The following is a 72,089-nucleotide window of genomic DNA, read 5'->3' as shown; positions in this document are numbered from 1 at the left end:
GGTCTCCCATAACTATGGGGTTAGGAATATCTGAGTCTAGGAATATTTGATTAAGTTTTCTAAAATCGTTATCCCACGTTGCGGGCCTGAGGTATTGGGGTATAAGTGTATATATATTCTCTTTGTCTTGTAGTTTTATAAATAATTTATTTTTTGATTTACTGTTTTGTCTTTCGATTTTCTCAAATTATATCCTGAGTAGAATTTTCCCATATATATTTCTCCGATGCTCTGGTTCACTTCTCCAATCCTCACATTGAGGTCTCCCATAACTATGGGGCTAGGAATATCTGAGTCTAGGAATATTTGATTAAGTTTTCTAAAATCGTTATCCCACGTTGCGGGCCTGAGGTATTGGGGTATAAGTGTATATATATTCTCTTTGTCTTGTAGTTTTATAAATAATTTATTTTCTGAATGGATAACTTCGTATAGGATACCCATATCATGCAATTCTTTTTTTATTCCAATTATCATTCCCCCAATTGCTCTTCCAAACCTATGAACTCGTATTGCAGGCTCAAAGATCAAATCATATCCAATAAAATATGCCTTGGCTCTTTCGATTTTGTCACTCTCTAAATGCGTTTCCAATAGTATAATTATTTCATATTTTGTTAAGTATTGAAAAAACGAAGGGTACAGATATTTATTTTCAAAATCATTTATGTTATAGGATATAATTGACACATACGATGATTCTTTTACAGTATTTGAGTGTATTAGTTTTTTGAACGAAAATCGTTAATCAAAATTTCATAATTTAAATTGATAGACTTGATAACGTCTCCATACAATTTAACAAGTTCTTGCTCTCCATCGGCATTGCCAGACACAAGTTTGTTATCCGCATTCCATCTAAACCAGCAGTCTTTTATTTTTATGTTGTCTTCTCTCACCATGACTTTATGCTGTTTGCTTACTGAAAGGGTTTTCTTCTTTAATGAAAATAGAGCTTTTTTGTGTTGTTGTTTATTTGGTATCAAATCTCTCTCTATAGAAATATTTGACCCAGCTAATTTCTTTGTATTTTGAAAGACCTCTTTAATAGACTGTTCATTGTAGACCTCTACTATTACCGCCATTTTTCCGTTACGGTCAAACAACTTGTGGGTGCTCTTTATGTTTGCCGATATTCCTAATTTTTCCTTAAAGAGTTTAACTACTTCTTCCATCGGATTGGTGTTGCTTGGTATTCCCTTGACGAATAATTTATTGGGTTTGATCTGGTTTTGCAGCCAATTAATATCTTTTTTGTGTTGGATATTTTCCATTTGGACTTTGCTAAGTTCTTCTTTTAATGCCTGATTTTCAGACTTAAGAGCATTTATATCTGTAGTAATATTGGTCAATTCATGTTTTAAATCTTCCAAATCCGATTTAGTGGGTAAGTTTTTCAGCTTCTCATCTAAATTGCTATTGATCGTATCTTTAATTAGTTTTACCATATCATTGGCATCCATGTTTGAAGTTGTTTTATTTGTATTTTCTGGCGATATTAATTCTTTGTGTTTACGTTTGGGTGTTTGAGAACTATCTTGCATGTTTTCGAACCCTATTGATTTTCATAAATGGCAATGCTGTAGATCTCAGATGTTAATTATCGATAACTTTTGCTAGTTTATCGAATATTTATCACCACTAAACTTGGTTACATAGAGTCAGCTGTTTATGCTTGTTTTGATTTCACAGTGTTAGTTTACTCGTTGGTTTATTAATTTGCAATTTTGAGTGAAAATGTTTTTTGATAAAAGTTTTGTAAAATAATTGATATTTTCTGCTCACCAGATGCTTTGCAATGGTTTATTTATTGTGTGAAAGATGAAGTGATCGTTACTGCTGAATTTGATGTGCGAAACTTTGTAAACTTTTTATTTATTCTTTGCGATATCTTGCGACAATTGGAGACACTATTTGCACACGTCTGTCAGCTTGAACTCGAAATTGTAATAAATTTTCAAAAAATTCAATTTTTTTTTGTGTTTTTATGGGTTGTACGCGCTTGTTCCATAGAGTGCATCTTGTAACTTAGGTTCGATTATTTTTTGGAGAGAGAAATTGGACTCTCTGGATACGGAAAAACCACATTTGGGCTGCAAATATTTGCAAATCTTTTGATGACTGCACTTTCAAAAAAAGGGATTTTGCATGAAATTCATACAAATTTAGCTGTGCATTTGTATGGGAGCTAAATCAAAATATGGACCTATCTTGAAAAATGTTTGCAAGGAGGAGTTCTACCCCCGGAGACACTATAATACCATATTATAGCTAAATATGTTACTAAATATGGGATAACAAGTAAAAATTCAACGAACCGGGGGTACCATAAAAGGGGCTACATCGAAACATAAATCCGTGTTGAAAATGTTTTGTAAGAAGATTTTATACGCAGTGAGAACACGGAATGCAAAATTACAGCCAAGTTGGTTTAAAAATGGGGTCATGATATTCAAAATAGCTTAAATTGGGAGGTACGGTTTCATGGGGGCTATAACAAAACGTGCACCTATATCCATAATTTTTGGTGAAATTATTGTTTGACCTCTAGGAACCCTAAGTACCAAATTACAGGTAATTTGCTACGAAATTGTGGCTTAAATCCTCAAAACACCGAAAATCTTAAGGTACCGTTATATGGGGGCTATACCAAAACATCAACCGATATTGTTCATATTTGGCCCATTTTTAACCGACAGGTACAAGCTGAGTTTGTGCCAAATTTCAGTGACATATCTCAATACGTTTGCAAGTTATTAATTTCGCGCCGCTAGATCAGTGCATTCGACCACCGTGCGTCGGGAAAAAAACCATTGGCTGTAATATGAATGTAATATTGAAAAATTAATTTCTGGAATAGAAGGGGGACAAATGAGTCGTCTTTGGAAATAAAAAGCTTCAATTTGAAATTCACAAATGCAAATTTGCAATCTTGGATGGCGAAAATTGTCTAGCAACAACAACATCTAATATGCCTGATGATGTAAGCCTAACCAGCAAACGAAACGATCGTCGCATAGCGGTTGATGTGTGTGTGTAGGACTTCGCTAGATATCAATTTTTCAATGTAATCTCCTTAGGTCATGAAGCTCGATTAATTAAATTAATTAAAATCTCACAAATAATGGCCTTCGCCCCTAAAAAGGCAAAAAATTAAAAAAAAATAAAAAAAAATCAGCTGAGCCCGGCTGGGATTCGAACCTGGGTCGTCGCCAACTAACAGACAATGTTGCCGACGTCTTAGTGTTCTGAACCATAATCCACATAAAAAATCTTTCGATGTGAAAGACATATACAGTCTACGATGGGAAAAAAATCCATTGGCTGTAATATGAATGTAATATTGAAAATTGATTTCTGGAATAGAAGGGGGACAAATGAGTCGTCTTTGGAAATAAAAAGCTTCAATTTGAAATTCACAAATGCAAATTTGCAATCTTGGATGTATAAATAGGGGCTCCAAATGGCGAAAATTGTCTAGCAACAACAACATCTAATATGCCTGATGGTGTTAGCCTAACCAGCTAACGAAACGATCGTCGCATAGCGGTTGATGTGTGTGTAGGACTTCGCTAGATATCAATTTTTCAATGTAATCTCCTTAGGTCATGAAGCTCGATTAATTAAATTAATTAAAATCTCACAAATAATGGCCTTCGCCCGAAAAAGGAAAAAACCTAATGTGGATCGATGGAACCCTGGAACGGATGCCAACTGGAAGCTGTGGTTTCACAGATGGGGCCGTTCTAGGGGGGAGAACGGGTCTGGGTCTATATATCGAAGACCAGGAAACTAGAATCTCCCTTCGACTGCCGGATCATAATACGATCCTACATGCCGAAATCCGAGCGATCACAGAGTGTCTGAACTGGTTTAAAGCTAACACAAGGCCAATCACTGTAAACATCCTAACGGACAGTAAAGCAGCAATTAAAGCAATAACAAGCAAGACGGTGAAATCAAAAACTGTCCTGCAGTGTAAAAAATTAATCAACGACTACTCCCAACATGGCTCTGTTAACATTATATGGGTACCAGGACATAAAGGGATTAGGGGTAACGAGATAGCCAACTCCTTGGAAAGGCAAGCTAGAGAGCAAGCTACGATAGGCCTAGATAATGCTAAGCCTTTAAAAGCGTCGCGTCTAGAGTTAAAAGCATGGGCAGAAAACGCCCATACATCCCTCTGGAATACTGAAGAGAAAGGGAAAAATACAAAAATCCACTGGGGAAACCCAGACGAGGATAAAACAAAGGAACTCCTTCAAATGAGTAAAAAAGACATTAGTAGACTGACAGGCATCCTTACAGGACACCTAGGGCTACAAGCACACCTGCACAAAATCGGTTGTGCAGAAAGCAGCGAATGCAGAGCATGCGGAGAGGACGACGTTGGAACACTATCTCTGTCATTGCCCAGCCTTCGCGACGCTAAGAAACCAATTTCTAGGAAATAACACTATACCAGAACTCCACCAAATTAGGGCAAGCGAGTTCAAAAACTGAAGAGATTATGTCAATGGCACAGAATTTCTTAACTGATAAATTTATTTTATTTTAATAAAATTAGGCTTCCGAAATTAGAGCGCACAACAGGCCTATACTGGCTTAAGTATATGCCCCATACGGGCATGTGGCGATTCTTATTTTCGCCCCTCTTTTCAATCTAACCTAACCTAACCATATAAGGAACAATATGTGAAACTAAAAAACTAAAAACAGATATACTGACATGGCAAAATCGAAATGGAAATTAATTATGGTGAAGGTGAAATGATATTAAATATCCTCTGTCCCATCCTCTAAATGAATATAATATATTCTCTGCCTACATAGTTGCCTTATAATATAAATAAACGAGCCCACAACATTTTTTATTCATATATTTTTCATAAAAGAATAAAATAAATAAATATAGTAAATGTAGGAAAAATTGCCTGGAGTCGGAGTCGAGTTATTTTTTTCGACTCAGACTCCAGCAAAATTGTTCGACTCCGACTCGTAGACTCCGACTCCGAAACCCTGGTAGCAACGCGTAGCGCACGAGAGAGATACAGGGAGAAAAGGAGAGAGGAGAAATGTCTTTTCCGCAGGAAAAAGAGAGAGATGGAAAAGTGGGAGTGTGAAAAAATCAAGATGTACAGGAGCCAGAATGAAGTCCGAAAATTCTACCAAAGAGTCAAGCATCAAACTAAAGGAAAATAAGAAAAAAAACCAAAAAGTTGAAACACAAAAAATGCCATAACGCATTCACTTTTCAACGTATTTTGTTGGCTTTTCCCATTTTGGAAAGCCAACTAAATTTCCTACTTGTTAACAGTAAATAATTGTACTGTTAGGTGTCATTTACGCAGCCTAGAGCACAAGGAAAAACATTTTACTGTTTTTAAATGCCTTTTTGTCACACTTAAACCACTATTACTTAGCCATTTGTTAACCGATAATAAAAATCTATGGCTTGTTTGAAAGGCATTACTCTCCCCTTTATAATGAAAAACAGTGTGTTCAAATCTGTTGTGGAAAAAAGAAGTAATGTCCGTTTAAAGTTGAAAATCTAAGAAAGTCCATTTTTCACTACATTTACCGTTATAAAATGAAAAACCGAAGTGACCCAAAGAAACCAAAGGTATTTTCGTTTTCTGTGCACTCCCACAAAACCGAATTTATGCATTAGAACCCCTGCAAATTTTCACTGTAGCACAGTGTTATTAATGGAAACCTGCAATAGCATCCCATATATCAAACCCTGAGTAGAGAGAAAACACGGAGAGGTAAATTACTACCAGACGCAGATGGTCCCAGGCATGTATGTTTCAGAAAGTATTTGTTTAGATAAGGAAAATGCAACTCCCCCTTCTGTCTCTACGAAGAAGAGGATATCATAGATGACGTGGACCGCGCATCGTGTGTATGCAGCCGATAGTCCAATGTCCGGGCCACAGCAGAGCCAAGAACAGGTACACTATCAGCCGAAAAATGCTGATAAGCAATGAAAACTTGCTCACCGTTGCAAGATACTGTGAGTTACTGCTGAGAGCAAAGAAAATAGACGTAGACAACGCTAATAGTGCAAAACGAAGAGCGAAATACAGCCGAGCTTGGACGCAAGCAAGACTTAGAAGAAAGCTCTTGGGCCTAGGAGCCACCTCGAAGTAATGCGAAAGAGGTGCCGAGGTGGATGTTCCTCCCAGAGGAGAGGAGGTGGGTTTTAGTCGGTAGGGAGATCGAGCCCGACATACCACGTTGAGGGACGGCTCAAAGTGAATGCATAACGCCTTTTCCCATCTCCCCCGCAAAAAATATTATTATTAATATTTGTTTAAGTTTGATACATTCCAACTCAACTTCCCGAGCTCAGTCGATCACGGATGCTGATTGACATCATCGTGCATTACCTCAGCAAGTTCCCTCTGCGGAGACCGTCGAGTGTTGTTGCTAACGAGCGGTGGTTGTTGAGTTTTCTCTCATTGGAATATGTAAGTGTAGTAGTATAAATCGACTCAGATCCTCTGCGATCGCTGCAATCCTCTGCGATTGCAAGAACCTCTGCGTTCACTTGTCGATCAACCGTTGAATAGTTAACTTCGCGTATTAACCAACCGTCTCGCGTTAATACTAACCGGCCTCTGTCGCCACCCCAGATTACACTTGGTAATCTTCTTTGTTGTAACAGGCCTCTGTCGCCACCCCAGATTACAAGGTAATCTTTGTTGTATGAGAAAAGAAATATATTCACCAATAAACCAACTTATCTTTAATATTAAAAACTGATACTGCTTGTGTTTTTATTTTCTTTGGTTTCTTTTCTCTCTCCACTGCTCATCAAACGGTATCCTGAGCTATCGTTTGTCTAACCTATGGATTTCCCCTCCCTCACTTAAACATTGGTCGCATCGAGCCAGATAGAAGCCAGTTTTGTCGTTGTTCCCCCTCTCTTGAACGAGAATTGAAAGTTTTGTGGTTGCTTTGCACGGAGAAATCATTGGATCATCTCACTCCACATATAATTGATATTATTACATCAACAAATCACCATACTAACACCAGGTACGTAAACTCAGATTTCCATAAAAAGTGAGCTACCGCGAGTGTTAGTATTTTTCGGTTCATTTTCCGTTTGAGAATTAATATAAAAATAAATCATTGGTCGAATTTCAATCTCCCTACTCGAGTGCATTAAATTCGTTGCCTTCATTCCCCCACCATACAATACAGTCCACACAAATTGTTGAAATCGTTGTTGTACTGATCATCCGACTTCGCGTTGATCGTACAAATCATTTGGCGTTGTTATTTTTGTTTGATTTGCTCCTTACAATTTGGTCTCATCATAACAACGAACTCTCATTACTTCCAATCGCCCTTTTTTGTTTTTAAAAAAATTAAAAAGTTCATATTGGTCGACTCATATTAGCACTTCTTGTGTTAATACTAGCTTTGCCCACTACAAAACACCTTAGTTGTTGCTAAATTTGCAAATACTTTGTCGTTGTAGTGATCATCCAACGTCGCGTGGATCGTACGGAGCATTCGGAGTTGTTACTTCGTAAAATACTAATTGTGGCTATTCTCATTTTAACTGAGAACTTGCAAATATATTTTGTAATATTTGCAATAACAACATCGTTAACTTCCAATAACTCATGCTCTCGAGTTGTTAAATTATTACACACATCGATCTTCTTATTTGTTGATCATTTGAAAATTTGTTATTGTTGTTGTTATTCCCCAAGCCCTTTTGTTGAGAATTTGCATTGGCAAATTTAATAACAACACGCATTGCGCATTGTCGTTTGGTATTATTTTGTTGGTACGATCCTCTCCATCCAAATAATATTTGGCGTTGTTATTCCTTCGTTCACATAAAATCCCTTTGGAAATTTGCACTGCCAAATTTACAATAACAACACACCTTCCAAATTATCATTTCTTTGGTTTATTTGTTGTACAGATCGTCCATAGCCAACCAAACACATTCGTTTGTTCTATTCTCCTACCTTCGTCTAGTAGGTAAAATTCTACTAATTTGAGAAATTACATGGTAATTCTACCAACAACTATCCCGCCTTTTTAAGCGTCCCTTAAAAAACTCTGCTGATCCTCTGCACTCACTTGCTTGGTAGTTTGCAACGTCTGTTGTTCAGTGGGAGTTTCGCTGTTCACACACAGCCATTTCTCTGCTAGCGTCGCTTGTGTGGTCAGCACAGTGGGGTAAGATAGTACAAATAGTACAGTGGGGTAAAATACTAAAAATTAATACTTGTTTGCAAAAAATATTTTTCGATAATTTTTTGGAATTTAATTAATTGGCAGTAGGGTTTTTGGAATTTTTGGACAAATTCACCCTACATTCGGCATTGATTGCGCATATTTGGAGCAGAGAATATATGTAAAAAATATTTGGTTTTCGACATTTTTGTATTGTTTTTGGTGTTTTTACTTACAAATTTTGGAAAATTGTTTGAGTCTCCGTAGGGGATTCGGTATTTTTTGGACAAATACACCCTACTTTTGGCATCGTGTCAACCAAATAAGTTATATTTCTGACAAATTATTTATCTGCGTTGATTTTCTTGGGCAAAAGTTTCGTTTTCAGACAAATTGCTTATTTGTCGTTGGATTTTGGACAGGTACACACTACCATTGGCATACTTAACTTCAACATACACCCTACACTTGGTAGCACCATATACATTCTTGTATATTTGAGACTTTTTCGCATTTGGTCAATTAAAGTAGTTCTTGTTCGCCCTGAGGAAGTTTCTTTAATTTTTCTCTTATTTCGCCCTACTTTAATTTCAATTATCATTACACCTTGCTATTTTTCTGTGGTATTCGTAGAAATTTTGATTTTTTCCTTTGAGCTATAGCAATTGGTGCTTCAACTGAATTTCCTTTTTTCAACATTCCTTGCAAATGCAATTGCAGATTTTCGGAGATTTTTGCGCATTTAAACTTCAAAATGTCAGTCACCCCACTCACTCGTTTTGTTAGAGCTTCGGATATATTTTTGAAATGTGTAGCATCCTTTGAACGGATTAATGAGTCCACATATAATGTCTACAATCTCGAAATTCGCAGTTCAGAATTTCAAAAATTGTGGCACAAAGTCAAGTGCGCCTATAATGAGTGCAAAAACTACCTCACGACATCCGAGACTGCACAGGCTGATGTTTTTGATGTCGTTGAGGAAAAATATGGTACATCCTACATAGCCTATATTCGGTGTATGTCCACAATTAACCACCATCTTGAACGCCTTAAATCTGCAGGCACTGTCCCTAATTCACCTGCTATAGTTCCACCAATCTCACCACCTCCTCTCAACTCTAATATGCATAACAGTTCTCCACCTAGTGTTTTGTTGAATGTTCCTCCAGTAGCACCCCCATCTAATTTGTTATTGGACACAACTGTCTTATCTGTTCCTGTGCAGTCTGCTTCTCCCTCCGTACCTGCTCCACCTGAAACTTCTTGCAGTACATGCAATTGTCCTAGTGACCCTGTCGGTACTCACAGCTTTTTGTTGCCACCCCTTGATATCGATGTCTTTAGTGGAGACTTCACGTCTTGGCCCACGTTTAGGGATATTTTCACCACCCTATTTGTTAAAAATTCGCGTCTGTCAGACGTTGAGCGCCTCTGCTACTTAGTGCAGAAAACCTCCGTTGAGGCTCGCGAAATCGTTTCGAGATTTCCACTCACCAATTGTAGTTTCCCTTTAGCGTGGAAAGCTCTGTCGGATGCGTATGACAATAAGCGCATCGTGGTTAACAACTATATCAAAACCTTGTTTGATATTTCCCCTTCACCTCGTGAAACAGTTTCGGGTTTGAAAACCATCCAGCGTGGCATTAATAGTTGTCTTGCTGCAATGACGGTCTATGAAGTCATCACGGATCATTGGGATCCAGTAATTGTTTGTATTTGCTTGCAGCGTTTGCCAAAATTAACTTTGACTCTGTGGGAGCAAAGTATCAAAAACAAGTCTTTATTGCCTTCTTGGAAAGACTTAGATGTTTTCCTCACAGAGAGGATACAAACATTGATGTGTATCCAAAACTTATTCGGACATCAGGTCACAAACTCATCTAGAAATATTGCTACATTGAGATCAAATCTTCATTCACCTAAAAAATGTTGGCCAAATCAATCAACCTCTCGGTCTAGTACTTCGAAAACTTGTTGCCCCATTTGTCCTACTCAGAGACATGTTCTGCGTCTCAGCCCCCAGTTTGCTAAACTTTCGTTTGAGGACAAATTCTCCATTGTTAAAAACTACAATTGTTGTATTAATTGTTTATCTCGTGGTCATGCTGTTAAAAACTGTAACAGCAAACATAATTGCCATTCTTGCAAGCAAAGCCATAACAGCCTTCTTCACCGGCCACAAAATCATAAAGTTGTTGCTTCGCCAACTTCGAAAATATCATCGGCTTTTACTGTTGTCAAAAGTCGAGAACAGAATTCTAATTTGTCGCACCGAAACTCCTCTCCGGCGAAGGTCAAAAGTCGAGTATTTAGTTCGTCTTTGCCGCGTCAATGTCTCGCTTTTACAAAGGTCAAAAGTCGAGAACCTGGTTGTACATCTTACAAAACTAAACTTAATCACCCGGTTCCTATCCCTTCAATAAATAATAATGTGATCCTTGGAACCGCAAAAGTAAACATAGTTCACAATGGCAAATCGCACACGGTTCGTGCTCTTATAGACCCATCGTCGGAAGTTTCAATTCTTTCCAAGAAACTTAAGAAAACTATTGGGTTTTCTAGTCGCTCCGTCGGAAAGTCTGGTACACCAAGAGAAGTCTGTACTCTGAAATTGTCGCCACTCAAAAACTCGTCTAGGATTGTTGAAACTTCTGCAGTAGTTTTGCCTTACGTCAAAAAGAAATTGTTTTTGCCTCCACCTATTTCGAAATTGAAAGCGCAGATCCCTAATTTAGAATTAGCGGATTCCTTTGATGACAGCCCAATAGACTTGCTACTTGGTGCTGATCTCTACCCCCAAATACTTGAAGCCGAACCGCCTAAAGTCGTTTTAAATTCGTTGCTTGCCCAAACATCTATTTTCGGGTACATCCTTACCGGTTCAGTTCCACCTACATCAGGTACCTAACCTTGAAAAAGATATTGGAAATCGGCCACTAACCAATTGTTTAAAAATTGCTCGTAATATTTCTTGAAAATTAAATTGCTTAATAAATTAAATCATTATACTTTTGAATCGGTCACTTATTGAATTCTATAATTTGAACTATAGCTCACTTACTCGTAGGAATCTGATTTTACGTTTTTCCTAACTTTTAAGTAAATTATATTCCAATTTTGGTATAAAATGCTAGACAATTGGTCTAGCATGGGAGGCGGAATGTTTAAGTTTGATACATTCCAACTCAACTTCCCGAGCTCAGTCGATCACGGATGCTGATTGACATCATCGTGCATCACCTCAGCAAGTTCCCTCTGCGGAGACCGTCGAGTGTTGTTGCTAACGAGCGGTGGTTGTTGAGTTTTCTCTCATTGGAATATGTAAGTGTAGTAGTATAAATCGACTCAGATCCTCTGCGATCGCTGCAATCCTCTGCGATGGCAAGAACCTCTGCGTTCACTTGTCGATCAACATTCGGTGAGTTAACTTGTCGTTCTAACTTAACGTCTACACGTTAATACTAACCGGCATCTGTCGCCACCCCAGATTACAAGAGGTAATCTTTGTTGCTACTAACCGGCCTCTGTCGCCACCCCCGATTACAAGGTAATCTTTGTTGTTGTTAGAAAAGAAATAAACATCACCAATAAACCAGCGTATTATTTAATATTTAAACTGATACTGCTTGTGTTTTATTTTCTTGTTCTTTTCTCCCTCCACTGCTCATCATACGGCAATCCTGAGTTATCGAAGAAACCTATGGGTTTCCCCTCCCTCAATCTAAACAATATTATTATTATCATTATTATTATTATTGCATGTTTATATTTACTTTTTAGTATGAAATAAAGCGCAAATTATTACCTTTCGTAAAAACTGAGTTTTTTCAAATGCAGCTCAAAGTTAAATTAAAGGCGATTTGGCACCACGAATGACGAATGATTTGTGAACTTTAAATGACTTTGCTTTAGATGGTACTATAGATAATATCGATAATTTTTTATCGATTATTACTATTATTATTACTATTATTATTTTTATTATTATTATTATTATTATTAATATTATTATTATTATTATTATTGTTATTATTATAAGCAAAAAATTTGAAAAATTCACTTTAATTGTATTTTTGTGTATGTTGTGAAATAATTATAAATAAAATGTTTACAAATAAAGCCAAATTGTTTCATGTTTATATTTACTTTTTAGTATGAAACAAAGTATGAAACAAATGAGTAAAAAAGACATTAGTAGACTGACAGGCATCCTTACAGGACACCTAGGGCTACAAGCACACCTGCACAAAATCGGTTGTGCAGAAAGCAGCGAATGCAGAGCATGCGGAGAGGACGACGTTGGAACACTATCTCTGTCATTGCCCAGCCTTCGCGACGCTAAGAAACCAATTTCTAGGAAATAACACTATACCAGAACTCCACCAAATTAGGGCAAGCGAGTTCAAAAACTGAAGAGATTATGTCAATGGCACAGAATTTCTTAACTGATAAATTTATTTTATTTTAATAAAATTAGGCTTCCGAAATTAGAGCGCACAACAGGCCTATACTGGCTTAAGTATATGCCCCATACGGGCATGTGGCGATTCTTATTTTCGCCCCTCTTTTCAATCTAACCTAACCTAACCATATAAGGAACAATATGTGAAACTAAAAAACTAAAAACAGATATACTGACATGGCAAAATCGAAATGGAAATTAATTATGGTGAAGGTGAAATGATATTAAATATCCTCTGTCCCATCCTCTAAATGAATATAATATATTCTCTGCCTACATAGTTGCCTTATAATATAAATAAACGAGCCCACAACATTTTTTATTCATATATTTTTCATAAAAGAATAAAATAAATAAATATAGTAAATGTAGGAAAAATTGCCTGGAGTCGGAGTCGAGTTATTTTTTTCGACTCAGACTCCAGCAAAATTGTTCGACTCCGACTCGTAGACTCCGACTCCGAAACCCTGGTAGCAACGCGTAGCGCACGAGAGAGATACAGGGAGAAAAGGAGAGAGGAGAAATGTCTTTTCCGCAGGAAAAAGAGAGAGATGGAAAAGTGGGAGTGTGAAAAAATCAAGATGTACAGGAGCCAGAATGAAGTCCGAAAATTCTACCAAAGAGTCAAGCATCAAACTAAAGGAAAATAAGAAAAAAAACCAAAAAGTTGAAACACAAAAAATGCCATAACGCATTCACTTTTCAACGTATTTTGTTGGCTTTTCCCATTTTGGAAAGCCAACTAAATTTCCTACTTGTTAACAGTAAATAATTGTACTGTTAGGTGTCATTTACGCAGCCTAGAGCACAAGGAAAAACATTTTACTGTTTTTAAATGCCTTTTTGTCACACTTAAACCACTATTACTTAGCCATTTGTTAACCGATAATAAAAATCTATGGCTTGTTTGAAAGGCATTACTCTCCCCTTTATAATGAAAAACAGTGTGTGCAAATCTGTTGTGGAAAAAAGAAGTAATGTCCGTTTAAAGTTGAAAATCTAAGAAAGTCCATTTTTCACTACATTTACCGTTATAAAATGAAAAACCGAAGTGACCCAAAGAAACCAAAGGTATTTTCGTTTTCTGTGCACTCCCACAAAACCGAATTTATGCATTAGAACCCCTGCAAATTTTCACTGTAGCACAGTGTTATTAATGGAAACCTGCAATAGCATCCCATATATCAAACCCTGAGTAGAGAGAAAACACGGAGAGGTAAATTACTACCAGACGCAGATGGTCCCAGGCATGTATGTTTCAGAAAGTATTTGTTTAGATAAGGAAAATGCAACTCCCCCTTCTGTCTCTACGAAGAAGAGGATATCATAGATGACGTGGACCGCGCATCGTGTGTATGCAGCCGATAGTCCAATGTCCGGGCCACAGCAGAGCCAAGAACAGGTACACTATCAGCCGAAAAATGCTGATAAGCAATGAAAACTTGCTCACCGTTGCAAGATACTGTGAGTTACTGCTGAGAGCAAAGAAAATAGACGTAGACAACGCTAATAGTGCAAAACGAAGAGCGAAATACAGCCGAGCTTGGACGCAAGCAAGACTTAGAAGAAAGCTCTTGGGCCTAGGAGCCACCTCGAAGTAATGCGAAAGAGGTGCCGAGGTGGATGTTCCTCCCAGAGGAGAGGAGGTGGGTTTTAGTCGGTAGGGAGATCGAGCCCGACATACCACGTTGAGGGACGGCTCAAAGTGAATGCATAACGCCTTTTCCCATCTCCGCCGCAAAAAATATTATTATTAATATTTGTTTAAGTTTGATACATTTCAACTCAACTTCCCGAGCTCAGTCGATCACGGATGCTGATTGACATCATCGTGCATCACCTCAGCAAGTTCCCTCTGCGGAGACCGTCGAGTGTTGTTGCTAACGAGCGGTGGTTGTTGAGTTTTCTCTCATTGGAATATGTAAGTGTAGTAGTATAAATCGACTCAGATCCTCTGCGATCGCTGCAATCCTCTGCGATTGCAAGAACCTCTGCGTTCACTTGTCGATCAACCGTTGAATAGTTAACTTCGCGTATTAACCAACCGTCTCGCGTTAATACTAACCGGCCTCTGTCGCCACCCCAGATTACACTTGGTAATCTTCTTTGTTGTAACAGGCCTCTGTCGCCACCCCAGATTACAAGGTAATCTTTGTTGTATGAGAAAAGAAATATATTCACCAATAAACCAACTTATCTTTAATATTAAAAACTGATACTGCTTGTGTTTTTATTTTCTTTGGTTTCTTTTCTCTCTCCACTGCTCATCAAACGGTATCCTGAGCTATCGTTTGTCTAACCTATGGATTTCCCCTCCCTCACCTAAACATTGGTCGCATCGAGCCAGATAGAAGCCAGTTTTGTCGTTGTTCCCCCTCTCTTGAACGAGAATTGAAAGTTTTGTGGTTGCTTTGCACGGAGAAATCATTGGATCATCTCACTCCACATATAATTGATATTATTACATCAACAAATCACCATACTAACACCAGGTACGTAAACTCAGATTTCCATAAAAAGTGAGCTACCGCGAGTGTTAGTATTTTTCGGTTCATTTTCCGTTTGAGAATTAATATAAAAATAAATCATTGGTCGAATTTCAATCTCCCTACTCGAGTGCATTAAATTCGTTGCCTTCATTCCCCCACCATACAATACAGTCCACACAAATTGTTGAAATCGTTGTTGTACTGATCATCCGACTTCGCGTTGATCGTACAAATCATTTGGCGTTGTTATTTTTGTTTGATTTGCTCCTTACAATTTGGTCTCATCATAACAACGAACTCTCATTACTTCCAATCGCCCTTTTTTGTTTTTAAAAAAATTAAAAAGTTCATATTGGTCGACTCATATTAGCACTTCTTGTGTTAATACTAGCTTTGCCCACTACAAAACACCTTAGTTGTTGCTAAATTTGCAAATACTTTGTCGTTGTACTGATCATCCAACGTCGCGTTGATCGTACGGAGCATTCGGAGTTGTTACTTCGTAAAATACTAATTGTGGCTATTCTCATTTTAACTGAGAACTTGCAAATATATTTTGTAATATTTGCAATAACAACATCGTTAACTTCCAATAACTCATGCTCTCGAGTTGTTAAATTATTACACACATCGATCTTCTTATTTGTTGATCATTTGAAAATTTGTTATTGTTGTTGTTATTCCCCAAGCCCTTTTGTTGAGAATTTGCATTGGCAAATTTAATAACAACACGCATTGCGCATTGTCGTTTGGTATTATTTTGTTGGTACGATCCTCTCCATCCAAATAATATTTGGCGTTGTTATTCCTTCGTTCACATAAAATCCCTTTGGAAATTTGCACTGCCAAATTTACAATAACAACACACCTTCCAAATTATCATTTCTTTGGTTTATTTGTTGTACAGATCGTCCATAGCCAACCAAACACATTCGTTTGTTCTATTCTCCTACCTTTGTCTAGTAGGTAAAATTCTACTAATTTGAGAAATTACATGGTAATTCTACCAACAACTATCCCGCCTTTTTAAGCGTCCCTTAAAAAACTCTGCTGATCCTCTGCACTCACTTGCTTGGTAGTTTGCAACGTCTGTTGTTCAGTGGGAGTTTCGCTGTTCACACACAGCCATTTCTCTGCTAGCGTCGCTTGTGTGGTCAGCACAGTGGGGTAAGATAGTACAAATAGTACAGTGGGGTAAAATACTAAAAATTAATACTTGTTTGCAAAAAATATTTTTCGATAATTTTTTGGAATTTAATTAATTGGCAGTAGGGTTTTTGGAATTTTTGGACAAATTCACCCTACATTCGGCATTGATTGCGCATATTTGGAGCAGAGAATATATGTAAAAAATATTTGGTTTTCGACATTTTTGTATTGTTTTTGGTGTTTTTACTTACAAATTTTGGAAAATTGTTTGAGTCTCCGTAGGGGATTCGGTATTTTTTGGACAAATACACCCTACTTTTGGCATCGTGTCAACCAAATAAGTTATATTTCTGACAAATTATTTATCTGCGTTGATTTTCTTGGGCAAAAGTTTCGTTTTCAGACAAATTGCTTATTTGTCGTTGGATTTTGGACAGGTACACACTACCATTGGCATACTTAACTTCAACATACACCCTACACTTGGTAGCACCATATACATTCTTGTATATTTGAGACTTTTTCGCATTTGGTCAATTAAAGTAGTTCTTGTTCGCCCTGAGGAAGTTTCTTTAATTTTTCTCTTATTTCGCCCTACTTTAATTTCAATTATCATTACACCTTGCTATTTTTCTGTGGTATTCGTAGAAATTTTGATTTTTTCCTTTGAGCTATAGCAATTGGTGCTTCAACTGAATTTCCTTTTTTCAACATTCCTTGCAAATGCAATTGCAGATTTTCGGAGATTTTTGCGCATTTAAACTTCAAAATGTCAGTCACCCCACTCACTCGTTTTGTTAGAGCTTCGGATATATTTTTGAAATGTGTAGCATCCTTTGAACGGATTAATGAGTCCACATATAATGTCTACAATCTCGAAATTCGCAGTTCAGAATTTCAAAAATTGTGGCACAAAGTCAAGTGCGCCTATAATGAGTGCAAAAACTACCTCACGACATCCGAGACTGCACAGGCTGATGTTTTTGATGTCGTTGAGGAAAAATATGGTACATCCTACATAGCCTATATTCGGTGTATGTCCACAATTAACCACCATCTTGAACGCCTTAAATCTGCAGGCACTGTCCCTAATTCACCTGCTATAGTTCCACCAATCTCACCACCTCCTCTCAACTCTAATATGCATAACAGTTCTCCACCTAGTGTTTTGTTGAATGTTCCTCCAGTAGCACCCCCATCTAATTTGTTATTGGACACAACTGTCTTATCTGTTCCTGTGCAGTCTGCTTCTCCCTCCGTACCTGCTCCACCTGAAACTTCTTGCAGTACATGCAATTGTCCTAGTGACCCTGTCGGTACTCACAGCTTTTTGTTGCCACCCCTTGATATCGATGTCTTTAGTGGAGACTTCACGTCTTGGCCCACGTTTAGGGATATTTTCACCACCCTATTTGTTAAAAATTCGCGTCTGTCAGACGTTGAGCGCCTCTGCTACTTAGTGCAGAAAACCTCCGTTGAGGCTCGCGAAATCGTTTCGAGATTTCCACTCACCAATTGTAGTTTCCCTTTAGCGTGGAAAGCTCTGTCGGATGCGTATGACAATAAGCGCATCGTGGTTAACAGCTATATCAAAACCTTGTTTGATATTTCCCCTTCACCTCGTGAAACAGTTTCGGGTTTGAAAACCATCCAGCGTGGCATTAATAGTTGTCTTGCTGCAATGACGGTCTATGAAGTCATCACGGATCATTGGGATCCAGTAATTGTTTGTATTTGCTTGCAGCGTTTGCCAAAATTAACTTTGACTCTGTGCGAGCAAAGTATCAAAAACAAGTCTTTATTGCCTTCTTGGAAAGACTTAGATGTTTTCCTCACAGAGAGGATACAAACATTGATGTGTATCCAAAACTTATTCGGACATCAGGTCACAAACTCATCTAGAAATATTGCTACATTGAGATCAAATCTTCATTCACCTAAAAAATGTTGGCCAAATCAATCAACCTCTCGGTCTAGTACTTCGAAAACTTGTTGCCCCATTTGTCCTACTCAGAGACATGTTCTGCGTCTCAGCCCCCAGTTTGCTAAACTTTCGTTTGAGGACAAATTCTCCATTGTTAAAAACTACAATTGTTGTATTAATTGTTTATCTCGTGGTCATGCTGTTAAAAACTGTAACAGCAAACATAATTGCCATTCTTGCAAGCAAAGGCATAACAGCCTTCTTCACCGGCCACAAAATCATAAAGTTGTTGCTTCGCCAACTTCGAAAATATCATCGGCTTTTACTGTTGTCAAAAGTCGAGAACAGAATTCTAATTTGTCGCACCGAAACTCCTCTCCGGCGAAGGTCAAAAGTCGAGTATTTAGTTCGTCTTTGCCGCGTCAATGTCTCGCTTTTACAAAGGTCAAAAGTCGAGAACCTGCTGTACATCTTACAAAACTAAACTTAATCACCCGGTTCCTATCCCTTCAATAAATAATAATGTGATCCTTGGAACCGCAAAAGTAAACATAGTTCACAATGGCAAATCGCACACGGTTCGTGCTCTTATAGACCCATCGTCGGAAGTTTCAATTCTTTCCAAGAAACTTAAGAAAACTATTGGGTTTTCTAGTCGCTCCGTCGGAAAGTCTGGTACACCAAGAGAAGTCTGTACTCTGAAATTGTCGCCACTCAAAAACTCGTCTAGGATTGTTGAAACTTCTGCAGTAGTTTTGCCTTACGTCAAAAAGAAATTGTTTTTGCCTCCACCTATTTCGAAATTGAAAGCGCAGATCCCTAATTTAGAATTAGCGGATTCCTTTGATGACAGCCCAATAGACTTGCTACTTGGTGCTGATCTCTACCCCCAAATACTTGAAGCCGAACCGCCTAAAGTCGTTTTAAATTCGTTGCTTGCCCAAACATCTATTTTCGGGTACATCCTTACCGGTTCAGTTCCACCTACATCAGGTACCTAACCTTGAAAAAGATATTGGAAATCGGCCACTAACCAATTGTTTAAAAATTCCTCGTAATATTTCTTGAAAATTAAATTGCTTAATAAATTAAATCATTATACTTTTGAATCGGTCACTTATTGAATTCTATAATTTGAACTATAGCTCACTTACTCGTAGGAATCTGATTTTACGTTTTTCCTAACTTTTAAGTAAATTATATTCCAATTTTGGTATAAAATGCTAGACAATTGGTCTAGCATGGGAGGCGGAATGTTTAAGTTTGATACATTCCAACTCAACTTCCGAGCTCAGTCGATCACGGATGCTGATTGACATCATCGTGCATCACCTCAGCAAGTTCCCTCTGCGGAGACCGTCGAGTGTGTTGTTGCTAACGAGCGGTGGTTGTTGAGTTTTCTCTCATTGGAATATGTAAGTGTAGTAGTATAAATCGACTCAGATCCTCTGCGATCGCTGCAATCCTCTGCGATGGCAAGAACCTCTGCGTTCACTTGTCGATCAACATTCGGAGAGTTAACTTGTCGTTCTAACTTAACGTCTACACGTTAATACTAACCGGCATCTGTCGCCACCCCAGATTACAAGAGGTAATCTTTGTTGCTACTAACCGGCCTCTGTCGCCACCCCCGATTACAAGGTAATCTTTGTTGTTGTTAGAAAAGAAATAAACATCACCAATAAACCAGGTATTATTTAATATTTAAACTGATACTGCTTGTGTTTTATTTTCTTGTTCTTTTCTCCCTCCACTGCTCATCATACGGCAATCCTGAGTTATCGAAGAAACCTATGGGTTTCCCCTCCCTCAATCTAAACAATATTATTATTATCATTATTATTATTATTGCATGTTTATATTTACTTTTTAGTATGAAATAAAGCGCAAATTATTACCTTTCGTAAAAACTGAGTTTTTTCAAATGCAGCTCAAAGTTAAATTAAAGGCGATTTGGCACCACGAATGACGAATGATTTGTGAACTTTAAATGACTTTGCTTTAGATGGTACTATAGATAATATCGATAATTTTTTATCGATTATTACTATTATTATTACTATTATTATTTTTATTATTATTATTATTATTATTATTAATATTATTATTATTATTGTTATTATTATAAGCAAAAAATTTGAAAAATTCACTTTAATTGTATTTTTGTGTATGTTGTGAAATAATTATAAATAAAATGTTTACAAATAAAGCCAAATTGTTTCATGTTTATATTTACTTTTTAGTATGAAACAAAGTATGAAACAAATGAGTAAAAAAGACATTAGTAGACTGACAGGCATCCTTACAGGACACCTAGGGCTACAAGCACACCTGCACAAAATCGGTTGTGCAGAAAGCAGCGAATGCAGAGCATGCGGAGAGGACGACGTTGGAACACTATCTCTGTCATTGCCCAGCCTTCGCGACGCTAAGAAACCAATTTCTAGGAAATAACACTATACCAGAACTCCACCAAATTAGGGCAAGCGAGTTCAAAAACTGAAGAGATTATGTCAATGGCACAGAATTTCTTAACTGATAAATTTATTTTATTTTAATAAAATTAGGCTTCCGAAATTAGAGCGCACAACAGGCCTATACTGGCTTAAGTATATGCCCCATACGGGCATGTGGCGATTCTTATTTTCGCCCCTCTTTTCAATCTAACCTAACCTAACCATATAAGGAACAATATGTGAAACTAAAAAACTAAAAACAGATATACTGACATGGCAAAATCGAAATGGAAATTAATTATGGTGAAGGTGAAATGATATTAAATATCCTCTGTCCCATCCTCTAAATGAATATAATATATTCTCTGCCTACATAGTTGCCTTATAATATAAATAAACGAGCCCACAACATTTTTTATTCATATATTTTTCATAAAAGAATAAAATAAATAAATATAGTAAATGTAGGAAAAATTGCCTGGAGTCGGAGTCGAGTTATTTTTTTCGACTCAGACTCCAGCAAAATTGTTCGACTCCGACTCGTAGACTCCGACTCCGAAACCCTGGTAGCAACGCGTAGCGCACGAGAGAGATACAGGGAGAAAAGGAGAGAGGAGAAATGTCTTTTCCGCAGGAAAAAGAGAGAGATGGAAAAGTGGGAGTGTGAAAAAATCAAGATGTACAGGAGCCAGAATGAAGTCCGAAAATTCTACCAAAGAGTCAAGCATCAAACTAAAGGAAAATAAGAAAAAAAACCAAAAAGTTGAAACACAAAAAATGCCATAACGCATTCACTTTTCAACGTATTTTGTTGGCTTTTCCCATTTTGGAAAGCCAACTAAATTTCCTACTTGTTAACAGTAAATAATTGTACTGTTAGGTGTCATTTACGCAGCCTAGAGCACAAGGAAAAACATTTTACTGTTTTTAAATGCCTTTTTGTCACACTTAAACCACTATTACTTAGCCATTTGTTAACCGATAATAAAAATCTATGGCTTGTTTGAAAGGCATTACTCTCCCCTTTATAATGAAAAACAGTGTGTGCAAATCTGTTGTGGAAAAAAGAAGTAATGTCCGTTTAAAGTTGAAAATCTAAGAAAGTCCATTTTTCACTACATTTACCGTTATAAAATGAAAAACCGAAGTGACCCAAAGAAACCAAAGGTATTTTCGTTTTCTGTGCACTCCCACAAAACCGAATTTATGCATTAGAACCCCTGCAAATTTTCACTGTAGCACAGTGTTATTAATGGAAACCTGCAATAGCATCCCATATATCAAACCCTGAGTAGAGAGAAAACACGGAGAGGTAAATTACTACCAGACGCAGATGGTCCCAGGCATGTATGTTTCAGAAAGTATTTGTTTAGATAAGGAAAATGCAACTCCCCCTTCTGTCTCTACGAAGAAGAGGATATCATAGATGACGTGGACCGCGCATCGTGTGTATGCAGCCGATAGTCCAATGTCCGGGCCACAGCAGAGCCAAGAACAGGTACACTATCAGCCGAAAAATGCTGATAAGCAATGAAAACTTGCTCACCGTTGCAAGATACTGTGAGTTACTGCTGAGAGCAAAGAAAATAGACGTAGACAACGCTAATAGTGCAAAACGAAGAGCGAAATACAGCCGAGCTTGGACGCAAGCAAGACTTAGAAGAAAGCTCTTGGGCCTAGGAGCCACCTCGAAGTAATGCGAAAGAGGTGCCGAGGTGGATGTTCCTCCCAGAGGAGAGGAGGTGGGTTTTAGTCGGTAGGGAGATCGAGCCCGACATACCACGTTGAGGGACGGCTCAAAGTGAATGCATAACGCCTTTTCCCATCTCCGCCGCAAAAAATATTATTATTAATATTTGTTTAAGTTTGATACATTTCAACTCAACTTCCCGAGCTCAGTCGATCACGGATGCTGATTGACATCATCGTGCATCACCTCAGCAAGTTCCCTCTGCGGAGACCGTCGAGTGTTGTTGCTAACGAGCGGTGGTTGTTGAGTTTTCTCTCATTGGAATATGTAAGTGTAGTAGTATAAATCGACTCAGATCCTCTGCGATCGCTGCAATCCTCTGCGATTGCAAGAACCTCTGCGTTCACTTGTCGATCAACCGTTGAATAGTTAACTTCGCGTATTAACCAACCGTCTCGCGTTAATACTAACCGGCCTCTGTCGCCACCCCAGATTACACTTGGTAATCTTCTTTGTTGTAACAGGCCTCTGTCGCCACCCCAGATTACAAGGTAATCTTTGTTGTATGAGAAAAGAAATATATTCACCAATAAACCAACTTATCTTTAATATTAAAAACTGATACTGCTTGTGTTTTTATTTTCTTTGGTTTCTTTTCTCTCTCCACTGCTCATCAAACGGTATCCTGAGCTATCGTTTGTCTAACCTATGGATTTCCCCTCCCTCACCTAAACATTGGTCGCATCGAGCCAGATAGAAGCCAGTTTTGTCGTTGTTCCCCCTCTCTTGAACGAGAATTGAAAGTTTTGTGGTTGCTTTGCACGGAGAAATCATTGGATCATCTCACTCCACATATAATTGATATTATTACATCAACAAATCACCATACTAACACCAGGTACGTAAACTCAGATTTCCATAAAAAGTGAGCTACCGCGAGTGTTAGTATTTTTCGGTTCATTTTCCGTTTGAGAATTAATATAAAAATAAATCATTGGTCGAATTTCAATCTCCCTACTCGAGTGCATTAAATTCGTTGCCTTCATTCCCCCACCATACAATACAGTCCACACAAATTGTTGAAATCGTTGTTGTACTGATCATCCGACTTCGCGTTGATCGTACAAATCATTTGGCGTTGTTATTTTTGTTTGATTTGCTCCTTACAATTTGGTCTCATCATAACAACGAACTCTCATTACTTCCAATCGCCCTTTTTTGTTTTTAAAAAAATTAAAAAGTTCATATTGGTCGACTCATATTAGCACTTCTTGTGTTAATACTAGCTTTGCCCACTACAAAACACCTTAGTTGTTGCTAAATTTGCAAATACTTTGTCGTTGTACTGATCATCCAACGTCGCGTTGATCGTACGGAGCATTCGGAGTTGTTACTTCGTAAAATACTAATTGTGGCTATTCTCATTTTAACTGAGAACTTGCAAATATATTTTGTAATATTTGCAATAACAACATCGTTAACTTCCAATAACTCATGCTCTCGAGTTGTTAAATTATTACACACATCGATCTTCTTATTTGTTGATCATTTGAAAATTTGTTATTGTTGTTGTTATTCCCCAAGCCCTTTTGTTGAGAATTTGCATTGGCAAATTTAATAACAACACGCATTGCGCATTGTCGTTTGGTATTATTTTGTTGGTACGATCCTCTCCATCCAAATAATATTTGGCGTTGTTATTCCTTCGTTCACATAAAATCCCTTTGGAAATTTGCACTGCCAAATTTACAATAACAACACACCTTCCAAATTATCATTTCTTTGGTTTATTTGTTGTACAGATCGTCCATAGCCAACCAAACACATTCGTTTGTTCTATTCTCCTACCTTTGTCTAGTAGGTAAAATTCTACTAATTTGAGAAATTACATGGTAATTCTACCAACAACTATCCCGCCTTTTTAAGCGTCCCTTAAAAAACTCTGCTGATCCTCTGCACTCACTTGCTTGGTAGTTTGCAACGTCTGTTGTTCAGTGGGAGTTTCGCTGTTCACACACAGCCATTTCTCTGCTAGCGTCGCTTGTGTGGTCAGCACAGTGGGGTAAGATAGTACAAATAGTACAGTGGGGTAAAATACTAAAAATTAATACTTGTTTGCAAAAAATATTTTTCGATAATTTTTTGGAATTTAATTAATTGGCAGTAGGGTTTTTGGAATTTTTGGACAAATTCACCCTACATTCGGCATTGATTGCGCATATTTGGAGCAGAGAATATATGTAAAAAATATTTGGTTTTCGACATTTTTGTATTGTTTTTGGTGTTTTTACTTACAAATTTTGGAAAATTGTTTGAGTCTCCGTAGGGGATTCGGTATTTTTTGGACAAATACACCCTACTTTTGGCATCGTGTCAACCAAATAAGTTATATTTCTGACAAATTATTTATCTGCGTTGATTTTCTTGGGCAAAAGTTTCGTTTTCAGACAAATTGCTTATTTGTCGTTGGATTTTGGACAGGTACACACTACCATTGGCATACTTAACTTCAACATACACCCTACACTTGGTAGCACCATATACATTCTTGTATATTTGAGACTTTTTCGCATTTGATCAATTAAAGTCGTTCTTGTTCGCCCTGAGGAAGTTTCTTTAATTTTTCTCTTATTTCGCCCTACTTTAATTTCAATTATCATTACACCTTGCTATTTTTCTGTGGTATTCGTAGAAATTTTGATTTTTTCCTTTGAGCTATAGCAATTGGTGCTTCAACTGAATTTCCTTTTTTCAACATTCCTTGCAAATGCAATTGCAGATTTTCGGAGATTTTTGCGCATTTAAACTTCAAAATGTCAGTCACCCCACTCACTCGTTTTGTTAGAGCTTCGGATATATTTTTGAAATGTGTAGCATCCTTTGAACGGATTAATGAGTCCACATATAATGTCTACAATCTCGAAATTCGCAGTTCAGAATTTCAAAAATTGTGGCACAAAGTCAAGTGCGCCTATAATGAGTGCAAAAACTACCTCACGACATCCGAGACTGCACAGGCTGATGTTTTTGATGTCGTTGAGGAAAAATATGGTACATCCTACATAGCCTATATTCGGTGTATGTCCACAATTAACCACCATCTTGAACGCCTTAAATCTGCAGGCACTGTCCCTAATTCACCTGCTATAGTTCCACCAATCTCACCACCTCCTCTCAACTCTAATATGCATAACAGTTCTCCACCTAGTGTTTTGTTGAATGTTCCTCCAGTAGCACCCCCATCTAATTTGTTATTGGACACAACTGTCTTATCTGTTCCTGTGCAGTCTGCTTCTCCCTCCGTACCTGCTCCACCTGAAACTTCTTGCAGTACATGCAATTGTCCTAGTGACCCTGTCGGTACTCACAGCTTTTTGTTGCCACCCCTTGATATCGATGTCTTTAGTGGAGACTTCACGTCTTGGCCCACGTTTAGGGATATTTTCACCACCCTATTTGTTAAAAATTCGCGTCTGTCAGACGTTGAGCGCCTCTGCTACTTAGTGCAGAAAACCTCCGTTGAGGCTCGCGAAATCGTTTCGAGATTTCCACTCACCAATTGTAGTTTCCCTTTAGCGTGGAAAGCTCTGTCGGATGCGTATGACAATAAGCGCATCGTGGTTAACAACTATATCAAAACCTTGTTTGATATTTCCCCTTCACCTCGTGAAACAGTTTCGGGTTTGAAAACCATCCAGCGTGGCATTAATAGTTGTCTTGCTGCAATGACGGTCTATGAAGTCATCACGGATCATTGGGATCCAGTAATTGTTTGTATTTGCTTGCAGCGTTTGCCAAAATTAACTTTGACTCTGTGCGAGCAAAGTATCAAAAACAAGTCTTTATTGCCTTCTTGGAAAGACTTAGATGTTTTCCTCACAGAGAGGATACAAACATTGATGTGTATCCAAAACTTATTCGGACATCAGGTCACAAACTCATCTAGAAATATTGCTACATTGAGATCAAATCTTCATTCACCTAAAAAATGTTGGCCAAATCAATCAACCTCTCGGTCTAGTACTTCGAAAACTTGTTGCCCCATTTGTCCTACTCAGAGACATGTTCTGCGTCTCAGCCCCCAGTTTGCTAAACTTTCGTTTGAGGACAAATTCTCCATTGTTAAAAACTACAATTGTTGTATTAATTGTTTATCTCGTGGTCATGCTGTTAAAAACTGTAACAGCAAACATAATTGCCATTCTTGCAAGCAAAGGCATAACAGCCTTCTTCACCGGCCACAAAATCATAAAGTTGTTGCTTCGCCAGCTTCGAAAATATCATCGGCTTTTACTGTTGTCAAAAGTCGAGAACAGAATTCTAATTTGTCGCACCGAAACTCCTCTCCGGCGAAGGTCAAAAGTCGAGTATTTAGTTCGTCTTTGCCGCGTCAATGTCTCGCTTTTACAAAGGTCAAAAGTCGAGAACCTGCTGTACATCTTACAAAACTAAACTTAATCACCCGGTTCCTATCCCTTCAATAAATAATAATGTGATCCTTGGAACCGCAAAAGTAAACATAGTTCACAATGGCAAATCGCACACGGTTCGTGCTCTTATAGACCCATCGTCGGAAGTTTCAATTCTTTCCAAGAAACTTAAGAAAACTATTGGGTTTTCTAGTCGCTCCGTCGGAAAGTCTGGTACACCAAGAGAAGTCTGTACTCTGAAATTGTCGCCACTCAAAAACTCGTCTAGGATTGTTGAAACTTCTGCAGTAGTTTTGCCTTACGTCAAAAAGAAATTGTTTTTGCCTCCACCTATTTCGAAATTGAAAGCGCAGATCCCTAATTTAGAATTAGCGGATTCCTTTGATGACAGCCCAATAGACTTGCTACTTGGTGCTGATCTCTACCCCCAAATACTTGAAGCCGAACCGCCTAAAGTCGTTTTAAATTCGTTGCTTGCCCAAACATCTATTTTCGGGTACATCCTTACCGGTTCAGTTCCACCTACATCAGGTACCTAACCTTGAAAAAGATATTGGAAATCGGCCACTAACCAATTGTTTAAAAATTCCTCGTAATATTTCTTGAAAATTAAATTGCTTAATAAATTAAATCATTATACTTTTGAATCGGTCACTTATTGAATTCTATAATTTGAACTATAGCTCACTTACTCGTAGGAATCTGATTTTACGTTTTTCCTAACTTTTAAGTAAATTATATTCCAATTTTGGTATAAAATGCTAGACAATTGGTCTAGCATGGGAGGCGGAATGTTTAAGTTTGATACATTCCAACTCAACTTCCCGAGCTCAGTCGATCACGGATGCTGATTGACATCATCGTGCATCACCTCAGCAAGTTCCCTCTGCGGAGACCGTCGAGTGTTGTTGCTAACGAGCGGTGGTTGTTGAGTTTTCTCTCATTGGAATATGTAAGTGTAGTAGTATAAATCGACTCAGATCCTCTGCGATCGCTGCAATCCTCTGCGATGGCAAGAACCTCTGCGTTCACTTGTCGATCAACATTCGGAGAGTTAACTTGTCGTTCTAACTTAACGTCTACACGTTAATACTAACCGGCATCTGTCGCCACCCCAGATTACAAGAGGTAATCTTTGTTGCTACTAACCGGCCTCTGTCGCCACCCCCGATTACAAGGTAATCTTTGTTGTTGTTAGAAAAGAAATAAACATCACCAATAAACCAGCGTATTATTTAATATTTAAACTGATACTGCTTGTGTTTTATTTTCTTGTTCTTTTCTCCCTCCACTGCTCATCATACGGCAATCCTGAGTTATCGAAGAAACCTATGGATTTCCCCTCCCTCAATCTAAACAATATTACTATTATCATTATTATTATTGCATGTTTATATTTACTTTTTAGTATGAAATAAAGCGCAAATTATTACCTTTCGTAAAAACTGAGTTTTTTCAAATGCAGCTCAAAGTTAAATTAAAGGCGATTTGGCACCACGAATGACGAATGATTTGTGAACTTTAAATGACTTTGCTTTAGATGGTACTATAGATAATATCGATAATTTTTTATCGATTATTACTATTATTATTACTATTATTATTTTTATTATTATTATTATTATTATTATTATTATTATTATTATTATTATTATTATTATTATTATTATTATTATTATTATTATTATTATTATTATTATTATTATTATTATTATTATTATTATTATTATTATTATTATTGTTATTATTATAAGCAAAAAATTTGAAAAATTCACTTTAATTGTATTTTTGTGTATGTTGTGAAATAATTATAAATAAAATGTTTACAAATAAAGCCAAATTGTTTCATGTTTATATTTACTTTTTAGTATGAAACAAAGCGCAATAATTCGTATCTTCTTTAAAAATTTAGTTTTAACAAATTCAGTTCAAATTTAAGTTAGGCGCTACGAATGACATAGATTTATGACCTTAAAATGGCTTTGCTTTAGAGCTGACTGAAAATTCTATGGCACTATCGATTATTTTACTACGCAGCTTTTAATTAAATTATATAATTGTAACGTAGTAAAAATGTGTAGATTCTTCCAGGTTCTGGAATAGGTATTGTGTTTTTGTTTCATTATATTAAATAAAAGTAATTGTTTTTTCTCCTTTATATTTTGGTAAAGTACTTGTGCAATATCCCAGCAAAATAAATCGGAAGTAGTGCAATGTAGACTAGACGCATTCGGATGCGCTCCAATGAATGACATCTTTTCCTCACATTTAAATTGCATCCGGATGCAATTCAAGGAAGTCGGGAAAAGGCACTCCGTTCGATACATTTTACAAGCAGTTGCTTAGTGATCCCTATTATTATTATTATTATTATTATTATTATTATTATTATTATTATTATTATTATTATTATTATTAATATTAATATTATTATTATTATTATTATTATTATTATTATTATTATTATTATTATTATTATTATTATTATTATTATTATTATTAATATTATTATTATTATTATTGTTATTATTATAAGCAAAAAATTTGAAAAATTCACTTTAATTGTATTTTTGTGTATGTTGTGAAATAATTATAAATAAAATGTTTACAAATAAAGCCAAATTGTTTCATGTTTATATTTACTTTTTAGTATGAAACAAAGCGCAATAATTCGTATCTTCTTTAAAAATTTAGTTTTAACAAATTCAGTTCAAATTTAAGTTAGGCGCTACGAATGACATAGATTTATGACCTTAAAATGACTTTGCTTTAGAGCTGACTGAAAATTCTATGGCACTATCGATTATTTTACTACGCAGCTTTTAATTAAATTATATAATTGTAATCGTAATAAAAATGTGTAAAATCTTGCAGGTTCTGGAATAGGTATTGTGTTTTTGTTTCATTATATTAAATAAAAGTAATTGTTTTTTCTCCTTTATATTTTGGTAAAGTACTTGTGCAATATCCCAGCAAAATAAATTGGATTGCAATGTAGACTAGTTCTTTCACGGCATGTTTGGATGCAGTTGAAGCGGAGTCGTGAAAGAGGCACTCCATTTCTTACATTTTAACCGCATTCGGATGCGATCCAATGAATGACATATTTTCCTCACATTTAAATTGCATCCGGAAGCAATTCAAGGAAGTCGTGAAAAGGCACTCCGTTCAATACATTTTACAAGCAGTTGCTTAGTGATCCCTAACAAGCAAGTCAATTTGTAGATACCAACAACTACAAAATTTTTTCAATGATAGAAAAAGTGTGCATCAATTTCCAAAATTTGTATATAAAATAAAAAAATACAACCAAAAGTTGGGTAAATTTTTAAGGTAACTCACGAGAAAAAAAATTCACTTAGTGTTGTGCTCCGTGATTATTTTAATAAAATTAAAAAATTACAATTAAAAAGTGTTATTTGTGTCTTATTTAGTTTATAAAAGTGTAGAAACATAAGCAATTTATAAGTGTGATATAAATTAATTATCTAACGACGTTTTTTGTCGAAAATTTTTAATTTTTTATTTGTGGCAAAAAATAACGGAGCTCTTTTTTTTTGTTTTGTTTCAACTAGTTTGTGATTATTTGTTATTGTAAACTCTTCATTTCTCTCTTATTTTTGTTTTGTCTCCTCTTAACAGAGTTGCCATCGCGCATTTATTTTAATATATATTCTGGGATTAAATTTGAGATACAGAATCTTTTTGTTTAATTTCCCCTTAAAAAATAAAATAGAATATTTAATACTTTAGTAATAATTCATAATGGTTTGTTCATACGAGTTTTGTAATATTAGTGTTGACACTTCACTGTTTATTACATGTTGGTTCTGCTTAGATCAGTGATATGCTAAGTGTGTTGGTGGTCGAGTTAGTGTCGTTGATTAAATTAACGATAGTTCTCTTGGTCTTCGATGGTGCTGTCCCAACTGTAGGAAACTTAGTGTTGATTTTTATAATTTTGTGAAAGGCGTATCATCGGAAATTACATCTATGAAAGATGAAATCGTGTCGGTACATTCTCGATTGGAAAAATTTGGATCTCTTTTCCAAAAATATCCGGATCTGGATGAATTTGTGTCCTCGCCGACAGTACCTGAGCCGAAACGTAAAAGGTCTGCTAAGAAGGCATCTGCTAAAACAGCGTCTCGCAAGCAGACTGTTTCGGGTGGTGGGAATGGGTCCCAAGCAGTGCCTGTTAGTCAAACAGGAACTGTTTGTACCCGATTTTACGCCAGTTTTTTGTCGACTGCAGACCCGCGTCCTGATAAGAATGCAGCGGTGGAGACGACAAATCCTTTATCAGTGCGTAGTGAAGGTGTTGAACTTAATGGAATTCCACATTCTTCACATGGCACTAAGGAGAAATTGCCTCCAAATGCTATAACACCCTTAGCCACGACTGCATCCGCTACAATTGGCAATACCACGAAATCTGCACCAAAACCATTGATGTAACACCAGCTATGAGAATGGTATTTGTTGCCAGATTTGCGTCAGATACGACAGTTGAGGACTTAAATTTTTATATCAGATCCAAGATTGATGGTGACTTTTTCCTTAAATCGTTTAAACTTCGAAATCATTGTTCCTTCTAACATTTTTGATATCCTTATTTCTAAAGAATTCTGGCCTAAAGAAGTTTTTGTAAAAGAGTTTGTTGAAAGATCTGACAACTTAGCTCACTTACCTCCTTGACATTCATCAAGAAACGAAACAATAATTTTTCACTCTGCTATCAGAACGTTCCAGGTTTAAACACAAAATTATCTCGACTTTTCATTGATAGTTTCCATTTTGAATTTTCTATCGTAGCTTTTACAGATACATTGTTAAAATCTTCTATTCTAAATACTGAAATTCTTTGTTCTAAATTTCAAATATATAGAAAAGACCGCTGCAATAAGAAAGGCGGAGGCGTACTTATTGCCGTGGATAATAAATTTTCCTCCAATACTGTCATATGTAATGATACGGATTGTATTGAATTTCTAGCTATTTGCGTTGATCTGAAAATATTTAAATTGAATGTTACGTTATCATACATGGCCTCATTATCAGAATTCCCCATCTATCAGCGTCATTTATATTATACTAGCTGAACCCGGTGCGCTTTGATACCCCGACTAGGATAAAATATAATGGAATGCTATAACTATATTATTTTTTTAATATTTTAACGTATAAATATAGGAGATATGAAGACGTTATCTACCTATTCAGGGCTGTTATGGAGCTACTATGGTATTTTTGTATGTTTCAGGAGGTAACATTCCTCCTAAAGCCTTTTCGATTATAAGTATTCCTACGTAGGTTATATACTCTTACCCTATTAATATCTCTTTCTACAGATTGGATTTAGATCTACCTGAGTGAATTCAATTAAGAATAGAACCAGGTTTGGGAACCTTAAGTTTGAGGATAGTTTTAATTTATTTTATACATTGGAATTATTTTTTTCCAGAAGTCTCTCAAAGATATGAAGTCTCTGAATGATATGATATTTAATAACTGTAGCCTTGGTCAATTCCTTCTCAACTATAAGTACTTGTGTATATAATGACGACTTTTACTGACTTCTAAGTCACTTCAAAATTTCATTGAAATTGGACATACGTAACATAAATATAAAATCGACCGAAAAAATATTGGGAGCTATATTCCGATATGAACCGATCTCGATACAATTTGGTACAGTCATTTCTAGAACTAATTCCGCCAGACATTACAAATTTCAGCGAAATTGGACATATATAGTGTTCGGTGCATAAAATACAGGAAATCGGCCGAAAATATATAGGAGCAATATCCAAATCTGAACCGATTTCATATAATTTGGCACATTTATGTCTAGACTAAAATTCGTCAAACATTCCAAATTTCAGCGAAATTGGACATATATAGCGTGTTTGGTGCATAAAATACAGGAAATCGGCCGAAAAAATATATGGGAGCTATATCCAAATCTGAACCGATTTCAATATAATTTGGTACACCTATTTCTAGACCAAATTCAGTCACACATTCCAAATTTTGTGGAAATTGGATATAAATAACGTGTTTGGTGCATAGGAGCTATATCCAAATCTGAACCGATTTCGATGTAATTTGGCACATATATTTCTAAACCAAGTTCCGTCACACATTCCAAATTTTATTGAAATTGGACATAAATAGCATGTTTGGTGCTTCAAATACAGGAAATCGGTCGAAAATATATATGGGAGCTATATTCAAATCTGAACCGATTTCGATATAATTTGGCACATTTATGTCTAGACTAAAATCCGTCACACATTTCAAATTTCAGCAAAATTGGACATACATAGAGTGTTTAGTGCATCAAATAGAGGAAATCGGCAGAAAATATATATTGGAGCTATATTCAAATCTGACCCGATTTCGATATAATTTGGCACTTTTATGTCTAGACCAAATTCCAGCACACATTCTAAATTTCATTGAAATTGGACATACGCAGCGTGTTTGGTGCATCAAATACAGGAAATCGGCCGCAAATATATATAGGAACTTTATCCAAATCTGAACCGACTTCGATATAATTTGGCGCATTTATATCTAGACTAAATTCCATCACACATTCCAAATGTTAATGAAATTGGATATATATAGCGCGTTTGGTGCATAAAATATTGAAATCGGCCTAAAATATATGTATATGGAGCTATATCCAAATCTGAACCGATTTGAATGTAATTTGGCAATTTATTTCTACATCAAATTCCGTCACACATACCAAATTTGGAGATTGTATCTGTAACAGTTCTAAATATATTTGCATACAAAATCTAAATTTTTTGGAGGTATCTCCGTTTTTGATGATATATCTCCAGATTGCCAACTCGCCCCAAAATGCCACATCGTGGCGCGCGGCAACTTGCCTATGTAAACAATCAAATTGAAATAAATGAATACTTAAAAAAAACGCGGAATTTCAAAAAATGAAATAGCCTATTTTCATTTCAGGCCATGTAGCATGTACCCTAAAAAATTCAGCAAGATGGGTTCAGCGGTTTTTAAGTCTATAAGGCGCAAACAAACAAACGTACAAACAAATTTCAATTTTATATACACTAGCGGTCATCTGAATAGGTTTGAATTTGTTTCTTTTAATATGTTAAGGTATCTTCTGATGTGTTCGTATTGCAGATCCATACTATTTAGTTTTTGAGAGTCCTATACTATGCCAACATTCCCAAGAAAAAACTTGACGGTGTTGCCATATTTTCGGAAAATATCCCAATTATAATAAAAAATGTACAAAAAATGACAATTTTTTGCGATCATCAGAATAGGTTTGAATCAAATAAAATTGAAAAATTGTACTATCCAAGCAAATATTGCGCAGTTTTTTGGTTTAGTTTAGTAAAATGGAACATTCTGATAAATCCCAATACCAATTTTCGATAGTGATCGTATTGTCGTCCTTGGTGACTTTAATTAATCTTCGGTAAAATGGCTTGAACTGCCCGACTCGGTGTTTGATATTATTTCCGGTTTTTCTGAAGCAAATTTATATCAGATTACTAATATTAATAATAGATTACTTGATCTTATATTTGTAAATCATCCTCACTACTTTGAAATAACCAGAATTCCCCCAATATCTACTCCAGAAGATAGTCATCATCCTTCATTGCTTATTTCAATGGATTGTAATAATTCTCAAGACACAAATCGTTCGTCTTCTTCCAAAGAATCCATTTTATGCTATAAGAAAACCAACTTTCAAAGATTGAACTCATTACTGTCAACAATAAATTGGGATTCTATTATTCAATGTAAAGTTTTATCAGACCTAGAGGTTGCAATCAATAATTTTTACATTATTATAAATAAAATACCATTAGAATGTGTTCCAAAAGTGCGCCCGAAATAAAACGTATGAAAAATTCAAATTCAAACTCCCGGCAAACAAAAATCGGAAGAAACATCAGAGTTCGGACATAATTCGGCCCGAAAGTCGGATAAAACGTCCGAGTTCGGTTCCGAACTCTGACCGAAAGTCATATGGCGTGGTTCTCTGACCGAAATTCGGATGATAAACGGATGTTCTAGCCGACTTTCGGACCGAATTCGGCCCAGAATTTGTTTTTATTATTAAAATATATTAAAATATATATTTAAGGCAAGAAAATGGCCCTGTGGCTTGCGAGATACGGGTGAATGGCATACCGTTTCAGAGGGATGAAAAGTTGCCCGAGGTGTTTTGCAATATTTGCAGTTCCATGAACATACCACAACCCCGTGTTAAAACAATACACCGCCTACAAAATAGAAACAACACAAAAAAACTCAATTCCCCCGACGGTGTTATTCTTATCAAATTTATGTCACCATATGATAAGAAATTTTTTCTCAAATCTGTATCAGGATTTAAAAAGCAGAATAATAACAAGCTATTGCTATGTAATATTGGGTTTCAATCAAACTCCCAATTTTACATTAATGAAAACCTTTCCAATTCGAATTACCAATTATTACAAGATGCTGTGCACATTAAAAAGAAAGGTTTTATAAAATCTGCATATACGTTTCGTGGTTTGGTATATATTAAATCCATCAATAATAATGAACCTATCTACGTGTATCATCCCAAAATTCTCGATGAATTTCGGACACTGCGAGATACATCTTACCCGGAGTTACAGAATTAACATTTGCCTACCAATAGGGTAAACGCTCCTATTGTCGGCCGGTTCCAGTATTCGGCCACATTTGTATATAAATACGAATAAATAAGAATACCGTTATTTATATAGTCAAATAAGATTACATTTACATAAAATATATTCCCTTATCCATTTATACAATTTTTCATGGTCCTGGGAACGGTATTTTAGGATTTATAGTCGTTTCTAACGGTACTGATTTGTCAACACGTGTTAAAGTGCATTTTTTAAGAAATTTGTTAGTTTATAAATAAAAGTAAAATAAGTAAAAAATCCTATAAATTCATATCTTGTTATGAAATGAGTGACTGTCATATTATATACAGTCGAAATCGCTTATAACGTCGGTCAAGGGACCGGCCAAAATCGGACGCTATAAGCGATAGTCGTTATAAACGATTTTTATAAAAGAGGTAAAGTTATATTATGTATAGTGACTTTTGGGTATAAATACGGTGTTTTATGAAGTAAATAAATAAAATTAATTCAATTGTTTACTTTTGCTCTCTATATACCTAAGTATAAATGACTAAAAACAAAATAATAAGAAATAACGATATTAAATTCATTCTTCAGCAGATGTATCATCTTAAAATAGGATATGGTTCTATTTCTAATAGTCTGTTATTTTAGTTTAACAATACCACATGATGAAAACAATTTCCAATAACAGAAGACGTAACATTTTTCCATGATTCATCTAAAAACAACACGCCATCCAACACATTTAATTTCGTACTTTGATACTTTTCCATTTTTGCCAGGATAGTGGATATTTGCCAATCCGGCAATGCGATTTTAATGATTTTATTCCACCTTGGTCCACGGGTTGTAAAACAGATGTAACATTGGGTGCAAAAATTCAAGCTTAATTGACCGTCATCTTCGAAACTAATAAGGCAGAAGTGATAAATGTTTACAAAAAATGCGAATTCGTCGTATATATGGTATGCCGACAATAGGAACAATAAAATCACAGTTGTTCCAATAGTCGGCATAGGTATGCCGACTATTAGAACATGCCAGTTTTTACATGGTTCCTAACGTCGGCCACCAATAAAAATTCAATAGATATGTATTTTTTGTCTCGTAGTTTCAAAATAAGAGTGCGAGTGAAAATACTCGAAATAGAGTACGAGTTTATTCGTATAGTAAAATCGAGTGAAACATATTTTTTTGCAGTTTGTGTGTTTTGCGTGTGTAGTAGCGCACAGGTTTTAATAATCCTTTGGACTGAATGTGGAAAGAGCAAGTTGTGCGGAGGATCAGAGGTGGCTATCCCGAAGTTCGAAGATGGGTGATAGGCGGTCCAGAGGAGGTACTTCCGAAGTTCGGAGGAGGATGGTCGGAGGTTCAGAGGAGGTAGTTCCGAAGTACGGAGGAGGACGGTAGGAGGTCCAGAGGAGGTAGTTCCCAAGTTCGGAGGAGGGTGGTCGGAGGTCCGAAGGAGGTAGATGTTCGGAGGAGGGTGGTCGCAGGTCCAGACGAGGTAGTTCCGAAGTTCGGAGGAGGGTGGTTCCGAAGTTTGGAGGAGGGTGGTCAGAGGTCCAGACGAGGTAATTCCGAAGTTCGGAGCAGGGTGGTCGGTGGTCCAGTGGAGGTAGTTCCGAAGTTCGGAGGAGGGTGGTCAGAGGTCCAGAGGAGGTAGTTTCGAAGTTCGGAGGAGGTTGGTCGGAGGTCCAGCGGAGGTCGTTCCGAAAGTTCAGGCTTTTAAGTGTATGGTGCACTACAACACTTCAAATCATGATATATCTTGCACAGAAATTAAGCACAGATATCTGGCTAACTCTTTGCAAAATATGATCTAAGTAGTTATTAAATTTTTCCTGTAATAACCTTTTTAAGTTGGGTAGTCAAATTTCCATTTCCAACATAAAACGTGTTTTTATCGAATCTTAATTTTTTGAGATTTGTAACTCTTCTAGTAAATGAGAGAAATGGGGAAATAAATTTCAGTTCAATAAATATAAATGTTAAAATGATTAATTTCTTGTTATATTTGTAAGGCGTATTAATGTAAATGAATTTGTCAGATTTAAGTTTTATTAATTGATATAAATATATTTATGTCGATTTTTAGTCGAAATAAATTCTGATTTTTTTAAGTTTCTTCTTTTTTCTACAACGGTAAAAGGTGTGCCGACTATTGGAACATCAGTGGCCGAACTTAGGAACATGCATGCCGACTATTAGAACATAGGGTGTTTTTTGGGAAAAATGCAAATTGGCAATACTTATTAAATAATTAATAAAAACAAGTTTATAAATTCTGAAACATAACCCTTTAGTGATGTGTAAAATTAAATATTTACAGTAAAATTATATACCCACAACCTGTGACACCAGTTTAAAAATGAAAAAAAAAGTTAAAGGACCGACTATTGGTGCATTTACCCTACTTTTTTATATTTACACTCTTAAACTTAAATATTGTAAACAATTCATATGTATATTATTTTATATTTTTATTATTACAGTGTTTTATTTAACTTGCCTTGGTGTGTGCTTAGTTCAAATCTGGTAACTCATTTTTAACACGGTTGCAGTTGACCAATCGAACTAAAACTTTGCACACTTCTCAGATTTGGATGACAATACACGAATATGAAATCAAAACCAATATTGGTCCATTTTTGCACTGTTTTACAGTGTTTTATCTAATTTGCTTTCAAATCTGGTAACTCATTTTTCACATAGTTGCAGTTTACCAATCGAACTTAAAATTTGCATACTTTTTAGACTTGGATGACAATACATGAATATGAAATCAAAACTAATATTGGTCCATTCTTACAGTGTTTTTACGGTGTCTAACTTGACCTCCTTTTCAAATCTGGTAACTGATTTTTAACACGGTTGCAGTTGACCAATCGAACTAAAACTTTGCACACTTTTCAGATTTAGATGACAATATATGAATATGAAACCAAAACAAATATGGGTCCATTTTTTCCTATAGCCTGCATATAACGGTACCACCCGACTTCTGGTATTTTGAGGATTTTGTCTTCATTTTTAGCCCGAATTTGCTGTAACTTGGCATTTGGAGTTCTCAATAGTCCAGGAACTTCCCCACTAAAAATTGTGGACGTAGGTCAAGGTTTAATATAGCATCCATATAACTGTACCACCCAATTTCAAGCATTTTAATCTACCTTTTCTGCTTAAATGGACTGTAATTCGGCATTTGGGGATCTCAGTGGTCAAAAAATGTATTTACTAAAAAGTTAAAAATAAAAAATAATTTAAAAAAACTAACTTCTTTGGAAGCTATCTTATGACTTTGTGATCAACTAAGTCTGACCCTGGTGTTTTTTTCTTTAGATTTTTAATTTCCTTAGAAACTTCACTAAACGTAAAATGTTTAATAGGGCGACTCATTTGGCATGGAACATCCAAAAAATCGGAAATTAATTTATTTTGTTGGGGACTACATAAGTCAAAAGGTATAAAGGAATTCTCCAAGTGGTCTTTAAACGCCTCAGCTTTGTCCTTGTTTGATCTACACCAATTTCCATTTGAATGTTTTATAGGCACATTTCTCTTTTGAGGTCTCTTAAGATATTTTGTTGCTCTCCATAAACTGTGCTCGGTACTTTCATCTGGGCTTAAATTACTTAAGAAGCTTCCAATTGATTGATTTTTGTAGTCACTTAGAAGGGTTTTAAGCCGATTTGAAGCTCTGTTTAAATTTGTTTTGTCCATTTGGTGTCTCGAATTTTGCCAAATTCTGCGCAATCGTCTCTTTTCTCTTATCATTGATCGTATTTCAGCCGTAACATAAAAGTTTGTGGAATTTAAATCAATTTTTTCGGGAGTGTATAGATTTGTAGCATTGTGTATGACTTGTGTTAAATGTTCTACAGCATTTTCCAATTCCTTTCCGGATTTAATCGGGATATTTAAATTTTGGTGTTGTTCAATGTGATGTTGTACCATAGGTATGTTGGTTTTTGATGTAATTAATGTTTTATGTTTATGTTTATGAACATTTCTTGTACTAAAGTTAAGAATAATTGGACTGTGATCTGACTCTGAGGCATATTCCTGAGTAGATAAAAAAATCTATTAGATCGGGAATTTTATTTGGGTCTGCAGGCCAATATGTAGGACTACCAGTTGACAAAACTTCGTTATGGTTTAAAGCGATGTATTTATACCGTTCTCTTCCTTTGGGGTTCGATAGCCGAGATCCCCACCAAGTATGTTTGGCATTGAAATCGCCACCGACGATGAATTTGTTTCCAAAATTTTTGAAGAAATTTTCATATTGTATACATTTTAAATTAAATCGAGGAGGAAAATAAACGGAGTAAATAGATACTTTTGAATTTTCGCATATTATATTAACACCAACTGCCTGCATAAAAGATTCTAAGATTGGCTCCGCTTCTTCGTATATAATTTTAGATTTAGATTGTGGACGTAGGTCAAGGTTTAATATAGCATCCATATAACTGTACCACCCAATTTCAAGTATTTTAATCTACTTTTTCTGCTTAAATGGACTGTAATTCGGCATTTGGGGATCTCAGTGGTCAAAAAATGTATTTACTAAAAAGTTAAAAATAAAAAATAATTTTAAAAAATTAACTTTCAGTGTTTTATTTAGAAATGCACTTAAAACTAAAAAATAATTTGTCGCTTAGCCTCAATATATACATTCTTTCTCATGATAGAATCTCTCAAATAAAACGCTTGCCGTTTAATTTTGCCATCATTCATAATTTAAATGCAAGCGTTTTATTTGAGAGATTCTATCATGAGAAAGAATGTATATATTGAGGCTAAGCGACAAATTATTTTTTAGTTTTAAGTGCATTTCTAAATAAAACACTGAAAGTTAATTTTTTAAAATTATTTTTTATTTATATTTTTCATTTATTTTATGTACTCTATATGTGTTTTTATACCCTACACCACTATGTGGAAAGGGTACTGTAAGTTTGTTTTGGAAAAAATTCATGTAACACCGCGAAATATTCGTCGGAGACCCCCAATGTGGTATACCAATCTTCATATCTCGGCGAGATAAAGCGATTTTGAGATGTGTGTCCGTCCGTCCGTCCGTCCGTGTGTCCGTCTGTCCATTATAAATTGTAATCAAACTCCAGGCCGCAATTGTGGACCGATCGTCACGAAATTTGGTATGGAGGTCGGTTTCACATAAGAATAGATCGCTATTTTAATTGGTGATGATCGTGATCGTGGGTGAAATGGACCAAAAACATAATTTTTATCCGATTTTGTAGCTGCTCTGTTGGTCGCAATAATAATCCGATCGCCTCGAAATTTTAAATAAGGTAAGAGTATATGACAAAGGCGATCAGATAGTATTTAGAGGGTTAAATGGACCACAACTTTTGTGTGAAAGTTGTGAACATTTTTAAAAAACAGTGTATATCTTTATTCCTGAAAGACACATTCCCCACTCGTGAGTTATATTTGGAAGACGATTTCTTGGCCTTTCAATTGATGTAAATTATGTTTATGTACGTGATCAGATAACAGAGTTACAGCCTAATATATCCAGTTTTTTGTTTGTAGTGTAATCATAAACCCGCTAGAGGTCGTAATATAGCTCAATAGTCACGAAATTTTGCACGAGGTAAGAGTTTAGGTTGAAGAAAATGCCTATAATTTTGCATGATGATCTGATATTATTTAGCGGGTGAAATGGACCATTACATTTGTATAAAAATTACAAAAAAATATTTTTGGTCTATATTTTTTCCTGGAGGGCATATACCGGCAAAGATCAAAATAGAACTACTGATCTTCCCCCCGATGATAATTGCAATAAAGTGTCTGCTAGATAACGGGACTACTGCTAAATATGTAATGGGTTATGTGTAGAGAACCACATTTTCCCATTCCCAGTTGTTGCATATTACATGGTGCCCTAACGTTTTAATTGTCCAATTGGATTTTATACATACATTGCAGCATGATTCGCTTTGCCACCCTCTTTCACAACGATTCCCCAGCCAGGCAAAATCAAATTTAAAAACGGTTTTAATACGCGACGGGTTAATACATATATGTAGTGGTGTAGGGTATCACATTGTCGGCCCGTCCGACTATAGCCCTCTCTTACTTGTTCATTTTATTTTTGCCGCTTTAAATTCAAACTTATCAATCATATAAGAAATTTCGTTGTTGATGCTTTTCTCTCTTATCTCTCGACTTTCTATATTGGACCTAATAGATAGTGGTAACAGAGATTCCGAAGACGTCACCAAAACTCTATTGAACATACTTGCCAAGCAATACAATGGTCTGAAGATTTGTCATATTAACTCTCAGAGTATAGTGAAGAAGATGTACGAGTTTAAATATATATTTGACCAATCTGGAGTTGATATTATATGTCTCTTAGAAACATGGTTAAAACCAAACATATCTGATGGTTTTATAGGCTTAGATGGATATAACGTATTTAGATCCGACAGAGAACGCCGTGGAGGTGGTGTTGCGATCCATGTAAGAAGCACTATGAGAGCCAAAGTAGTGTATAAGTCAGGACCTGGTGATTGGATGGAATATGTTTTTGTTGAAAATTTTTCAAACAGTTCAAAAATTTTAATAGGTTGCGTCTACCGCCCCAACAATACTATTGATGTGAATATGCTTCATAATGTCTTGGAAACGGTAACGCTAGGTTACAGCGATGTCATAATAACAGGGGACTTAAATTCAAATGTCCTTATTGACCCCACGTTAAGAGATAGCATGCTGACTCTTGGTCTTTACCTTGCCAATAATTCTACCCCTACACACTTTTCATCAACTGTCAACACCTTGTTAGACTTGTTTCTTGTAAACAAACACATGAATATACTACTCTACGACCAGATCTCTGCTCCGTGCTTTTCAAAACACGACCTCATCTATCTCATATACAACTTTAACATTCAAGAACAAATGTCAAACACGTCCTACCGTGATTTCAAAAACTTGAACTACGCACAGTTAAATGATATGTTCTGTGGAATAAATTGGAACCAGATATACACACTGTTATCTGTTGATCATCAAATTGACTTTATACAAAGTAATATACTGAATCTTTATAATGCGACGGTTCCCATAAAAACCAAAAAAACATATGCCAACACTAAACCTTGGTTTAACTCCACTAAAAAAACCCTCATCAAGGAAAGAGATCAAGCTTTTAACAGATGGAAGCGTTTTAAAACTCCGGAACTTAAAGAAGAATTCCGTGGGGCGAGAAAAAAAGTTAACACTAAAATCAACGCAGCCAAAAGGGGTTATTATTCGGAAAAATTTAGTTCGGCCATTGATTCCAAGAGCAAATGGAAGTTAATACAGGCAAACAAAAATCGGAAGAAACATCAGAGTTCGGACATAATTCGGCCCGAAAGTCGGATAAAACGTCCGAGTTCGGTTCCGAACTCTGACCGAAAGACATATGGCGTGGTTCTTTGACCGAAATTCGGATGACAATCGGATGTTTTAGCCGACTTTCGGACCGAATTCGGCCCAGAATTTGTTTTTATTATTAAAATATATATTTAAGGCAAGAAAATGGCCCTGTGGCTTGCGAGATACGGGTGAATGGCATACCGTTTCAGAGGGATGAAAATTTGCCCGAGGTGTTTTGCAATATTTGCAGTTCCATGAACATACCACCACCCCGTGTTAAAACAATACACCGCCTACAAAATAGAAACAACACAAAAAAACTCAATTCCCCCGACGGTGTTATTCTTATCAAATTTATGTCACCATATGATAAGAATTTTTTTCTCAAATCTGTATCAGGATTTAAAAAGCAGAATAATAACAAGCTATTGCTATGTAATATTGGGTTTCAATCAAACTCCCAATTTTACATTAATGAAACCCTTTCCAATTCGAATTACCAATTATTACAAGATGCTGTGCACATTAAAAAGAAAGGTTTTATAAAATCTGCATATACGTTTCGTGGTTTGAATCCATCAATAATAATGAACCTATCTACGTGTATCATCCCAAAATTCTCGATGAATTTCGGACACTGCGAGATACATCTAACGTGGAGTTACAGAATTAACATTTGCCTACCAATACTTTTTTTATATTTACACTCTTAAACTTAAATATTGTAAACAATTCATATGTATATTATTTTATATTTTTTATATTTTTCATTTATTTTATGTACTCTATATGTGTTTTTCATTTTATTTTTGTCGCTTTAAATTCAAACTTATCAATCATATAAGAAATTTCGTTGTTGATGCTTTTCTCTCTTATCTCTCGACTTTCTATATTGGACCTAATAGATAGTGGTAACAGAGATTCCGAAGACGTCACCAAAACTCTATTGAACATACTTGCCAAACAATACAATGGTCTGAATATTTGTCATATTAACTCTCAGAGTATAGTGAAGAAGATGTACGAGTTTAAATATATATTTGACCAATCTGGAGTTGATATTATATGTCTCTCAGAAACATGGTTAAAACCAAACATATCTGATGGTTTTATAGGCTTAGATGGATATAACGTATTTAGATCCGACAGAGAACGCCGTGGAGGTGGTGTTGCGATCCATGTAAGAAGCACTATGAGAGCCAAAGTAGTGTATAAGTCAGGACCTGGTGATTGGATGGAATATGTTTTTGTTGAAAATTTTTCAAACAGTTCAAAAATTTTAATAGGTTGCGTCTACCGCCCCAACAACACTATTGATGTGAATATGCTTCATAATGTCTTGGAAACGGTAACGCTAGGTTACAGTGATGTCATAATAACAGGGGACTTAAATTCAAATGTCCTTATTGACCCCACGTTAAGAGATAGCATGCTGACTCTTGGTCTTTACCTTGCCAATAATTCTACCCCTACACACTTTTCATCAACTGTCAACACCTTGTTAGACTTGTTTCTTGTAAACAAACCCATGAATATACTACTCTACGACCAGATATCTGTTCCGTGCTTTTCAAAACGACCTCATCTATCTCATATACAACTTTAACATTCAAGAACAAATGTCAAACACGTCCTACCGTGATTTCAAAAACTTGAACTACGCACAGTTAAATGATATGTTCTGTGGAATAAATTGGAACCAGATATACACACTGTTATCTGTTGATCATCAAATTGACTTTATACAAAGTAATATACTAAATCTTTATAATGCGACGGTTCCCATAAAAACAAAAAAAAAAATATGCCAACACTAAACCTTGGTTTAACTCCACTATAAAAACCCTCATAAAGGAAAGAGATCAAGCTTTTAACAGATGGAAGCGTTTTAAAACTCCGGAACTTAAAGAAGAATTCCGTGAGGCGAGAAAAAAAGTTAACACTAAAATCAACGCAGCCAAAAGGGGTTATTATTCGGAAAAATTTAGTTCGGCCATTGATTCCAAGAGCAAATGGAAGTTAATACAGGATATAGGAGTCGGGAAGTCCAAAACAAGTACCACTTTCTACGGTGATGTTAATGAACTTAATACTGCATTTATAAACATACCTCCAGTGCAAATTGACACCCAATACTATGACAGTTATAATACTGAATTTAATTTCGATCCTCACCGAACTTTTGAGTTCAGGTGCGTCACAGATGAAGAAGTACTTAATAGCTTTATACGTGTTAAATCAAGCGCAATTGGTTTGGACGACATTGATCCCAGATTTGTTCGTATATTGCTTCCACGTCTCCTACCCTATTTTACTAATCTCTTCAATTCTAAATTATATTCAAGTGTATATCCTTCTATCTGGAAGCATGCCAAAATCATTCCTATACCAAAATCTAATGTTGACTATAGACCTATCTCAATCCTTTGTTATCTATCTAAAGTTTTTGAAAGGATTTTACATAACCAAATGATGGAGTATATTACGCGAGAATCATTGTTAACTGATCGGCAGTCAGGTTTCCGTGCTGACAACAGTTGTGTTACTGCATTAGTTGAAGTCGTTGAGGAAATTAGAAGTGAAATTGATGAGAACAAATTAAGTTTCCTTGTATTGCTAGATCACTCCAAAACATTCGACTCTGTTCATCACCTGAACTTATGTATGAAGCTGCGGAGATTTTTCAATTTTTCGCCTTCAGCAATCAATTTAGTAATGTCGTATCTCACCAACAGGCAACAATCAGTATGCACTGGAAATATAAAATCCAAACCATTACTTGTACCTACGGGAGTACCCCAAGGTTCAATCATTGGTCCATTGTTGTTCTCCCTATACGTAAATGACTTACCGCAACAACTATCTGACAGTCAAATCATTATGTACGCAGATGATGTGCAGATTTTCATAAGTTGCACCATTGACGAGATTAATGAATGCATTAACAAACTTAATGCCGACTTATCCAGAGTATATTCATGGGCGACTGCAAATGGTTTATTACTAAACCCCACCAAATCTAAGTGTCTTATTATACACAAAAATAAAAACTTCTCAATTCAACATCCAAACCTCTACATTAATAATCAGAAAATAGATTTTGTATCAAAAACAAAGAATTTAGGTGTAACACTCAACAGCAATATGCAAAATTGAGATCCTTATGGATTGCACATTAGTTCACGCCATTAAAAATAAGGATACTCCTTGCAAAAACGTTTCTTGTTCCTAGTCTGATATTTGGGTGCGAGCTTTTTGCCAACTGCAACTCCTCGAGTTTGCGAAAATTAAATGTGACATATAACAATATAATTCGTTATGTGTATGGTCTAAAAATATCCCAGCATATCTCCCCTTTTGCCTATTCGCTCTACGGAGTTAGTTTCAACGATCTTCTTAACATTAGATCCCTTATTCTGTTGCAAAAAGTAATTGTAAAGAAAAGCCGAGTTATCTGTATCAGAAACTTAAGTTTGCTCAATCCCGCAGAGGAAGGAAATTGATTCCTCTCAGAAGGCGCAGTTTTGTGTCGGAAAAGCAATTTTATATCAATAGTATACGTCTTTGGAATACTCTACCTCACAAAATCCAAAGCATCAACAACGCTCTTACCTTCAAAAAACGTATTTTCAATATTTTATAAATTAATTACAATATAATTTGTTTGTCATTTCTTTTTGTTCTTATCAATTATTATACCCCAGTAAAAACTATGTAAACGCAAAATGTGTAAAAGTGGTAAAAAATGTAAAAACATTTTAGTTCTGGAACAGTACAATTCTTTTCTCTCTGTTTATTTACACTTAATTTTGCAAAAGCAGCACAAGGGAAAATAGAAAAATTCCCTTCGAAATCTCAACTGGTGATGGGAAGACAATACAAGAACCCCTTTAACAGATGAAGCAAAAATATTTCAGCTTGGATTAAATGGAGAGCGAAACAAACTTAGTTGCGATTGAATTTAATGAAGAATGAAAGTTCTTATTATTCTTGGTTTACACAAACAATAAATTATCTTTATTATTTTGGGATAGTTTGTAATGGCTTGCATTTTTATTGCATATTTGAACATTCACATCACATTCCGAAGAATGCCTTTAAATTCAATCCAAAGCACTGCATCAAAACACGTGCTTTGGATGCAAATAGAACTGCATCCTATTAAAATGCGATTCCAAAGGGATAGTTAAAATGCAGTGCCGAAGGGTTAGTTAAAATGCAGTGCTAATGGAGTGCATCTATCAGTAGTCACGCTCTTGTAAAAATCATGAGTGAAAATGCATAATTTGATGCACTTTCAGATCACTTGTACATATGATTTAACTGCATCTTTTCAGGTAAAGATTTTGCTGGGATGTCAACAAAAGCATAGATATTTCCTCCATTTTTATTTCCAAATTAATGGTGATAACAAATTCACCATAATATCGATAGCTATCGATTTTTAAAATGAAATATCGAAAATATCTAATGTTGTGAATACCGATTGTTTGCCAGCTCTACTTTGTTTTTTCTAATACAAGATTTGATCCTTTATGTTAATGTTTCCTAAAGTTTTACTGTTTCACTGTCAAAGAAAATAAATTAAAAGAAATATGAATAATAAATAATAAAAATGTAGACCAGTGAAATAAAAAACAATGAAATTTGTTTTGTTTGTTTTTATATTTCAAGCAGCCATGTTTGTTTTTTGACTTTCCTGCCAGATCTACGTTTTTTTCCGTTCCTTTATTTTTGTGCAAACTTGTTAGTTTAGAGCAGTTTTGACAGTTTGCTCTTTTGCTACTTTTACCATTAAAAAAGTAAAGGAACAAAGCTACAGATTGAGATTACTATTATTCGATAAATGCGGTAAAGTTCACCGATTGACCGTGGCGCTAACATCACGTCGCTGTGAACGTTCCACCAACGAGCACAGAAGAATAAACAACACAAACACCAAGTGTTACAGAAACCCCACAAACCCACATAGAGAGAGAATCATCGGTCTATAATTCTCCCAAACAAGAATTTATTTTTAATATAAAATGAGAACATCTGAAGGGAAGCCCTTACGAAGTGTAAAAACGTGGTCCGAAAACTGAAAGCTCCTTTTAGAAACAACGCAATATCAGTAGGGATGTTGAAACTGGTATATCTGAGCTAGAGGATCTGCTATATGTAATAGCAATTTATCGAAGAAATTGGAAAAAAGCTGAAGAAGAAAGGGCCGCAAGCTCCAACATAGAGTTGCTTTAAAACAAGTGCCCCAAACAACCCAAAAAGCGAAGCGTAGCGCGTCAAGCCCAACCAAAACAAATTCGGCGAAGAAATAAAAACAGAAGGCAGTTAGTTCTCCCTCTGATTTATTGCACACTAGCGCCCATGCGGAGAACCTAGATGAATGGGAAACAGTCTCCACAAAAAGAAGACAACCTCCAAAAAGACCAAAACAACGACTGGACGCAGTCGTTATCAAGCCCAGAGATGGGCGTAGTTGGTTACGGGAAAAGGTGCATCCCGAAAAGACCAATGTGGAAGTTCAAACAGTCCGTTTGACTGACGAAAACTGGCTCCATCCTCCTAGTAATGGTGAATAGAGGGTACAAATACGAATTCCGTTAGGCAATTGCTGACTCACTAAAAGATGAAGCATTAGTGCAGAGCAGGAAGCAAAAGGTCATAATCTTACTTAAAGACCTTGATGCACTTTACACAGCAGAGGAAGTACTTGCAACTGTTATCCAGGTAACAAAAACCGCAAAAGCAGACATATCGGTTAGACTAACCTCAACAAATAGCCGTGAACAAAAAAAGCAATCGAAACCTTACCTCCAGAAGACGCAAACACTCTACTTCTACAAAGACTAATTTACATAAGGATACCATTCTGTCCACTGTTGTTACAAATTCTTCAATACAGAACATATGCAATGGGACTGTGAAGGCCCAGATAGGAAAGCGATTGGCATGTATATCAGAGAGATTTAGGAATATAATCGTAGCTGGTGTTTTCTATTCCCGAGCATCCGAGTAGGGAATGCAAGAACTGATTTAAGGGGAAAGCATGTAGTGGACATAATTGGGGATGATAACTATAAACACGGGGAACAAACCAACTTTCAGACGCCCAGGATGTGATGGTGCCATCCCGGACCTTACCTTTGCCTCTGAGAACTAACTTAATAAAATTAGAGAAAGTCTTGGATACCTACACAGCTAGCGACGCGAATACATATCGTTTTTCTAGAGACAGACACGAACACGCAGAATATGAACACCTGTGCAACCAAAGCGTAAAGAAGTGTGTACAAAGGACAAAAAACGTGGAGGAAGAAGTCCGGTTGATAAGATGGATGAAGATGTGATGCAAAATATAGTAAGCACTTTATTTCCACAACACGAGATCACATGCGATGAAACAGACACGGAAAACATCGCAAACATACCACTTTTTGCCACAGAAGAACTACAAACTGCCGCTCGCAGTCTCTAAAACAAGAAGCACCCGGCCCCGATGGAATACCAGCGGAGGTCATAAAAGAGATAGCGCTATCGCAACCGGAAGTGTTACTTACTATGTATAATAAGTGCTTAACTGAGGATATCTTCCTGACATATGGAAGGTACAAAAATTGGTCCTAATAAGCAAGGGAAAGGATGATCCTTCATCAGCATCATCATATAGACCATTATGTATGTTGGATACAGCCGGTAAAATGTTTGAAAGGCTAATAAAACCAAGAATCGGAGACGCAATAAACGCGGCAGGTGGGCTCTCCAGAAGGCAGTATGGCTTTCGTCCCGGAAAGTCATAAGTACTGTAGAAAGTGCAGAACAAGGAAATCACCGACCGAGACCGATAATCTTGCTAGCAACGTTAGATGTCAAGAATGCTTTAAACAGCTTGCGATGGGTGGACGTGTTAGAAACGCTGAGCAAAATCTTCAAAGTTCCGAAGTACCTCATGAATATTATACGAGACTACCTCAGGAACCGCCTATTAATTTATGAAACTAATCAAGGCACGAAAAAAATGTGCAAATTACCTCGGGTGCCGCACAAGGATCAATACTGGGACCTGATCTTCTTTCCATTCTTTTTGTGAATAGATAGCTATTGGTCCATTTCTTGATTAAATGAATAGGAAGTCTTTAGTAATTTTGTAATAAACAAACAAAGTTTTTGCAGAGAAGGACGCGAACCCCTATTATCCGACAGCAGCTACCACTCAATGGCTCCCGAAGTCCTACCTCTGCATTAATTCAATGATGCCTTATAATATATTTCAGAAATAGCATCAACAGCAATTTTATTGGTGTGTACATTACAGAATAGATGCCAGATGACACCTTCCTCGTGGGATATGCCGACGACATTGCGGCCGTGATAATAGCGAGAAACACTGAAGAGGCTCAACGGAAGCTCCGGCAAACAATCTGGCTAGAATCTCAGGGTTTGCAACTGGCAATGCAAAAAACCGAAGTCCTATTGCTTACAAAGCGACATATCAATACTGGTATCGGAATCGATTTAGGAGATATAACCATACAGTCTAGACCATGCTTAAAGTATTTAGGAATGAACATGGACACAAAACTCACATTCTCTAAACAGATAGAGAATTCAACAGCAAAAGCGACCAAAAAACTGCGCAACTCAGTAAATTGATGGCAAATATTGGCGGCCCCTTGCCTAGCAGGAGAAAAATATAAATGGAGGTGATCAACAGTATACTTCTATAGCTCAGAAATCTGGGCAACGTTGCTGCTACAAAAGCAGACTCGAGCAAAAAAACTACTGTCCGTCCGTCCAAAGAACAGCCGCGCTCCGAGCGACGTCGGCGTATCGTACAGTTTCTTCAGAAGCATTTCTAGTAATAGCAGGTATGATTCCTATTCATGACCAGATCGCAGAGTGCAGTCTACTCCGAGCCGATGTCATCCAATAAGACGAGAAACATTGGAGACTTGGCAACGCCGCACACTGCGAAATATGGGCACTTTACTGGAACTTTACTCATAACTTTTAATGTGAAGAACGTAGGTTACTAAAACTTTCCAAAAATGTTTCTTATATTTGAGGGTCGTATGTGGATAAAGATGGGCCACATAGACCTGCGGTTTCCTATAGCCCCCACATATCGGTGGTGACCGTTTTTACAAATCGGTATATTAGGTTTCAGTGGATGGAGAACATATGTACAAAATATTGTCAACATCTGTTCGCGTATAGGTATAGCCCCCATTGAGCGGTATCAGCCAATATAACATATCTTAAAGATTCCAAGCAAATTTACCAATCTATTTCTTTCCATTTTGGTATTTTATGTTCTCCGTAGGTAGAAAACCGTTTTGCGAAATATTAGCAACGTATTTTCTTGTTTTGCTATAGCCCCAATATGAGGGGTGTTATGTAATTATTGCCAACCGAATTTGGTTTACTTTACAATTTGTCTTCATTGAATAGAAAATATTCTAAAAACAATTCAGAGCATAGATCATAACTTTGGCCCCTCCCCCAAGCATCCACATACGTTAGTAAATGCAAAAAAAAAATTGAGATTTTTTATTTTTATTATAGTGTCATTGATATAACATAAATTTTACGCATTGATCGTTTCGACTGAGGATATGTTTATCTTGTTACACGGTTCTGCAAATGAGTATATAACCTAAAAGCATCTGGTGCAACTATGCTTTGTTTTGGGTACTTAAGATGTCCTGAGAAAACTGCTCAAATTTTACCATTTTTTCTTAAAATGTGAATGACATTCAAGAATAGTTATAACACTATTAAATGCAACATTCCTTAGTATTGGTGAACCCATTTTGGGATAAACGAAACCAACATTGACGTCTAATGCCGGTTCCTCTATCAAATTTTCAAAAATATAGATATATGAATATTCTGATGACTTTCTGAAAAAGTCGCATATCTCGCAAACCTGCACGAACCTGCAGCTAATTTTTGGTCTGTCTATAGAAAAATATCTTACATCTCAGAAAATGTGCGATTTATTATGCAATTCACCACAATACATTAAAAAAAACCTCCAAAACTTATAAAAATTATTTAGTAGACTTTTAAAAAAGCACAATTTTGGGGAAAGAATAACAACCAAACTAAATTAGATTTCTACCAATAAAAGGTATTCCAATAATTTTATTTATTCCAATAACTAAAATTATTTATTCCAATTCTAATGTGAAACGTCCGTGCGGAGTTATTTTTTCCCATTTATTTTTTCTCTCCCATCGGACGCCTCCCAGGTGGTGGATAGGGGAACACTCATCAGATATGGCGCGTACCGCAGAAATAAAATATGCGGGGCGAACCAAAAAAACGGCAGCGTCTGACCAAAGGATTGGCTGCAGCAAACAGCGTCCCGAATTCCAAGAGGAGCGGCTGAATACAGATATGGAAACTCTTAACCCTTTAGAAGGCAACGGGAAACCTCTAAAGTAATATCCCATGAAAATAATACAATGAAAATGGAAACACCAAATAACAATCGGCCCTCAGTCTCCGGCCAAACGAGTGTGCTAAGAATCCCCGGAGGTAAAACAAAACTTAACATCGGAACATGGAATGCTCGAAGTCTTTATGAGCTTGGAAAACTTGATAATACCATAAACGAGATGAAACGGCTACAAATAGATATATTGGGTATAAGTGAGACATGGTGGACTGAAAGCTCAGAGATCTTCTCGGAGAACACAAAGGTTTATCACTCAGGCAACGTTGACGGAATCCACAAAAAAAGGTGTTGCTATACTAGTAAAAACAATATTGCACCCAGCGTCATAGGATTAATAACTAATAATATGTTAGTCACAACAACGTCTAATAGAGAAAAATCATAAGTGACAGATGAAATACGAGCTCTACGCAAAGAAAGAAGCAAATACAAAAACATAAACTACGAAAAATACTGGGAAATCAATCAGGAAATTAAAATCGCAACTCTGGCTGCAAAAAATGCACAAATAAGAAAACAATGCCAGGAAATTGAAAGATTACAAATTCTCCACGACGATTTCAATCTCCAAAAGAAATTGAAAGAGGCATCCGGGACATATTCCAGAAGATCTTCCACATTTCTCTATGATGAAGGTAATATAGCCCATTACAAAGTTTCTGATAAGAAAAAACTGTGGGAAAAATATATAAAAGCTCTACTTACGGACGAAAGTCGAACACAGTTACAAAATACAGAAAATCAAAGTGTTTTAACGATAAGACCCATTACAGAGGAAGAAATCAATCAAATTTACGCACCAGGGCATTACCCTCAAGACTGGCTGGAATCGACATTTGTAACCATACCTAAAAAAACAATGCGAATTCGTGCTATATTTTGGATTCAGAGAAGGCATGGGTACCCGAGAGGCATTGCTTGGAGTTCACGTTCTAGTACAAAAATACCGCGAAGTTCAAAATGACGTCTTTCTTTGCTTTGTGGACTACGAGAAGGCGTTTGATACCGTAAAACACGATAAGTTGATGGATATTTTAACCGATATAAAAATGTATTCAAAATCTATACTGGAAACAAGTATCAAAAATTAAAGTGGGTGTTGAATTATCTGTCAATCAATATCCCAATTTCAAAGTGTGTAAGGCAAGGATGTATTTTGTCACCACTTCTGTTTAATCTATATTCGTAAAAAATATTTAAAGAATCAATAGCTTGCAAGAACATTGGTATTAGTATAAACAATACCCTCATCAATAACATTCGCTACGCTGATGACACCACATTACTGGCAAGCAGTTTAGCAGGATTAAAACGACTAGTAGATGCACTTATGAAAACTAGTGAAAAATATGGATTATCAATCAACATAAGAAAAACAAAATATATGATTGTCAGCAGAAAACAGGTGTAGAGTAATGTACCAATGATAATAAACAACACACAAATAGAAAGAGTAAAAACATATAAATATTTAGGAGTACAGATAAATGAACAGTGGGATATGTCAAGCGAAATCAAATGTCGAATTGAAGCAGCGAGAAACGCATTTTCTAAATATAAGAGAACGCTGACTAGCCATGATATAAGTCTATCAACAAAAATACGTTTTGTCAGATGATACATATTTTCAGTATTATTATACTCTGCCGAAACCTGGACCCTAAAACAAGCAGACGAAAAACGAATTAATTCTTTTGAAATGTAGATTTATCGCCGTAGCCTAAAAATTCGCTGGACAGACCGCGTTTCAAATGAAAAAGTGCTACGACGGATGAATGTCGAACGAGAAGTTATACGCATTTTAAAAAGCCGAAAACATCCTACTTAGGACATGTAATGCGTAATGAAAAATATAAGCTGCTCCAAGCCATTATCCAAACAACTATAGAGGGCAGAAAAGAAACATCGTGGATAACAAACGTCCAAGAATGGACGGGTCTACAAGACGAAAGAAGCCTCCTGAATGCCGCAAAGAATAGAAATCTCTCTATAATATAATAAATCATATACATATATATGCATATTGAATTGTTCACAATGTAAAACATAATTGTATGATCGCTAACACCCGAATACGGGTTGGCAAATAAAGAAGAAGAATGTGAAACGGCTTTCCAAATATGTTCTTGACATGTTGGACAAGTTCAACTTAAGATTGGAAAGTCATGAAAATTCACATATGATAGAAGTAGTAAACAGTCAGGCAAACTTTGGATTGTCGAACACAATATCTGTCTCCCTTGGGTTACGCAAATGCGGATCCTTCCGGTATTATCCGCTTTTATGAAAGGGCGATCGCCGGGACAAATCGTGGGTAGATACAGGATTACCTATTTTTCATTATTTTTCATCAGTTTTTGTTTGTTTTGTTTTATTATAATTTTTTATTATTCTTAGTTTTAAGTTTTAACTCCTAGATTTAAGATTTTCACTTTATGTTAAAGTCCCGGGAGCCAGGGCGTACACTTTTCCATGTTATTTCCACCATATTGTCATCTTATTAAGTAACGCATGATGCTGTATAACAAACAATGTTATTAAGATAATACATTATAGTCTTAAGGTTCTTTTATCATATTGTACCAATATCATCAATAAATTAACTTAACTAAATTAGATATTACAAAACTATAAACGCCAAATAATCAAAAAATTTTCGAGAATTATAACAACAACAATAACTATAGTCAACTAAGGTACAATTTGTTTGTAACACTATATTACTTAAGCAAAGCTAGAAGCAATTTTTTAAGAAAATAAATATTGTAAATAATGTGCAACTTTTAATTGCATTTCTAGTTGCTTCGCGGGGTAAATCGCAAAACAGAATATGAGGCATTAGTCATGGGATACTCAGCAATAGAATTCAACAAGAATCTCATAAGTTTTATGTACTTTAATTTTTGAGTAAAGTTCCACTAAAGTTCCCATATTTCGCACTGTGCGCCGGTGGTCAAACGATACAATAGGCAGATGGACGCAAAAACTTATTCCAAAAGTCCAAAAATGGCACAACAGGAATCAACGAGAGGTAAGCTATTACCTTACACAGATGCTCTCCGGACACGGCTACTTCCGAAAATACTTCTACCACATGGGGAAATGCAGTTCGCCGTATTGCATCTATGAAGAAGAAGTTCTTGATAATCTCACAAATAATAGTTTCAATTTCCTTACCACTGGTGGAGGGAAAATTTCGAAAGTACTTGTTCCACATGGAGAAATGCAGTTCGCCGCACTGCATCTACGAAAAAGAAGAAGAAATTCTTGATTACGCTGACCATATATTCTTTTACTGCGAAAGTTGGATAAATAGACGTAATATGTTAGAAGCTGAGATTGCTTCTTTTACATTATTATTATTTTTATTATTATTATTATTATCGTTGCTGTAATCTCCATTATGGTGGTCTCTAGGTACTCTATCGTTGCTGTAATCTCCATTATGGTGGTCTCTAGGTACTCTCTGTTTATTTCGTGTTGTGCGATGATTCGGCTTGCTTTAGATGACTGCGTCCTTCTTGATGTAAAGTACAGTACACATTGTCAGTTTTGAATGACGATTTTTTGCAATTATCGATAACTGTCCAACCGTCCAGCAACCACAAAATATTTTGTGGTTGCATGATGAATGACAAAAATGAATGGCCACACTAGCAAGCAACAACAAAGCTGTCATTCAAAACTGACAATGTGTACCCAGCTTAAGGTACGATTGTGCTTGGGATCGTATGAGCATTTGGAAACACGACGTCTTGCGATTGCGATGAAATGAACTAGATTTCGATATAAGGTTGCTTCTTTTACATTATTATTATTGTTATTATTAATATTTGATCAAAAAGAACAAATTTAGACATTCATACATATTTACGTTTATTTAACATAATTATTTTACTTTACTTTTCTTTAATAAGTTAATGCAGTCTCGTTAGTGTCAGCAAAAACTGACACGGTATAATTTCATTGTTTACATTATGCAGGCCAATAATCCAAATAAAGAAACAACTCGATAGTTTCTCATTGCATGGGTTATTGGCTGAAGTAAATTTATTTCCTATTTATTAATGCTTAGTTAAAATTTTACCTTAGCAAATAAGTTTGTTACGGATTTCCTAATTTGACAACCCCGAATGTGCCAAATATTTAATGGAACACTCCTGACTCAAGGGCTCTGTTTGAGTATTGAAATTATCTTACCCTTGGGGCAAACGATAATATTGTCCTTGGGACAACTGGTTTTATAGTACTAGAAACTCTTACTCGTAATCTGGAACTTTTCACAGAAATCCTCCCTCGGGTAATTGTGGTAAACGCAAGTGGAAGTTTGGTTGCACTCGAAATCAAAGTATCATCTGTTGTTAGTTTGGTTGACTCGCACAAAGTTTCTTGTCATATGAGACTGCTTGAACTGTTGCACAATTTTGCCTCAATGTATGGGCAATTTACAAAATCCAAATTTATTTGCTGGTCTGGCTTCAATAAACAAGGAATTTAGGTTTAAACCAATAAATCACTTCTTCTTCCAAACAGACTCAAACTGTTTTGGAAGTTATTGTTCATGAGATGTTCACGGACCCGACATAAAAACCAAAACAAAAAAAATTCTAATTGTGATGACTTCAAGATCAAAAACAGAATGTTTTATTTCTTTCAATTTCTAGTTTATCAATGTAAAAATGCAAAGCAAAAAATAGCGGGATAATATTCATATTCTCCCTTTGAGAATGGCGAGCAAGAAATTTGCAAGCAGAGGCAGAGGAAAAGGCATAAACACAAAAACCACTCATTTGTATGTTTGTGAGTATGTGCATGCATCGCTTAAACCTTGGTCGCTCTATCGCCGGATGATATTTACAAAAACAAACATTGCTTGCTCTCTCACTACGGCGAATTCGAATACATAACATGTTGGTACATAATATTCAAAGGGAGAAAAGAATAAGGGTATTCACGCTGTAGTACAAAGGGCGATATTCCCTAATATTTAACAAGTATTTGAGGTAACTTATTTCAAATTAATTTTAGAACAAAACAAATTAAGTTATATGTCGGAATTAGTTACCATGAATTGTTGTTGGCGTTTTTTATTGTTGGACTGCAGAATTTTACATCTTTGTGTTTATTTCAGCTTTAGTCCATATTTTGTTGTATTCAAGTATTTGAATAACAACAAAATGTTTTACAGTGGATATGAAATTGATTAGTTGCGGGCGGAGGGTCGGGAATACTATAGTTTCAGTTGTCACCAAACAACTTCATCAGTTCCCTTTTCCGCCGACTCTGTATCGATAAACAGGTCAATAAGCCCATCCAGCAAATTAAACAAAATGAGAAATTTGCTATATGGCCCTAAAACTGATTACCCTACAATTTGAGTCGAACTAAAGAATTTTATATCCACCACTGTTTTTATGTCGTCTTTGCATTGCAAAGAATACGAACATAGTGTGTTGCTTCAATAAGCGGGGGTAAAACAACGAGAAAGTTGTTGTTTTTGCATTACGCATTGATCAACAAGGCCGTGCTGATGCCTATTATTGTTGTTGGCGTTTTTTATTGTTGGACTGCAGAATTTTACATCTTTGTGTTTATTTCAGCTTTAGTCCATATTTTGTTGTATTCAAGTATTTGAATAACAACAAAATGTTTTACAGTGGATATGAAATTGATTAGTTGCGGGCGGAGGGTCGGGAATACTATAGTTTCAGTTGTCACCAAACAACTTCATCAGTTCCCTTTTCCGCCGACTCTGTATCGATAAACAGGTCAATAAGCCCATCCAGCAAATTAAACAAAATGAGAAATTTGCTATATGGCCCTAAAACTGATTACCCTACAATTTGAGTCGAACTAAAGAATTTTATATCCACCACTGTTTTTATGTCGTCTTTGCATTGCAAAGAATACGAACATAGTGTGTTGCTTCAATAAGCGGGGGTAAAACAACGAGAAAGTTGTTGTTTTTGCATTACGCATTGATCAACAAGGCCGTGCTGATGCCTATTATTGTTGTTGGCGTTTTTTATTGTTGGACTGCAGAATTTTACATCTTTGTGTTTATTTCAGCTTTAGTCCATATTTTGTTGTATTCAAGTATTTGAATAACAACAAAATGTTTTACAGTGGATATGAAATTGATTAGTTGCGGGCGGAGGGTCGGGAATACTATAGTTTCAGTTGTCACCAAACAACTTCATCAGTTCCCTTTTCCGCCGACTCTGTATCGATAAACAGGTCAATAAGCCCATCCAGCAAATTAAACAAAATGAGAAATTTGCTATATGGCCCTAAAACTGATTACCCTACAATTTGAGTCGAACTAAAGAATTTTATATCCACCACTGTTTTTATGTCGTCTTTGCATTGCAAAGAATACGAACATAGTGTGTTGCTTCAATAAGCGGGGGTAAAACAACGAGAAAGTTGTTGTTTTTGCATTACGCATTGATCAACAAGGCCGTGCTGATGCCTATTATTGTTGTTGGCGTTTTTTATTGTTGGACTGCAGAATTTTACATCTTTGTGTGGCTTAAATCTAGTTTAGTAAAAACTCTCCGATTTTTTCGAAATTTTTTCCATAGGTAGATATTTTTACGCTGATTACGGGAATGTAAAATTTTCTTGGGGGACGGACCCGGTTACCCGGTTATTCGACCCGAAAGTCCGGGTACCCGGTACCCGATAGACCCGGTTCTACTGAACCGATTCTTACAAAATGGGTATCGTTGGAAAGCTTATGAAAATACCTATCCAACAAGTGGTCACATGATGGGGTTATCTCCAGGGGTTCAGAAGTTATAACCAAAATACCTCTTTTTGGACCCGGGTTTTTCCATAAAACCCTCAAAAAGTCGAAAAAGGGCCCATTATGGGTGCTCAATTAATTCACGTAATTTTATAGCTCATACTTCAACCTTTCCAAAATGGTGCCATTTGTTATAACACCTTCACTGGGTCCAGAGATATTGACCTTAGAATGAGAGAAAAATTTAAAATTTAGAAGAAAATGTTGTTCCCATTCCCTAGATTTGAACCTGTCCATAGGAGAAAGTCTTAAATCCCCGGCCGAAGGCCGGCTACTTAGTGAAAATTTATACTTTAAAAGAAAATGTTGTTCCCATTCCCTAGATTTGAACCTGTCCATAGGAGAAAGTCTTAAATCCCCGGCCGAAGGCCGGCTACTTAGAGAAAATTTATAATTTAAAAGAAAATGTTGTTCCCATTCCCTAGATTTGAACCTGTCCATAGGAGAAAGTCTTAAATCCCCGGCCGAAGGCCGGCTACTTAGAGAAAATTTATAATTTAAAAGAAAATGTTGTTCCCATTCCCTAGATTTGAACCTGTCCATAGGAGAAAGTCTTAAATCCCCGGCCGAAGGCCGGCTACTTAGAGAAAATTTATAATTTAAAAGAAAATGTTGTTCCCATTCCCTAAATTTGAACCTGTCCATAGGAGAAAGTCTTAAATCCCCGGCCGAAGGCCGGCTACTTAGAAAAAAATTTACTTAAAAAAAGTGATGAATTTAGAAAAACTCTGGACCCAGTGAAGGTATTATAACCAATGGCACCATTTTGGAAAGGTTGAAGTATGAGCTATAAAATTACGTGAATTAATTGAGCACCCATAATGGGCCCTTTTTCGACTTTTTGAGGGTTTTATGGAAAAACCCGGGTCCAAAAAGAGGTATTTTGGTTATAACTTCTGAACCCTGGAGATAACCCCATCATGTGACCACTTGTTGGATAGGTATTTTCATAAGCTTTCCAACGATACCCATTTTGTAAGAATCGGTTCAGTAGAACCGGGTCTATCGGGTACCGGGTACCCGGACTTTCGGGTCGAATAACCGGGTAACCGGGTCCGTCCCCCAAGAAAATTTTATATTCCCGTAATCAGCGTAAAAATACCTACCTCTGGAAAAAATTTCAAAAAAATCGGAGAGTTTTTACTAAACTAGATTTGTTCCCTTTGTGTTTATTTCAGCTTTAGTCCATATTTTGTTGTATTCAAGTATTTGAATAACAACAAAATGTTTTACAGTGGATATGAAATTGATTAGTTGCGGGCGGAGGGTCGGGAATACTATAGTTTCAGTTGTCACCAAACAACTTCATCAGTTCCCTTTTCCGCCGACTCTGTATCGATAAACAGGTCAATAAGCCCATCCAGCAAATTAAACAAAATGAGAAATTTGCTATATGGCCCTAAAACTGATTACCCTACAATTTGAGTCGAACTAAAGAATTTTATATCCACCACTGTTTTTATGTCGTCTTTGCATTGCAAAGAATACGAACATAGTGTGTTGCTTCAATAAGCGGGGGTAAAACAACGAGAAAGTTGTTGTTTTTGCACAAAGATGTAAAATTCTGCAGTCCAACAAAAAAAAAACGCCAACAACAATAATAGGCATCAGCACGGCCTTGTTGATCAATGCGTAATGCAAAAACAACAACTTTCTCGTTGTTTTACCCCCGCTTATTGAAGCAACACACTATGTTCGTATTCTTTGCAATGCAAAGACGACATAAAAACAGTGGTGGATATAAAATTCTTTAGTTCGACTCAAATTGTAGGGTAATCAGTTTTAGGGCCATATAGCAAATTTCTCATTTTGTTTAATTTGCTGGATGGGCTTATTGACCTGTTTATCGATACAGAGTCGGCGGAAAAGGGAACTGATGAAGTTGTTTGGTGACAACTGAAACTATAGTATTCCCGACCCTCCGCCCGCAACTAATCAATTTCATATCCACTGTAAAACATTTTGTTGTTATTCAAATACTTGAATACAACAAAATATGGACTAAAGCTGAAATAAACACAAAGATGTAAAATTCTGCAGTCCAACAATAAAAAACGCCAACAACAATAATAGGCATCAGCACGGCCTTGTTGATCAATGCGTAATGCAAAAACAACAACTTTCTCGTTGTTTTACCCCCGCTTATTGAAGCAACACACTATGTTCGTATTCTTTGCAATGCAAAGACGACATAAAAACAGTGGTGGATATAAAATTCTTTAGTTCGACTCAAATTGTAGGGTAATCAGTTTTAGGGCCATATAGCAAATTTCTCATTTTGTTTAATTTGCTGGATGGGCTTATTGACCTGTTTATCGATACAGAGTCGGCGGAAAAGGGAACTGATGAAGTTGTTTGGTGACAACTGAAACTATAGTATTCCCGACCCTCCGCCCGCAACTAATCAATTTCATATCCACTGTAAAACATTTTGTTGTTATTCAAATACTTGAATACAACAAAATATGGACTAAAGCTGAAATAAACACAAAGATGTAAAATTCTGCAGTCCAACAATAAAAAACGCCAACAACAATAATAGGCATCAGCACGGCCTTGTTGATCAATGCGTAATGCAAAAACAACAACTTTCTCGTTGTTTTACCCCCGCTTATTGAAGCAACACACTATGTTCGTATTCTTTGCAATGCAAAGACGACATAAAAACAGTGGTGGATATAAAATTCTTTAGTTCGACTCAAATTGTAGGGTAATCAGTTTTAGGGCCATATAGCAAATTTCTCATTTTGTTTAATTTGCTGGATGGGCTTATTGACCTGTTTATCGATACAGAGTCGGCGGAAAAGGGAACTGATGAAGTTGTTTGGTGACAACTGAAACTATAGTATTCCCGACCCTCCGCCCGCAACTAATCAATTTCATATCCACTGTAAAACATTTTGTTGTTATTCAAATACTTGAATACAACAAAATATGGACTAAAGCTGAAATAAACACAAAGATGTTACCATGAATTATTAAAATTATATAAAAGAATTTTAACGAAAAAATTTATTATTTAGAAATGTCCCATGGGACAACACAATTAAATTCGAAATTAAACAGCATACACTCAACAGTGACTGAACATGCCGGGCCCCATTAAAACCCCTGGTTTCAATTGACTTTACTCGTGAGGAAGAACTGCTAATTTTTGCTACTGGTCGCTTTAATGTAGAATGTGATGTTCTGATTTCTGCCACCCGTGCAAACCCGTCTTTCCCTGGGACAATGCTAATGACTCGTCCAATGACCCATTTCATTGGAAGAACATTATCTTCGTGTACGACAACCAAGTCGTTGACTTGAAGATTTCGTTGTGGTTTTTGCCAGCGATAACGTGGCTGTAATAGGGCCAGATATTCGCAATGCCATCTGCGCCAGAAATTCAATTTAATAGCTGATATACAGTGAGTGTCAAAAATATTCGGTTTCAATTTCACCAATAATAACACCTCAGTATTTTAGAAGCCCATGCCAATATCCAAAAAACCAAATACTTAAAAAAATGTTGGTCCTGTGGCAATTTAAAAGTGTATGTAACATGGATCCATGGCAACCCTATAAGCGAGAATAACAAAAGAAAACGTTGTTAACCCTGTTTTCTATGCGTCAAAAATATTCGGTTTTGTAACTTTTTTTAAATATTTTGGCAAAAAAGCAGTCAATATCGAAATTTTTCTGCAATATTAGTATACATTTGAATAATTGCGAACAGAATCTTTGTTCCTTTGTACAAAAATATTATATTTTATAGCAAATTATTAGAATTTAGCGCTAAGGAAAAACGCTATACCAGAAAAGGGAAAACTGGTCATATTTCATTATAAAAACAGCAGAAATAAAAGGAAATTTTGCTTATTTTTGAATATTTAGTCGAATGTAGTTGAAATCGTGTGCAAAAGTGACGAAAATATAGAAATTATCGATTTCGTGAAACACATAATCTAGCCAAAACCAAGATCGGGGAGGGAAGGTAGAGGAATCTCCAGAAAAATTACGGCTAAACCGCCCTTAATTTTCTTGAAATTGGTCACTGAGTCCTAAATGACTTTCATAAGATAGAAAAATATGCACTTACATTCCAAAAAAATCGGAAGGATAAAACCTTTCGTGGCCTTGTAACATCACAAACCATCGGCTTATTTACGTAACCAAAAATCTAGTTCAAGTTTCGCCTTGATGTGCCTTCAAAACTTGATGTACATCAGAAACTTGGTGAAATGGAGTTAGTTTTGAATGCCTAAGCAGGAAAAACAGTATACCACCAAGTTTCCGACCTTTCTGTGTACTCCAACACAAAAAGTACGAAGGAGCTTCTAGGAGACATGTATTTATCAATGACTTATGATGTGTTACAAGGCCATGAAAAGGCTTTATCCTTCCGATTTTTTTGGAATGTAAGTGCATATTTTCTATCTTCTGAAAGTCATTTAGGACTCAGTGACCAATTTCAAGAAAATTAAGGGCGATTTAGCCGTAATTTTTCTGGAGATTCCTCTACCTTCCCTCCCAGAGCTTGGTTTTGGCTAGATTATGTGTTTCACGAAATCGATTATTTCTATATTTTCGTTACTTTTGCACATGATTTCAACTATATTCGAATAAATATTCAAAAATAAGCAAAATTTCCTTTTATTTCTGCTGTTTTTATAATGAAATATGACCAGTTTTCCCTTTTCTGGTATAGCGTTTTTACTTAGCGCTAAATTCTAATAATTTGCTATAAAATATAATATTTTTGCACACAGGAACAAAGATTCTGTTCGCAATTATTAAAATGTATACTAATATTGCTGAAAAGTTCGATAATAACCTGTTTTTTTGGCAAAAATATTTAACAAAAGTTACAAAAACCGAATATTTTTGACGCATAGAAAACAGGGTTAACAACGTTTTCTTTGTTATTCTCGCTTATAGGGTTGCCATGGATCCATGTTATATACACTTTTCAATTGTCACAGGACCAACATTTTTTTAAGTATTTGGATTTTTGGATATTGGCATGGGCTTCTAAAATACTGAGGTGTTATTATTGGTGAAATTGAAACCGAATATTTTTGACACTCACTGTACTTTGCCAATGTTCAAGGTTAGAAATGTCGTCTTCGTAACTCATCCTCTCCGGAATGGACTGCAGGGGGCAACCAATCAACAAATGCCCAGGAGTAAGTGCTTCTAAGTCATTGGGATCTGTTGACATAGGGTCAATCGGACGTGCATTTAAAATTGCCTCTATTTCCACAGGACCATGGACAACTCTTCAAAGGTGAGGCGAGCATTTGGAAGCGTTCTGAATAAGTGGCTTTTGGATGATTTCACAGCAGCTTCCCATAATCCGCCAAAATGTGGTACTCTAGGAGGAATAAATGAAAATCCTATAAACTTCGTGGATGCGAAATCAGCAATGACTGCTTTATTTGCTTCATCGTGGAAGAATTTATGGAAAATCGTTTAGTTTCTGGTCCGCACCAAGAAAGTTAGTTGCATTGTCACAATGTATTTTGGCCGGAATACCTCTCCGCCCAACAAACCTCTTAAGACATGCTATGAAAGCATCACTGGTCAAGTCTGAGACAACTTCCGGGTGTACCGCCTTTGAGGCAAAACAGACATAGACTGCTATATAGGACTTGTAGGGAGCTTTTCCTCGGATCCTAAGGTAGGTTGGTATAGGGCCAGCAAAATCAACTCCAACAACGTCAAACGGTCTTGAACCAGTTACTCGGTCCCTGGGTAAGTTGCCCATTACCTGAGTAAGTAACTTCGGCTTATATCTAGAGCAATGTATGCACTGATGTACCACTTGGCGGGCCAACGAACGACAGTTAACAATCCAAAACTTCTGTTGAATAAGAAACACCAAAGCCCTGGGAGCAGCGTGATAATTAGATCGATTAATATGAATGGCCATTTTATTAACAAAAGAATCATCTTTGGGCAATAGCAGTGGAAACTTCATATCTGGCGTTAGGTCTGAATTAACTAATCGACCGCCAACTCTGATTAATTGCACTCCAGAGCAGTCATCAATAAGTGGAGCCAAGGATGAAAGGTGACCAGAAACCACACCATGTTTTGAAAGCGCCAAAAACTCCTTCGGGAAATAATATTGCTGAATAACCCAAACTATTCTGTGAAGGGCATGTTTCAATTCATTTTGGAGTGACACTGGGCAAGTGGAGCAATTTCCCTTGAATGAAAACGAAACATATATGAGTAAATTCTGAGACACTTTAAATAGTTACTGTATTTATGAATGGCCTTCAATATATAGGTTAATTCTTCCTTTTTGGTTGTTAGTGTTGTTTGCGTCTTTCCATCTGCAAATCAGTCTCGGTAAGACTTGTAGCAGACTGACTTGGCCAATCAGAAATTGTTCCCCTGAGAAGGAAGGGCCCTGAAGCCAAGACGATTCTATAAGATCAGAAACAGAGCAATCTCGAGAAACTAAGTCCGCCGGGTTTTGATCAGTCGGAACATATCTCCAGAAGACATTTGGGCAAGTTTCTTGAATCTCCGCTACTCGATTCCCCACAAATGTTGATAAAGTTGAAGAGTGATAATTGATCCAATGAAGGGTAATTTGGGAGTCCGACCAGAAATATATATTGGAAATATGAAAGTTAAAGTGGGGATTTAATTGGTTCCAGAAGGTTGCGAGTAAATGCGAAGCACACAATTCCAGTCGGGGCATTGTTCTTAACTTTAATGGGCGCAACTCTTGATTTTGATGATACCAAATGAACTGCAACGTTACCATATCCATCTTTAGCGAAAATAGTTGCAGCAACCATAAGCCTTTGTTGAAGCATCTCCAAATCCGTGAACTTGAATCTCAATGGAATTTGGCAAACGTATGTAACGCGGAACTTTTTATTAAGGCAAATTATGATAATCGCATGATACAATTGCATTCCAAGCGGAGTAAATTTCTTGGGGAACTGATTCATCCCAATAACATTTGATTATCCAAAGATATTGGAGCAAGATTCTTGATCTGATAACGAGCGGACTTATTAAACCCATTGGATCAAATAGGGTTGACGTTAGAGACAGAATGTTTCTTTTAGTATTATGTGAATACGTTTTAGAGGGCCGAAACTCAAATTGGAATGAGTCATTATTCGAGTGCCATGCCATACCCAACGTGCTAGTGACGTCATCATCAATTTTCATCTCTTTAATATCATTTTCGCAACAAGTAAAATCTGTGCAATTGCTGTGCCATTTTGACAATGAACCTTGAGTAAGACAAAATTTCCTGTACCTCTTTCTGTATGCGTTCCAATGAGTCAAAATCGTCATCTCCAGTTACCATATCATCCACATAAAAATCATTTGTGACAACTGCCTTTCCCACTTCATACGGCTTAGGAAAACGTTCAGCGGCGTAATGCAAACTTCGAATAGCCAAATATGGGGCAGAAGCAGTTCCGTATGTAACGGTATTAAGAGCAAAATCTGTACATGTTGTGTAGAATCATCTCTCCAAAGGATCAGCTGTAGCTTCCTGCCTTCAGGGTGGACCATAACCTGCCGGTACATTTTCACTATATCAGCTGTCAATCCATAGCGATGACATCTGAAACGGAAAAAGGTTATGAGTAAATTGTTCTGTATGGTTGGACCAACCATCATGATTTCATTCAGCGACACCTGTGACGAAGTATGGCATGATGCTTCAAAAACAACACGAAGCTTCGTTGAGACACTATTTGGCCGAAGAACGCAATGATGTGGTACATAAAATTGGGGAAAGACACATCCCATTTCTTCATATTCCTTGAGGAACTGAGAGTAATCTTTTTTCAAGTCAAGATTTTTGTTTAGTTTTCGTTCGATGGAAAAGAAAACGACGCAGAGCGATATCTCGTGAGTCCACATGGCAATGTGGATTACCCTATGAATGGCAATCTAACAATAATTCGACCATCTTGCTGAATTGATACCGGTTTCATAAAATGTTTTTCACATTCCTGTTCCTCCAGGGACATACTTTGGCGTTTACATTTAACATCGTCAATTTTCCATAGCATTTCGAGATTTTTGTTAAGTTGGTGCAACATACTGTCTTGCTCGCAAATGATGTAGGATGACTTACGTGACGAAATTAAACAACTACAGGTATATTTCCCCGAGACAATCCATCCTAGAAGTGTTTTCTGCAAAGTGGGCAAGCTTTCACCAAGTCGAATTTGACCCACGGACAAAAGAGTAAAAATGATTCGGCGCCAACTAACATGTCTATTCCTCTTCGTTTATGGAATTCTGGATCTGCTAACTCTATGTTAGAGGGCAGATTAAAATCATCAATAGATAGATTTTTATCAGGATGGTAGCCAGTAATGTTGCGAGATACCAAAAACTCGAGAGACAAGCTGAAGTTGTTAAGTCGAGATCGAATTGTTGTTTGGGTTTTGAAGGGCACCTTCAATTTAGAAGAACCAACTCCTGAGACATCAGTAAAGTTAGTACATTTCTTTAAAGGGAAAGAGTTGCAAAGGCCTTCGCTTATAAAATTGACTTGAGAACATGAGTCGAGAAGAGCCCGTCCAAGTTGATACTTTCCCTCAGAGTCACGAACTAATACTAATGCTGTAGCGAGAATCACATTACTCACTTGAGGTCTGGAACTGTTTTCGAAAGTGTCATGTGAGGCAGCAGAGGAAGTTGAATCCTGACGCCATTTTTTTAGTGACAAATGAATGTTGTTTGGTATTACTATGAGAGTAATTTGTTGTTGTGGAAGGGGCTGGTTTGGATGACCTCCGGCACTGTGCATCCAATTGTTGACAACGCTTGTCCAACATGGAGCAACATTCAGTCCAAGAGGGCAACTTGGAGTAATCAATGTATTCATCCCATCTAGTTTTGGTTTCCGAATCGACCTTACTCATGGAAAGATGAATTATAAAGGCATCACAAATTTTTTCATATGAACAAAGGGATTTTAGAGAGCTATAGAGAGCTAAAATGGTGTCCACAATGTTCCTCAATTGCTTAGGAACGGGCTTACTCGATTTCGGAAGCTCGAACATTCAGGTAACATTCTCGAGGAAAATGAGCGTATCGTTATCATATCTCTCTTTCAATCTTTTGAGGGCGTTGGGGTAATTTTCATAAGTTACTTGAAATGCTTTGATAGTATCAAGAGCTTCCCCACTGAGAATGCTGTCTCACTCTAAACTTTGATTTAAAGAAAAAATCTTATGGGAAAGTAGCGTCTTTATATCTCCAAAATGGCCGACGTAGAAAAGGCGGGCCAAAAAACCATTGAGTAACAGCAACAATTATAGGTTAAGACAACACAGTGTCCTGTCACGGTCGCCAATGTTACGGATTGCCTAATTTGACAACCCCGAATGTGCCAAATATTTAATGGAAACCTCTTAAGACATGCTATGAAAGCATCACTGGTCAAGTCTGAGACAACTTCCGGGTGTACCGCCTTTGAGGCAAAACAGACATAGACTGCTATATAGGACTTGTAGGGAGCTTTTCCTCGGATCCTAAGGTAGGTTGGTATAGGGCCAGCAAAATCAACTCCAACAACGTCAAACGGTCTTGAACCAGTTACTCGGTCCCTGGGTAAGTTGCCCATTACCTGAGTAAGTAACTTCGGCTTATATCTATAGCAATGTATGCACTGATGTACCACTTGGCGGGCCAACGAACGACAGTTAACAATCCAAAACTTCTGTTGAATAAGAGACACCAAAGCCCTGGGAGCAGCGTGATAATTAGATCGATTAATATGAATGGCCGTTTTATTAACAAAAGAATCATCTTTGGGCAATAGCAGTGGAAACTTCATATCTGGCGTTAGGTCTGAATTAACCAATCGACCGCCAACTCTGACTAATTGCACTCCAGAGCAGTCATCAATAAGTGGAGCCAAGGATGAAAGGTGACCAGAAACCACACCATGTTTTGAAAGCGCCAAAAACTCCTTCGGGAAATAATATTGCTGAATAACCCAAACTATTCTGTGAAGGGCATGTTTCAATTCATTTGGAGTGACACTGGGCAAGTGGAGCAATTTCCTTGAATGAAAACGAAACATGTATGAGTTAATTCTGAGACACTTTAAATAGTTACTGTATTTATGAATGGCCTTCAATATATAGGTTAATTCTTCCTTTTTGGTTGTTAGTGTTGTTTTGCGTTTTTCCATCTGCAAATCAGTCTCGGTAAGACTTGTAGCAGACTAACTTGGCCAAACAGAAATTGTTCCCCTGGGGAAGGAAGGGCCCTGGAGCCAAGACGATTCTATAAGATCAGAAACAGAGCAATCTCGAGAAACTAAGTCCGCCGGGTTTTGATCAGTCGGAACATATCTCCAGAAGACATTTGGGCAAGTTTCTTGAATCTCCGCTACTCGATTCCCCACAAATGTTGATAAAGTTGAAGAGTGATAATTGATCCAATGAAGGGTAATTTGGGAGTCCGACCAGAAATATATATTGGAAATATGAAAGTTAAAGTGGGGATTTAATTGGTTCCAGAAGGTTGCGAGTAAATGCGAAGCACACAATTCCAGTCGGGGCATTGTTCTTAACTTTAATGGCGCAACTCTTGATTTTGATGATACCAAATGAACTGCAACGTTACCATATCCATCTTTACAGCGAAAATAGTTGCAGCAACCATAAGCCTTTGTTGAAGCATCTCCAAATCCGTGAACTTGAATCTCAATGGAATTTGGCAAACGAATGTAACGCGGAACTTTTTATTAAGGCAAATTATGATAATCGCATGATACAATTGCATTCCAAGCGGAGTAAATTTCTTGGGGAACTGATTCATCCCAATAACATTTGATTATCCAAAGATATTGGAGCAAGATTCTTGATCTGATAACGAGCGGACTTATTAAACCCATTGGATCAAATAGGGTTGACGTTAGAGACAGAATGTTTCTTTTAGTATTATGTGAATACGTTTAAGAGGGCCGAAACTCAAATTGGAATGAGTCATTATTCGAGTGCCATGCCATACCCAACGTGCTAGTGACGTCATCATCAATTTTCATCTCTTTAATTTCATTTTCGCAACAAGTAAAATCTGTGCAATTGCTGTGCCATTTTGACAATGAAAACCTTGAGTAAGACAAAATTTCCTGTACCTCTTTCTGTATGCGTTCCAATGAGTCAAAATCGTCATCTCCAGTTACCATATCATCCACATAAAAATCATTTGTGACAACTGCCTTTCCCACTTCATACGGCTTAGGAAAACGTTCAGCGGCGTAATGCAAACTTCGAATAGCCAAATATGGGGCAGAAGCAGTTCCGTATGTAACGGTATTAAGAGCAAAATCTGTACATGTTGTGTAGAATCATCTCTCCAAAGGATCAGCTGTAGCTTCCTGGCTTCAGGGTGGACCATAACCTGCCGGTACATTTTCACTATATCAGCTGTCAATCCATAGCGATGACATCTGAAACGGAAAAAGGTTATGAGTAAATTGTTCTGTATGGTTGGACCAACCATCATGATTTCATTCAGCGACACCTGTGACGAAGTATGGCATGATGCTTCAAAAACAACACGAAGCTTCGTTGAGACACTATTTGGCCGAAGAACGCAATGATGTGGTACATAAAAATTGGGGAAAGACACATCCGAATCGTCAACTCGAGTCATATGACCCATTTCTTCATATTCCTTGAGGAACTGAGAGTAATCTTTTTTCAAGTCAAGATTTTTGTTTAGTTTTCGTTCGATGGAAAAGAAACGACGCAGAGCGATATCTCGTGAGTCCACATGGCAATGTGGATTACCCTATGAATGGCAATCTAACAATAATTCGACCATCTTGCTGAATTGATACCGGTTTCATAAAATGTTTTTCACATTCCTGTTCCTCCAGGGACATACTTTGGCGTTTACATTTAACATCGTCAATTTTCCATAGCATTTCGAGATTTTTGTTAAGTTGGTGCAACATACTGTCTTGCTCGCAAATGATGTAGGATGACTTACGTGACGAAATTAAACAACTACAGGTATATTTCCCCGAGACAATCCATCCTAGAAGTGTTTTCTGCAAAGTGGGCAAGCTTTCACCAAGTCGAATTTGACCCACGGACAAAAGAGTAAAAATGATTCGGCGCAAGTAACATGTCTATTCCTCTTCGTTTATGGAATTCTGGATCTGCTAACTCTATGTTAGAGGGCAGATTAAAATCATCAATAGATAGATTTTTATCAGGATGGTAGCCAGTAATGTTCTTTAAAGGGAAAGAGTTGCAAAGGCCTTGGCTTATAAAATTGACTTGAGAACATGAGTCGAGAAGAGCCCGTCCAAGTTGATACTTTCCCTCAGAGTCACGAACTAATACTAATGCTGTAGCGAGAATCACATTACTCACTTGAGGTCTGGAACTGTTTTCGAAAGTGTCATGTGAGGCAGCAGAGGAAGTTGAATCCTGACGCCATTTTTTTAGTGACAAATGAATGTTGTTTGGTATTACTATGAGAGTAATTTGTTGTTGTGGAAGGGGCTGGTTTGGATGACCTCCGGCACTGTGCATCCAATTGTTGACAACGCTTGTCCAACATGGAGCAACATTCAGTCCAAGAGGGCAACTTGGAATAATCAATGTATTCATCCCATCTAGTTTTGGTTTCCGAATCGACCTTACTCATGGAAAGATGAATTATAAAGGCATCACAAATTTTTTCATATGAACAAAGGGATTTTAGAGAGCTATAGAGAGCTAAAATGGTGTCCACAATGTTCCTCAATTGCTTAGGAACGGGCTTACTCGATTTCGGAAGCTCGAACATTCAGGTAACATTCTCAAGGAAAATGAGCGTATCGTTATCATATCTCTCTTTCAATCTTTTGAGGGCGTTGGGGTAATTTTCATAAGTTACTTGAAATGCTTTGATAGTATCAAGAGCTTCCCCACTGAGAATGCTG

This window comes from Musca autumnalis, unplaced genomic scaffold (assembly GCF_047663935.1).
Source record: "Musca autumnalis isolate F117 unplaced genomic scaffold, ASM4766393v1 scaffold_1, whole genome shotgun sequence".
NCBI classification, from domain to species: Eukaryota; Metazoa; Arthropoda; class Insecta; order Diptera; family Muscidae; genus Musca; species Musca autumnalis.
The sequence above is the reverse complement of the archived record's forward strand: the minus strand, read 5'-3'. Positions refer to the sequence as shown.